The sequence below is a fragment of the Ostrea edulis genome, chromosome 4 (assembly GCF_947568905.1).
Source record: "Ostrea edulis chromosome 4, xbOstEdul1.1, whole genome shotgun sequence".
NCBI lineage: Eukaryota > Metazoa > Mollusca > Bivalvia > Ostreida > Ostreidae > Ostrea > Ostrea edulis.
The window spans coordinates 27651589-27723677 of record NC_079167.1 but is presented as its reverse complement, the minus strand read 5'-3'; the positions used below and the strand labels follow the sequence as shown (position 1 = coordinate 27723677).

General features: G+C 36.9%; 1 protein-coding gene across 1 annotated transcript; it reads left to right on the top strand.

The window, feature by feature from the left end:
• The first annotated feature begins 31485 nt into the window (after positions 1 to 31485).
• Positions 31486 to 55688, top strand: LOC125672435 (neuropeptide SIFamide receptor-like). The gene is made up of 3 exons (XM_048908692.2): positions 31486 to 32732; positions 42779 to 42878; positions 54877 to 55688. Exons 1-3 carry the CDS (start codon positions 32465 to 32467, stop codon positions 55622 to 55624), a joined length of 1116 nt encoding a protein of 371 aa, XP_048764649.1. The 5' UTR covers positions 31486 to 32464; the 3' UTR covers positions 55625 to 55688.
• Positions 55689 to 72089: the final 16401 nt, after the last annotated feature.

Below are 72089 nucleotides of genomic sequence, written 5' to 3'. Positions count from 1 at the left end.
AGTGTTATTCTACATCTACAATTAGACTCTTGCTATTCAATTGTGCTCATTCTTTTTAATCTTACAGAATCTTAAGACACCGCATTATCTTTTTTTCCCTATGGGGGTGGGGTGGAAATAACTGCTTTCACACACATACATGTGTTTTTGAACATGCGTGAAATTTTTGATTGCAATTTACTTCGGTTTTGAAGATGCATTTTAACACCTGTTCAATCGCATCTTAAGACACCTAATTCCCTCTTTTCTTTTTCTTGTGTTTTTTTTTTGGGGGGGGGGGTGATTTTTTTTTTGGGGGGGGGGGTGTTAAATCAATGCCACGTTATTTTCTCCTGTTTTTTGTTGAAGCTTTCATTTTCATCAGTTTATTATTTGATCACTCTGAAAGTCAGAGGAATTGTTAATTTCAAAAATCAATATACATATAGATATATATAGGATTCCGTTCCGTTCCGCTAAATACCAACAGCCGTGTGGATATTAGTACTTAACGGAACGGAACGAAACATCGAAAGTCAAGTGTTATTCTACACCTACAATTAGTCTCTTGCTATTCAATTATGCTCATTCTTTTTAATCGTACAGAATCTTAAGACATTATCTTTTTTGCCCTAGGGGGTGAGGGTGGGGTGGAAATAACTGCTTTCACACACATGCATGTGTTTTTGAACATGCCTGAAATTTTTGATTGCAATTTACTTCGGTTTTGAAGACGCATTTTCACACGTGTTCAATCGCATCTTCAGACACCGAATACTGTTTTCTTTTCGGAGGGCGTTTTTTTTTTTTTTAATTTTAAAAAAAAATTTTTTATTGCAAATTAATACCACGTTATTTTCTCCTGTTGTTGTCGAAGCTTTCATTTTCATCGGTTTATTATTTGATCACTCTGAAAATCAGAGGAATTGTTAATTTCAAAAATCAATATACTTATAGATATATATATGATTCCGTTCCGTTCCGCTAAATACCAATAGCCGTGTGGGTATTAGTACTTAACGGAACGGAACGAAACATCGAAATGGAAGTGTTATTCTACACCTACAATTAGTCTCTTGTTATTCAATTATGCTCATTCTTTTTAATCGTATGTTTGTTTTGATTTCACTTAAATATTCTCCATAGGGACTTAAACAATATTCAATTATAATTCAAGTGAAAATGTATATTCCAAATACGAATAATGGTGTAGATATTTGGATTGTGTGAAACAGAATAAGATGTAATCATGATTAATTAGGATTATGTGAAACAGAATAAGATGTAATCATGATTAATTTCCTTCCGCTGTTTTATGTCCCCGCAACTAAAGTTGTGGCAGCAGTGTATTTCTTTATCCTGTCTGCCTGTCCCAACTTTCGAATGATGCGTGATAGGACTCTCATAATTCATTGTGACAAGACCTTTCTGTTGGCACCGAAGTTGTGTATCTTAACTTTTCAGAAAACACAATATATCTTGACCAATGCGTAATATGAATCGAAAATTAATATTCCTTGTGATATGATCCTTTGTTGTCATCAGAGTGTGTTTACAAACACATCTTGTTAATTATGTGTCCCCTCTTCCAGGAGGAGACATTGTTTTTGCACTTTGTGTCCATTCGTCCGTCACAAAATTTTGTGAACGCTTTTCCTCCTACATGGTTTATCAGATAGACTTGAAACTTTGTACAATGCTTCATTGCAATTTGTAGATGTGCATGTTGTTGGGACTGGAGGATCCAATGATTTTCCTAAAAATTATAGTGGATCCAAGAGGGATGATAGATGTTAAATTAGGTTGTGAGTGTGTCTCCTCCTCTATGGCCAAGGTTTATCCAATATACTTGGAAACTGTTTACAATACTTTAAAAGATATTTGTATATTGTCGGGACAGGAGGATCCTTAAAGTTATAGTGGATCTGAGGGGTGGAAAGTGTAAAATAGGTTGTGAACACTTCTCCTATGTGGCTTATGGGAGTTCATAATGTCTATGTTTTTGCTCATGCTTTCTCCTCCAAAAGAAATGCAATGTAATGACAGCCTCTTTTTTTTCACAACACGATTTTACAAATCCTCCAGTCCCACAAGACACAAAAGTAATTTATATTCCGCAATTTTGAAATAGAAAAAGCCATATATGAACAAAAACCTCTGGCATTCCGTAGCTCAGTTTTTGTGATTGGATAATCATTGAAATGTGTAATGAAAAACACACATTTTAATTAAGTGAACATGTCATTTATTATCATGATCAAAGAAATGACGTAATAAACCAAGTTCAAACAAATTGACGTAAAAGACCAAAATATACAAAATTAATTGGCTGGGACAAACAACCGTTTGCTAATGACTAGGTTTGCAAATGAGCTAATAAACATGTAAATTACAAGAATTGATCCAAGCCAATATACATATAAAAAACACTAATAATATCATATAGGTGGCGCACAAAAAAGGCCACAAAGCAATGAAACATGTAGGTGGCGCACAAAAAAGGCAAGACCGCACCATAATGCAAAAGGATACATACAATACCACAATACTACAAGTATATATATGCTAATTAAACATTAAAATCATAAAACCATTAACAAAGGCAGTGGAGGGGTTGTGGAGGTCGCTGACAAAATTTTGCTCATTTTCAAACAAATGGCGAAAGCTTCAAGTGGCCTTATTACTGCTTTCTAATTGGTTAAGAATTGAAGGGCACTTATAGGAAAATTTGTATCACATTGAAATGGAGGTACTTGAAGGAAATGCTAACTAATGTACAAAATGTAGAATATACGACAATTTAATGTTCCATTAAATATTTATCTATATTCTGCAATTATGAAATAGAAAAACCCATATATGAGCAAAAAACTCTGGCATTCCGTAGCTCAGTTTTGTGTTTGCATAAATCATTGAAATGCGTAATGAAAAACACATTTTAAGTGAACATGTCATTTATTATCATGATCAAACAAATGACGTAATAAACCAAGTTCAAACAAAATGACGTAAAAGACCAAAATATACAAAATTAATTGGCTGAGACAAACAACCGTTTGCCAATGACTAGGTTTGCAAATGAGCTAATAAACATGTAAATTACAAGAATTGATCCAAGCCAATATACATATAAAAAACACTAACAATATCATATAGGTGGCGCACAAAAAAGGCCACAAAGCAATGAAACATGCGAACAAGTTGCATGTAAATTGCTGAGCCACCCAAGGATGTTAGTTAAATCATCCGAATCCAACATGACATTGTAAAGGAAATATTGAAGATATGATACAAGTTAAATAAATAATGAACAAGACAAAAACAGACTAGAATACACATATGAAGGACTGATTCGGGGGAAAATCAAATTTACTCATAAGGCATATGTAAGCAATGTAGCAGTAAAACTCTTCAGCAGCAAATAGATTCTGTCATGCTCAGAATAATAAAAACCACAATTTCTACAGTATCTGGAGACTTGAGCAGCAGTTAAATACTGGCCTGCTCAATATTAAATAAACTATACAAGTTTAGATTTAACAATAACTAAAAACACTTTTTGAGCAGCAGTCAACTACTGGCCTGCTCAAAAAGTAAGTAAGGCAGACAGTAAACACAGATCTAGTTTCTACAAATAACTGAAACAATTTTTAACTGCTCAGATGTATCAAGTATCTGATTTGTCTACAATAATATACAACTTGGCCAACTGATCACTATGACTTTAAAGAGAGAAAGAATTAATGCGAATACAGTATTATCGGGTCTCTCATTAACACTTATGTCTCGTTTCACAAATAACCCAAAATATGTGTGGATATTATTATTTTGCAAAACAGAACGGAACAATGTACACTGAATTATACGTGTTCATACTAAATTTTCGGGTCATGTTCATAAAATGAAGTAATGGAAATAGGATAGAAAATGGATTCTCTAATATTTCTTCCATAAATGTTATGATTGTGCTTTACTTTTAAAAAATATTCTTATCACAATTATCTAAGAGTTACAATCACAACAAATATTTCATGTCTACAAGTAAACAATACTAAGATATTTTGAGAGTGACAAACTTTTTCACTATTTACCACTTGTAGTCTTCCTTACAAGGGTCTATAATCTATTAAAATTTACAACAAAATGAGTAAATACTGTAGTGCCATCCTTGGTCTAACAAAATTGACATCATTGTGCTAAAGTTGACCAAACTGTCATGTCATTTGGGTAGTCTATCTAAATTTACAACACAAAGCGTAAATACTGTAGCTATTCGAATGAAGAAACACTCCATAAATATCTCTTAATAATTTGATCAGTGAAACTACATCTGTTGGTCTATGCAACGTAAAAATGAAAACAATCTCTCCATTTTCTTTGAAGAATATGGAACTTTTCACTACTCATAATCATTCAAAACTTTAAAAAAAAAAAAAAAAAAATAGTCGAGTTACAGGTATTTACCAATTAAGAGTAACATGGTGAAACCAACATGTTTTCTTTGCAAGGATGGAAAAATCATGGAAGTTTGTCACACAATAACCACACCCCCCCCCACCCCACCCCCAAAAACCTAGTCATTCAAAAAAGCATAAAAAGGGTAAAAATACACATCTTGAAAATACACAACTTATCCAACAGTATAATAAAAGAAACAAGAGTACCGCAAACAGTACAACATACGCCCGTTAGAAGTTCTGTGCAATATCTGTATTCATGATGAGAAAAAATCCAGAAAACTATTTGACCTATCTTTAGCCTTAAAGTAGGTCACAATGCAAGAATCAAGTTGAAATGTACAAGGATTATGTATTTCTCTGAGGGGGGGGGGGTGATAAAAATTTCTGAGCAATATCAGATTCATATCCAAAAAATTCTAGAAAACTGTTTGACCTACTTTTACCCCTTAAGTAAGTCATAGTGTACCGCCCATTCCAGCAAACTGAACTTACATTCCTCCAAGGAGAGCTTGTGACCAAAATTCAGACCAATACAACCTTAATCTTTGACCTTGAGAAACAATAGGCATCCTCTTCTTGGCATAAGGTGTATGTGTACCAAGTTTAACAGTCCTAGCCTCTATGATTCGGTCTGTATCCTGCCTACAAGGTTTTCCTACTAGCTAGTAAGTGATACTATGACCTTCACTTTAGACCTTGAAGAACAAAAGATGTTCTTCACTTGGCATTAGATGTATGTGTACCAAGTTTGACAGTCCTAGCCCCAAAGGTTGGTCTGTATCCCGTTTAAAAGTTTTTCCTAATAAATTATACAACGACCTTGACTTTTGACCTTGAAGAGCAATAGGTGTCCTCCACTTGGCATGTAGAGTATGTCTACCAAGTTTGACGATCCTCTCCGCAATCGTTTGGTCTGTATTGTGTCTACATGGTTGTCCTATTAACTGATACTATGACTTTGACCTTGAAAAACAATAGGCATCTTCTCATCAAGAAGATAAAATGTACCAAGTTGCAAGTTCCTGGAGCTTACTGTTTGGTCTGCACCCTGCCTACAAGATTTTCTTTTTAAGTAATACTATGACCTTGAGCTTTAAAAACAAAAGGCATCCTTCACTTGGCATGGGGAGTTTGCGTACCGATTTTGACGGTCCTAGCCCCAATATATATTCTGCTTACGGGCTTCTCCTATCAACTGATATTAAGACTTTGACCTTGAAAATTCTTAGGCATCTTCCTCTCATCATTGTGATGAAATGTTTAAAGTTGAGTCTACAGTTCATTTTGTATTTCGCCTACAATGTCCGAACAGACAGACGATGCCATACCATACAAGTTCTGTCTTTGTCGGGCATAGAAAAATCATCACGTATAGGAATGAATCACAAAATTGTCAAGGAAACTGGTTGTGACGACAGTTGTTCAAAGTAATTACATCAGAGAAGAAAATGTTATCCAAATTAACAAGATATATCTAAACATCCTAAAAGAAGGAAGTAATTTGAATAACAAGTTTGCTTAGTACTATCCATCTGTACAGTTGAAGTTTCAAATTCCAAATCCTAAAATATCTTGCAACATATCCTTGTGAGCATCTTGAAGTGATACTTCAATGATATCTATGAGACCTATCCAAAAGTAAGGATGACGTCTTTCTTTTTAATACAGTAATAATGTGGTCTCATTCTCTTCTTTCTTGTTTTCCAATTCGTTTTTCCATCCTCCGTTTGCTGTGGATATTTATATCTTTCTTGATGGGAAATCGTAATGTCAAATGGCGGTAAAGGATTCTGCTTGCTGATGACAGATGTGCATGTAACACAAAATATTGCTCGTTTTCCTTTAACAGATTCGACGCTGACAATTTTAAATGGCTCATCGTTATGCCATGGCTCACAGTACTGGAATGGTCGCTGAACAGCAAGATCATAAATAACATCACTTTCTTCTTCCTCAAAAATAATTGGCACTTTCTTAATATTCTGTTGGCCTTTTCTGGGTTTTTTTTTTTTACTCTTTTTTCACCAGAGGAAATGGGTTTGTTCTTATAGATGGATTGTATTTAAAGTTCTTCAGTATATCTTCCAGTCGACCCCTGTCATCAGCCACAACAATAACATGACCACAGAGACCAAGTCTTCAAAAATGGGAACACTGGCAAGAGAATCCCGTTTCCGTTTCTTTTAATATATAGGCCTTTTCATCATCGGCAACACAGAGGTTGCCATTATACATTTCATCTACCTTGTTGTAAGAGATGATTAATTCTGCTGCCTTCCAAAGGTTCCTTATGAGGGTATGTGGAAGGGTAGTGTGAAGAGATGGACAATCTTCCGGTTGTATTGAAAGTTTTCTAAGAATAGGGTTTTCCTCATTGATATTCATCTTACAATGAAAAACTCTATTTATATGGTGTTGCTTTTGCTGCACTGTCATACCTGCCCATTTTAGTGGATGAATTGCTAGATGTTTAAATGCAGGTGCAAGCCGATATTCACCATGTCCATATATAGCCTTCACTAATTCTCTCTCTTGTGGAACAACAACATTTTCATAAACAAGATCATGAACTGACGCCTGGTCCACAAAATGTGACCCAAGTGACTCTTTTAAAGTGCTGTTTATGGACTCTGCTCTCTGATTGTCATACTTATTTGGAGGATTTCCTAGACCTGCTGTTATTCTAATTTCTCTTCCCATGCATTTTCTAAATGTTTCTTTTAACGAACGTACTTTCAATTCTTTGGATTCTATGTACTTTTTAAAATTCGTTGGCCATTGAGCAGATAAGTGTCTATAATCTTCTTCAAAGTTGTTTGAATCAACCAACCCTGGGACTCTTTTTCCGTTGAATTCTTTTCCTAATAGCGACTTAATGACTGATTCTTTTTCAAGAGTTGGATATTTCTTAAGTTCAACATCTAAATCGTCTTTCACATGATTGAAGCATCTTAATTTTATACTTTGGTTTGATTGTTTTACCCCTTCTATAGGATATATTGCCTCCATTCCTAACTCTAATGCAAGTTCCCCATCAGTTCCATAGATCATCTTTTCAATTCCATTTGCTTTCAACTGCCCAGCTAGGTACATGTAATCTTCCTTTTGCCTACCTGTACTTGTTGACATGCCTGTAAACACAGTTGGATGCTTTTGTTGATCTCCCTTATGCACGAACATTGGGTGTGGAAAACTCGGACATGTAGTAAAGAAAGGTCCAACTTTGTATGTCATATCAATTCCTAGCTGTGACTTGTGCTGTGCATCAGGATTGCAAAATGTCTTAGTCCATGTCAATGTATTATGCGTTGCAGCAAATGTGTTGGGATGAATTCTTTTACATCTTTCTCTGCTGGCAAAGTCGATGTTTTTGACAAAACCATCATTATCCATTGATGCCACAAGTTTTGAGAAATCTGGCGCTGCAACTCTTCCTGTATTTCGAGCCTTGAATGCGACGTTTGATTTTTTTTTTCAAATTGTAGACCTGTTGTCTATCACGTGGTAAATCACTAGGAGATGTTCTGTTTTGAGGACTTTGTTTGTCAATTAAATTTATTACTTTTTTTGGTGGCATCTCACGAGACAAGTTTTTTTCCTTTCGCAATCACAGAAGGCTTTGTCCTCATATAGAGTGTTGCTCTCTTCCTTGAATTTCCATGTGGTCTTAAAATAGACTGTCTATCTCCTATATATTGTATCAATCCATATTTGCACAATTTTGATTTGTAGTAAACCTTGCTTATTATTCTGAGACATTTTCCACATTCATTGTTTTGGACACTGTATAATCTTCTAACAAGAAATGTGTCGTCTTGTTCAAGACGAGGGTCATCTTCGGAAATTTTCGATCGTGACATTACCTTCAAATTCTTTATTTTCTTCCCATCAGATGTCATTACTACTTGAAATAGAGATGATGGGGATGAATGTGAATCATACTTTCCTGAATCATCAAAAGTTAGATCTGTTTCCCCAACTGCTGTCATATCGACAACAAATACACTATTTGAATTCGGTGTTGGGACTGTTGTACAAATTTTGGACCTTTCAATGGATTGTTTTTCCGAACAGATTCCAATAATTTCATGTAAAGTGAGTCCCTTCTCTTTATTGGAGTAAGCTGGAGTAGCTGAAATGACAATTACCCACTCAACCTTATAAAATTTCTTTCCTTTCCATAATGGCATCTTATGTACATGTGTAAGTTAGATAGCATTAAAATATAGTCTAGGGCTGCAACGGGTACCCGAAATAACCGGAAACCGCGGGTCGTGTTGTTCGGGTCGTGTTCGGTTCCATTTTTTCCGTATTTCGGTTCAGGTTTGGTTTTTAAAATAGAATCATTAAATTGTATCAACTTACCCGTTCCGAGTTTCGTATGGACAGCAAAGCAGGGCATGCCTCTTTCTTTTGACACAGTGTGTGCTGCCATAGGTCGTGATTACCGCATTTAACGTATAAATATCCGCCAAGGCCCATCTGTACCTCACCCACCATACTTCCATTTTTATTAAATGTTTTATTCTAATATTACAAATATTCTTGAAATTTTTGAATGCAAAATATTTATTTGTTTTACGAATAATATTGTAGGCTTCAAAATATGTTTTGTTTCTTTCTTTTGATATAGATGAAGGCCATGACTATATTATATCCTTTCTTCTTGAAACGCAAAATCACATCTTACCTGTAATATAAAGCCACGGTGCTTGCCAATATTATTGAAGGTTTCAAATGTAGATTCAAGAATTGCATCTCTAATAATTGTTCAAAATTGCTGAGAACTGAATCCTTTCCTGACTGAAGATGTTATATAAGATGGAAGCACTACTCGCAAGTATTGAGTTGTGGATGGTAAGGTGATTTATACCTTATGTCTATTCCAACTTAACTCAATAAGCTGCTCCTACAACTACCCTACTCCTCCAAATGACTAGTAGTATTCAAGTTAAGAGAAATTGGCACATACGATCCTAACAATTTTAAAAAATGAAAACAGTTCAAGGCAGACCGGTTTATCACAGGAAAATATGTTCCTTAAGCCCCTTTCACACATTCACTGATCAGGAGCCGGTCAATGCCGGATGCAAAATTCTAGCCATCCGGGGTGATCCGGCAACTTTGGGTTCTGTGGCGTCGTAATGCCGGTGTCAACACGGTCTTATCACGATACAGTCACAGAAACGCCGGTTTCTCTACGGATAAGCATGGTAGCCACCCGTACGTCACCGGCAAAATCCCGGTCGGTGCCGACGTGATCACGGAGCGAAAGGAAGATCACGAATTTGAGCGGGATTCTCAAATTGGGCAGGTGTTTGCAACAACTGCAATGCATACATCTACTTTGTCGTTAGTTTAAGAAACTCGTATTATTGCCTTCCGTGCAGTAATAGATTTAATCAGACATTGGATCCTTTTTTTTTTATTATAAAAATTGGAAATGAATTTGTCCAATGCAGAAGCGTGAAAAATCAACACTCCGTTCGTCGATTAGTTAACACCCCAAATGTTCCGTTGTACGCGGTGTTTACTGTATATGATATCAATAAATATAACAGAACTATAGATTGAATGAATATTGTTTAACGTCCCTCTCGAGAATCTTTCGCTCATATGGAGACGACACCACTGTCGGAGAAGGACTGCAAAATTTAGGCCTACATGTATGCTCGGCGTTAACGGCCTTTGAGCAGGGAGGGATCCTTATCGTGTCACACTTGCTTTGACACGGGGCCTCGGTTTTTGCGGTCTCATCCGAAGAACCACCCTATTTAGTTGCCGCTTACAACAAGCAAGGGGTACTGAGGACCTATTCTAACCCGGATACACACGGGACATAACAGAACTAATGCACATAAAAATTCATAAATTGTTCTTAAATTCCTTTGAATTAAAGATATCGTTCATTCAATACATGTGCACAACAATTCAAACACGCATTTAAAAGGTCCTTCCTCAATGCAATATTATTTGTAACTTCCCGCGCTTGCGCGGGGTCTCATCTAGTACCCTTATATTTCTCATCTTACATTTACCCCCTGAGACTCATAGAAAACCAAGTCAGATAACACTTGTTTTCAAGGCGTTTCGATAAAAAAAATAATTCTCTGTTCATTTTTGTGTGAAACACAATATCAGGTACCATGAGTTGGATATGCCATCCAGATATTGGAGGAATTATTGGAAGTAGTAGTGAGCTGTGATAAATGGACATTTTGTGTTTTGTGGAGGAGTACATCCAATGAGATAATACCACCTGTGCGTGCGATCAATCCATACAAATCATTTTTATTAGGCTACGGATAGAACTTGTGAATTAATTGATGTATATTTTTCAAACTGTTACCCAAAGCGATGGTTTACAACTAAGAAATTTCATGAGTAAGCACTATTTTATTATGTAATTTATCTTTTACTTGATTTATACGAAGGCTGTTCCATATGTAATGTGTATTGTACGATATCTCAAAAACATTCGACTCAAATAGTGAAATGAACATTACATCCATTCAAAGTATTCTCCGCGGTTTGAAATACATAATTTCAATCTCTGAATCCATTTCTGAAATGTGGCACGGTACGCTGATTTAGGTAGACCTCTGAGGCACTGACTGATGGCTGAGCCAAGGGCTTGTCGGGACTTGAGCCAAGGGCTTGTCGGGACTTGTAACAACGACCAGATAAGAACTTTTTAAGTTTTGGAAAAAGGAAAAAGTCGCATGGGGCTAGATCTAGAGGGTATGGTGGGTGTGGCAAGACTGTAACCTTCTCCTACTTCAAAAATTGCTTCACAGGCTCAGATGTATGTGATGGAGCATTATCATAAAGTAGACGAACATGCCTAAATCCTGACACAGGGCGTCGTTTATGGTGATATTTCTTGAGCTTTTTTAGTGTAACATTTCGGTAATACCGACCTGTAACACTTTTGCCCTTCGGCACCGGAATTTGTATGGCTATACCATCACATGAGAAGAATATGCATTTAAGAACCTTCTTTGTGCTTATGGTTCTTTTGGCAACTACATGCCTTCTACCATGTTTACTTAGCCATATTTTGTTTCAAATTTTCCTTACTGGTTCTAAATAGTGAACCCATGTTTCGTCACCAGTAATAATGTTTGCAAATTGTCTTTGATTGAATTTGGGGAACATTTTGAGTAATTGCTTAGCGGTTTGGACTCGTACCCGGTTTTGGTCATCTTTCAATATATGCGGTATCCATCAGGCAGAAATCTTTCGTACTTTCAAAATAAACTTCAAACTGAAATGCACTCGCGATAGCGATATTCCAACATTATTGGCAATATCACGAATCGTGTATCTGCCATCTCTTTCAATTATTTCCCTGACTTTTGAGACATTTGCCTTGCCTGTTACAGTCATACGTCGGCCAGATTTTGCTGCATCTTTGACGGACTTTGTGCCAGTCAGAAATTTCTTTCTCCACCTACGGACTGTCTTATAAGATACCTGATCAGACCCATAAACTTCCCCCAATTCCGTAAAAATCTGCATTACCAATGACCGAGGTTTTTTTTTTTTTGCGAACTTTTATATAAGCTCAAATTTCTTCAATATTCTCAACCCGTTTCCCAACCATTTTACAACAGTGGTCAACGACTGGCTCTATTGAATTGACTATAAGTTTAAAACTATGTGGAGATGAAGGCTCGTGTTTATACCGTTGGAAAGGTATTGAATAGAGCTATTCACGAGTATAATTATTCACGAAATCGTGCAAAGTGTTATCGCGCTGTGGTACAATACACATTACATATCGAACAGCCCTCGTAAACAGAAATGTATATATGTATCAGGAGTCCATGCCTGTAGCTAATTAGTCCCCTACTGACGAAGTTGAAAGGAAGTTAAGGTTTATATCCCGTCCCCATCCATCTTTCTGTCCGTCAGTCCGGTTTTCTACACTTTTTCTGTTCTTGCAGATATTTATTTCATATTTGGTACAAGTTATAGATCAAGTTCGAATTTCGTCTCGGTCCGTTGATTTTTCAGTACGTTATGGCCCTTGGACTTAGAAAAATAGCATGAATTATCAGATTTCCGATATTGTTGTTGTTGTACTTGCCGATATTCATTTGATATATGGTACATTGTTTTGACGTAACACGTTACAGATCAAGTTCGAATATGGCATCAGTCCGTTGATTTTGCAGTACGTTATGACCCTTGGATGTAGAAACATAGCATGAATTAACAATTTTCCGGACTTTTTTGCTGTTGAGCTTGCAGATATGCATTCGATTTTTGGTATGTTGCTTTACAAGTTACAGATCAAGAATGAATTTCGTCTTGGTCCGTTGATTTTCACTAGGTTATTACCCTTGGACTTAAAATAAACTGAATTATCAGTTACTGGACTTTTTGGTGTTAACACACGACGACGGAGACAAACAGATCGTAGTTTAGCTCTTCTGAATTTACTCATGTATTTTACATGTTTTTGCATCTACAAATTGTAATGATAGTGTCAACGCACTTCATGAAGTATGACTACGTGAGGCGTCGCAATTCATACCCTCGTATATTTTCAAAATTGAAATTTAATCCTCAAAAAGTCTGGACAAATGCTATGTATGCTTCAATTTCACTGAAATTAATTCGGTATGCACAATTTCTCCCTTATTACATCAGAAATGACCTTCATTTGTCTGCCTTAACTTTAACATCACGATGACTGCTCATTTATTGTACTCGGGGAGGCAATTCTAATGTGTAATTGGGTATCGCATGGTATGGTATGGTTTTGGGGTGTCATCTTGCAGTGGCGGATTTAGGGGGGGGGGGGGGGGGAGAGGTCGGGAAAAAATCCAGCTCTCTTCTTTTTTTCCACACCACATCGGTGACTATAAATGAAAGGCAAGAAGGAACAAGAATTTCAGTCGAAAATGCACAATTTTAAATCAATCTTTTTAAAATTTTCCCAGGGGAGGCCCTCGGACCCTCCCATGCCCTCCTCCTTCGGGCCTCAACCCCCAGTATGGTCTATATCCGCCACTGTCTTATACATATATGTCTATTACAGATCAACATATATTGCATTTTCTTTTGTACTTCTTTTCACATTGACCTTACTAATGAGCACCAATATCAGATACATGTATTTCCGGAAAGCTCGACGTGCCTGTTCATATTCTATTACACTGTGTGCTACTGCTGGTATATCATTTCCGCTTCGTCGTCACACGATTTGTTTACATCCTTGCAATAATTACCGGAATCAAAATTCCTAAAATGAAAATACAATCGATCGATGGTAATGTACAATAATTTCATGCTAGTTGACAGATTCATTGCCTCGGTCACATCGAGGTGTTTTTAAAAAGTGTTGTAAATACAACGCCATGCTTTACGGTAAACAAATGAATACGTTAAGGTCGCTTTACATGTTAAATCCACTTGTGATGTCATCCTATTGTTTACGCGCTCCATTACGTATAAGGAATGGAAAGTTTCAGACAACTACTTAGCACTGTTCTGTTGAGTCATATTTTTCATACACAAATACCTAATAATTTTCCAATCAAAATCCAAAGGCCTAGAAGGGGTTCGAACCTATGAAAATATAAATCATAAGATATAAACCGGAAGTTAAACATATTTTATTGTAATATTTATTTTAGATTAGTGGATGTGCATAAATGATCTCGCTCTCCTTCAGCAGATATAGGCGAGCAAAGTTAAGAGCTGGTTGATATCTCAAACACTTCTAATAGTAAAACGGCTGTGTACATTTAATTTTCATTTACAACACTTAAATTTTGGCAATAATAAAGCACGATTATAGCTAAAATGATTGTTCAGACTGGTTCAATGTTATTGTGAATATTGCAAATGATCTCCGAGAGTGAATAATATTTACTTATTCATAAACCTTGACCCGGTTCTTAGTATCCGTATACCCGTATATGGAATCTAGACCTGTTTCACTGTGTAGACAGGTGAGGAACATATTACAAAAGTTGTATACGACAAGTTGTATGCGACGTGTATTATCATATAAACTAGCCTTTATTGACGATTCTTTTCTTCAGCAGCCGGTACACGGAATGAATGGCTCGGTGGCATAAGACTGTGCACGTGATTTACAAAGACATTGCAATGGCCGAAACTGAGATGATGTTCCTACACGGATTTGACATGTGGAGGTTTGATGAAGTCACCATTCCACTTTTAAAGTTATTGATCTCTTTAATCACTGTTATCCATCATGCATTGCAAGAGTTTGTTCATTTCGTATGTTGGATAAAACACAATAAATTCAAGGAATATTTGGCATATAAAAAATAGACCCAAACATATGTACAACTTGGAAAAAGTCAGAAAAGGGGGCGTTAAAAGGCACACATATCCGATGGAGACGGAGAATTTACCATGAAATAAACATATTAATTTTAAAAAACAACACGGCGTAAACTTCTGTACAAAAATAAAGGTGAAAGCAGTGGTTGCTACAGTTGATGAGCATGCTACACTGTACAGTTCTTGGTTTTACACACAGCATCTCACCGTCTTCTGTTTCTTTTTACTTGAAAAAGTAACACAATACCAGAGAATTATTGGTTCAACAACAATCCAAATTTTGTTTTTCTTTATTACACACCACAATCTAAATCTAAATGCAATCTTCTCAATATTTAAAAGATAGCAATTAAATGATCCTGATGAAAATTTGGCAAACATTATTCCATGCAAAAAATGTTGTTCAGTGAATTACATTAGCCTGTATAGATAATGATGCAGAAAATAATCAGATCATAGAGTGCTGTATATTAATTTAGATTTTAACATGAAGTTGTTAGTATATGCTTGCGGCGTATTGAATTAAAAGTTTTTTGGGGGTATGTGTATTTTTATAAAGTAGTGGAATGTATGCAAGTGTGAACGGATTAGTACGAGACATTTTGTCTCTGGTCGCATGTTGTTTTACCACAGGCACCTGAAATTTTATCAGTCAGTGACAAATAAAGCCTTAGATTAATCAAGGGCCTGAAGGGCCTCGGAGTCGTCTTGCCCGCGATTTACAACAAGGGGTGAGGGTATACAGCACCGTCTTATAAGCTTTAATTCTGAATATTTAAAGTATGGTAAAACATGCATATTATGCTTAACTAGATATATATGGAAATGCAACTTCACACACTAGGAACACGACATGTCGGCTAGAGGAATTTACCATAAAAGCTTCAAAAATTGTGTGAACATAAAAGTTCAAGATCAGAGGTCACTATCCATGGTACCCAGCACATCTACATGAGATATTCAGATATCAAAAGCCAACCACAAAATACAAAACAGCAACAGCCCGGACACAATTTGTAGCAGGTATCGCAACAATTTGTTCTCTTGAAGTCTTCAAATATCTTGATCGCCCCTTCCTTCGTTCTGTTTACGTGAAGTATTCCCGCAAAAATGTACCACTTGCGTATGTAAATAATGTTAACTCGTTCGCTGTTTGTTTATTTACTTAAACAAAGCAAACTAGAATTCGTTAATTCATGAATATATCAGATATATTTTAGTCAGAATAATGGATTTACAAGTGGAATAACGCTGGTAATGTGAGATTTAGGAACGATAACTCTGGGTAGAGATTGAAGAATGCACATAACGTATTCGCGTTCACGTTGTCTCCAAACCAAATGATAACGAAAATATTATTGCAATTAAGTAATTGTACGAACACAATAATCAATACTTTGTTTAAACCAACCACTTTGATATGCACAATATTTCCCATATTTTGCGAAAATTTCAATGTCCAGAGATTAAGAACTATTTGCATTACCTCGCGTATGTATCAACAAAGGTTTGTATTCAAAATCCGAAATGTAGAGTCGGTGATAACAAGGGTATTATGGCTATCGCGAGCCGACTCAAAAAACCCATCCCTCTAGGCCGCTACATACATGTATAAACACACTTAACTCTATTTCATACAAGGGGGATCTAGGATTTTCATTTTATTTGCAACTTATGGATAAAATTTTAGTTGCCTGTATGTACATGTGAACTCGATTCTCTACCTTTGAAATCCTCACAGACTGAGCCCAAGTAAACCTTTACCTGTTAGTATAAAACTTTATACATAATTGATATTGCGGGTACTAAACCTAGTGGTACCATATGAAGTAACTTTCTGTATAAACTATGGTACACTATCTAACAGCGTTCTTGAAATTTACCAGTTCAAAGGATTTTCCTCGGACCGCTAAAGTACATTTCATAATATAGAAATGTCTAACACCAAAGAATTATATTTCAAGAACTTAAAGCTGTATGACCCGATGTTCATGTATTATTTTTGTACATAATTACTTTAAAGCAGATTAATTACTTGATAAAGTTATTAACTTTCCCTTAATTACATGCTTGAAAACATCTGCATGTAAAAGAAAACAGTGAGAATATTATTTAGAAAGTAAATATAGTGTGGTACATATATAAATCATCCGGAAAACCTCGGATCTTTCACCCAAAACACAGTGTTTTCGGTGAAAGGCTCGAGGTGTTCCAGATAACGCATACATTATACAGTGGTAGACATCAATAAATAGACCCACACGTGTCAGGGGAATCCCAACATGATGTATTAACTTACATGCAAGTGTCTAGTTTTAAGGGTGAAAGAGCGTAAAACAACGAATTACTAAGAGGTATTTCATATTTTTATTTCTATTAAACTTATGGCACGGTACTGTTGTAACAAAATACACAACTTTACACAGATAAGACCACCGATGATCTGAAAGTTTGAACTGGTCACGTGACTGTTACTTGAAATGGCAGAGTGACGCAGTTATTTGTAAACATCGATTTAAAATCAAATAATTTGGGTTAAAACAGGTGAAATAATGTATGATATGCCACACAGCCTCACAACTACATATCAGCGATGATTTAATAGCGTTTTTACGAGATGGAAAATAATGTTGTAATTCGGACCATACAGTTTTAAAGTTGATAGTATTGTGATTATTCTCCCAACAGCCAGTTGATAGAACGCTCACTCAGTTTTTACTTTCCCACAAATGTATTAATGTTTCAATCTGCTTTTCTTTTAAATCGTAAACATTACCGTAACAAATTCGAGATGGTTTTCCAGCTCAACGTGGAACTATATGCGGATGCACTTCCGGCAAACAATTTAAGAAGAATTTCTTCTGTTTGCTTACGAGGTTATTTATCACTTGCGGAAATGGCCGAGTAGTTACGATTGCCTCGGCTACGCCTCGGTTGACAATGGTTTTCTCAGGGTGAAAATTTTCAATGTTGCCTTCAACTACATGCAATATTTATATAACGTTCATGTTTAAACAATATCTATTTATAAAATACTCAGTACATGAATGGGATCAGGCAGCAGAAACAGTCTATTTTAGCTCTCTCCCAAAGTTTAATATTGAATCCTAAACAATTAAAGTCCTGTATTATGTTCTTGCTAGCTTTAAATTTCTCTAAAATACCAAGCATGCACATAAACAATTATAATTATAAACATGTACATAAATGTGGTTGAAAAAATATATCCTATATTTATTATATTTCTGCTGCCTTCACTGTGACTTGCTTAACCTTTGACGACTTGTTCTGAACTGCATGTTCTCAACTGCCTCTACATTCCTTATTCCTACCCTTAATGTTCCCAAGTCAATTATTGTATGACAAAAATGTCCAAGTCTTGTCGCAAACCTTTCAAGTTTGTAAAAATGTGCGAACAGCACTGGCTGTGGGCATAAAACGCATTTTAATATAATGATAATTTTTTATCATATATTTCGATAAATTCAATGTTATTGCACATACACGTGCGGATCCAGAATTTTTCTCTTTTTACCCCCCTTCCCCTTTATGCGCACCTCTCTACTAGTAATTAAAAATAATGAATCCATACCATAATCCTACTGTAGCAATTTAATAAGAACAATATTTATTATATTATTCAAAATCCTAATTCTAACAGAACAGTGAAATATTGCAGCATTTGCATATGCCTATAATTATTGAATAAATTGCAACATATTTGAGCCCCCCCCCCCTTCCCCCTGTTGTAGTAAGGATAAATGAGATTTATTCACAAGCCTGAATTAATGTCATTAGTGAATTTTCATAATGGTTCGTTATCATGGGGAGGGGGGGGGGGGGGGGGGGGGATCCGTACATGCCAATGAATTGAGACTGGTAAATAGGTTTAAGCAGTTCTTATTTTTGGAGGGGGATAAAACCAAAGATTTTTTTAAAATGTTGTTGCATAAATTGAACTCCTAATTTAGCTCCGTCGCTGTCGCAGTGGTATTATCACGTACGTCAAAACGTAGGTCTACATGACGTCAAACACCGTCTTACCCTGCCTTTCATTAACATTGTACTAATTCGTTATACATTAGGCTTAATGGTACACTGAATTTTCGAGCTAGGAGAACACAAGATTGGTATGATAATCCACGCAAGTTTACAGTCTTAGTCCAAGGTGCGACTTTCCGAGATATCCGCCAATTTTTGAGGAGGGACTTCTGGGATTGGTGACAAGTAAATTTTCTTGTCAAAGGTTCAGATTTAGCTCGGATTATTTCGCGCTTAAGTCATTAGAGCTCGCAGTACGAGCCAGCGCTCCCTCCGCGCTGGCTCGCTATAAAGTGAACAATGTTTTTAAAAACTAAATTATGCAATTCATCGTTTGTCAAATTCTTACTGAAGCTGGTAATGTTGTCTCAAATAATGTGGCATGGAGATTACTGACAATAGAAAGAGCCAAGTTTCAAATGCTACGAAAATAATACAATCATTTGAATACTGTAATTAATTTTTTTTTAAAAGTCCACCAATTTCATGCGAAATAAATTACATCAAATTAATTAAATCAAATTCAACAAAGTTTGTCATACACACAAAACAGTGACGCTTTTAAAAAGAATGTCCAACCAAAAATACATTCAATTTCCATTGACACAAACACACAAAGCTACATTCAATTTCCATCATCATGAAATTGCAAAAACAAAATAACATTAGCTACAATCATCCTCAACTGGATTAGAAATACCTCACAGTTCTCAAAATAAATTTAGCTCAAAATGCTGACCCTGCCTCGCGATGAAGATTTCCCATGTGTTTTCTTTGTGGGTCATCGGAAATACCTTTATCCATCTAAAAGTTGAAAGTGAAGAGATACATGAAAACGCAATTAACATAACTTTTCGTTTTCTACCAAAATGGTTGCTTCGACGTATACGTTATTTAACATCATTCAAATACATATTTAAATGATTTCATTGTTTTGACGTCCCTTTGAGAATGTTCCCCTCGTATTGAGTCACCAGCTGTAGTAGAAGAAGCACCACAAATTCAGACCTATAGTATGCTTAGCGCTCAGGGTCGTAGCTGTGAGGGTTCTTTAACGTGCCAACGCCTGTCGCGACAGTTAACAATAGTTTTCGAGGGGGGTGAAATTTTCAACGTTACTCTCAACTACATGCACTATTTGTTTATCATATTGAATATCACACATTTAATTGATGTTTACGGGCTATGTCCACGAACCGTACGCGCACAATCAGTGCGCATGTAATATCTTTTTTATGATATCACCCGTTGTCAGGTATTTTTCCCCATTGCTAGTTATTGGCACCCCGGAGGGCATGGTTTCTGTTCTCTAAGGGTAACAATGTCTGTTTTTTATTCAAATGCTTCTCGAACAATCAGATTCGACTAATTACATGAAAACACATGTATAAAAATGTGTAATAGTGTTGACATTAGATTTCCTCAAAATGCGATTCCAGAGTAAGGTCATTGACCAAACAAACTTTCGCTGCACTCCGGCCAAGATATAACGATTCTTAAGGAATGAGCTACACAAACAGATGTTGAATGATTTAAAAGGACAAAGAATATTTTGCTGATTTTATTTTTTACATCTATGTTGCAGTTTCACTTCATTAAATTGCAAGGATGTGTTATATGTCCTTGGATCAGTTTGTATCGGAAAACATCAATTTATCTCAACTCGTAGGAATTGATTTTTACATGCGAAAGATAAAAGATAATATTTAAAGAAATATTTTCTCGTTATTTATCTTTCGTATGCAAAATAATAACCGGACATCGTACATCATAAGCTCGTCACAAGCTTATGTAGGGTGTTTTATGAACGTATTTGCTGCCTATTACATCGATTAAGAAACATGGTAAAAATGCCACGAGTTGTGGGAACTTACTTAAGGTAGTACCAGCCATACTTATACTTGTCTTCTGTAACGCATTGATAAATGAAATGGACAAACCATCACTTTGTTGTATTCCCTTCAACTTGACAAGGTCAACAACCTGTAATTCTCTCAAATATTGAGGAAAATAAAAATCCTTGCCATCATATTCCATACTAATAAAATCCCTCATTGAAATAAAGTCTTAGCTTGAAAACTGTAGAAGTTAGACGGACAAACCATATAGCCTCCATATAGCATTAACTTTCTAATAAGGGGGCAAAACTCCTACAAGAGAGGTCGAAATCGATCAAAATTGCAACATGATCTAGAGTGACCCACTCAGAAGCTACACAGCAAGTTTCAGCTTAGAAAATCCAGAGCGGACGTACGGGCATTGCTGTAATATAATAAAGTGTCAGTATGTGCGGGTAAAATAGATCAGCTAATAACGGAGCACATTTTTGCTCCTAGGAATGTCATCAGATTGTTGGAAGACATGATATTCAAACACTACATACATGTATGGTCAATTTGGAAGAACATCTTTTTAATATCGACTTCAGAGGACTTGTACGTAATTAAGGAATAAAAAGTAGAGAGTTGGACAAACACTGACCCCTGGATACACCAGAGGTGGGATCAGGTGCCTAGGAGACGTAAACATCCCCTGTCGACCGATCACACATGTCGTGAGCCCTATACCTTAATGAGGTAAACGGAGTAACCCGTAGTCAAAACTAGTGTGCCAAGAAAGGCCTAACAATCGTTATGAAACAACGTAGACAGCACTTGACCCAATGATAAGTTGTATCAGTAAACTAGGTTATTATAACGACCATATAATTTGCGAAATGCGCTGGCTTTAAACGCGACTGTTGAAACCCCTGTAACATTAACTTGTTTGTCAGTAGCCAGCCTCAAATCAAAGGTTTTTAACAAAGTAGTTTGTGGATGACTGGTCACAATATATGGATATATCTTGTTGAAGCAGCTGTCTATAGTCCCGTTTACACGCGCCAACTAATAGGTCTAAATTTCACATGTGTTCAAGTTTTACTCTTAGTGTGTAAAAGCACTACCAGAGTGAAACAGTATTATATGGCTATTTCCAAGCATTATGGACGTAGAAGGAGACGAGTAATTTCTTCCGGGTAATTTGGTCCTTTGTCTGTTGGTCTGCATCCGACGTCATCCGTTTTTAACTGCTTGAATTAATATCTTTCTATGCAATCCTTTTACAATTTGGTATGGAGTATATTTCAGACATGAATTCCTGCACCCCCGTGGCCTTCCGTGCGGGGTAAAAACTAGCAAAAATTACCAATTTTTACAAATCTTTCCTATAACTAGGTTTGTAAGAAAAAAACTGAATGCATAGTCGTGTAGAACAGGAAGACCTCTACCAAACATTTTTCATGACCTTCGGGGTAGAGGTTCTGACTCCAAGGCGGGGTCAAACTTGGCGTATCTATAGGGTTCATGTGCAACACATTTAAATAACATCCTTCTTTAATGCTACATTCAATCTAAATAGATATTCAGGAGGGACAGGTAACCCTTTACCAAAATTGTAAATTTCATGATTTCAAAGCTAGGGATTTTGGTACCAGGGTGGTGCCAAAATGGTCACCTAGTGATTCGAAAAAGAGTATTTTCACTAGGAGCCATTAGGTAAACTCTATAAGATGGCAGAAATATTGCCAAAACGGCGTAAAACCACAAAGAATCAATCAATTTTAAACTTCTTGGTGACTTTCAAATTTGGTATTTAGTATAAGCATCTTTGGAATAAAGTGGCATAACTTGTAAATTTCAGAACCTCTACAGTCCTGGGGTCATAAGGGCCAGGCAAAAACTGCAAAAGATTGACCAATTTTCAACAAGAGGCATACAGGCCTCTTCAAATGCTTCACTAACCCCAAGGGCCATGGAATCTAGAATAATTATCCTGTTCTGCATATCTAAGTTAAATTCTAATATTCAGCATAAATGTAAAACAAGATGTTTTCCTAAATACCAATTCTCCCGAAAGTGTCCATACTGATGAAAATATGATACATGTATATTAACAAGTGACTATTTGGGACCTGCCCTTGAGTTAATGCTCAGGTGACCTATAAGGTCTGCGTGCCTCTTGTTTTACCATAATACTCGGAATTCCTCGTCTATATTTTCCAGTTATAAAAATAGTTGGCAACGCTAGAAATACATGTATAGCAAGTATGACAAGTTCCACTCGTTTTAGCTGTAAATGAGAGGTCGTGAGTGTAAAACTATGAATTTGTGCCGTGTTATTTAATTATTTCTCGCCGACTATCGATGCATAATTTCTATAATAAATCATTCATTGATCTAAATTGACCGTTCTTTTCTGTAAGTAATTCATTTATTCATGTTTTTTTTCCGCTGGGATTTCTCAGCGAGGTGTAATTTTTTAGGCAGTAGACGAAGGTGCCATCCTTGTTCATTATGATCAGACGGTTATAAAAACGGTTCCTATGTTTAAGACGGTTACTATATTTCATTAAAAATAGAAACACCCCTACGTTGGATATTTTGTAAAAAAAAAAAAAAAAAAAAAAAAAAAAAAAAAAAAAAAAAAAAAAAAAAATATACGCTAAATACCCAAGGCATTGTACATATACATTGAAATATATATATGGGGGTGGGGGGGGGTTTCCTGTCCACATGCACCTGTGCTTATATCATGTCAAAAGACCCAGTCTTAAGTTAATCGTGAGGAATGGTGATGCAAAGCGTTAAAAAAAAAAAAACATGCGTTTTGACATTGTTGGAATTTGAAATATGTTAACCTTTTTAACCTAGCTGCAGAACTGTATCTCTCTGGAAAAATATTGGGACAGATCAGAGACTTACAATGCCACCCGTTATAAAAAAAAAAAAAAAAAAAAAAACACCTTTGATTTACGGCGCACAAAATGATGTGCACGGTTGAGGCCTGATATCGCTGTATTCTTGTATTATAATTGCCGTCTCATAGATTTAATATCAAAAGATTCCTAACATATTTTCCTACTATACTTGTGTCCTAACATTCTTTAGAGCTCCATACGACCCGAGAACATTCTGCATCATAAACTGACTAGGCTACAGTTAAACGCCTGTATAAGAGTTTACAAAGCGTTTGATAAGAATCTTGAAATTTCGACATTGAAAGATATGTTAGCTAGCAGTGCCATCTATGGGTAGGGAATAGAAAAACACACAAATTTACATGTAGATACCCTCCCCTTTCTCGTTGCAAAACGTCTTTAATCAACGCACATGTATTTACATGTACACATGGTACAGTATATTAATGTACTTACATACGGGGATTGTGGTAAATTGTATGTATAAAACATGTTGATGTTTTCGGGGGGTGGGGTTAAATTGTTTGATTGTTTAAAGATTTCCGCCACACAACAATTTTTCAGTTATCTGGTGGCGCCCACTTTTTGTTGGTGGAAGAGAGAACCCAGATACAATGTACCTGGGAAGAGACCACCGACCTTCCGAAAATAAACTGGGAAACTTTCTAACTTGCAGGCGCGAGCAGGATTCGAACCCGCGCCACAGAGATGAGAAGCCGTGTGATTTTGAGCGTGATGTTCTAATCACTCGGCCACGGAGCCCCCCCCCCCCCCCCCCTATTAATTATCAATATCTTCGTGATCTTTGGAGATTAGGACGTCCAACAATTTGTTGGAATTCCCATTGGACACTGATTGTGCTCCTTTGTTAGCTGACCTGTTTTTATTTACTTATGAAGCAGAGCTTCTACATGAGAAGAAAAACTATCTTGCTGTGGCCTTTATCTTGACATTTAAATATATCGACTACGTTTTATTTATTGACAATAATCATTTCCATTTATACGTCGATTCGATGTATTCATGTGAAGTCAAAATAAAAGACAACCACAGAGTCATTCACATCTGTTTCATACTTAGATATTTATTGAAAAATAAATAATAACGGCAAACCAACAACTAAACTTATGATAAATGGGATGATTTCAGCTTCTCCATCTTCAACTTCCCATATTTGTGTCGCAATATTCCATCATCACCTGCATATGGTGTTTATATCTCTCAACTTATTTGGTACGCAAGAACTTGTTCAGCGTATGACCAGTTCTTAAATCGAGGCAGACTACTGACAAACAAGTTGATGTTACATGGATTTCAACAGTCTCGTTTAAAGTCAGCATTTCGCAAATTCTATGGTCGTAATAATGATCTAGTTTGCCAATACAACCCTTCATTGGGTCAAATGCTGTCTGACGTGTTTCATGTTGAGTGTTAAGCCGTTCTTGGTACACTGATTTTTGACTACGGAATACACTGTTTATCAGATCGAGATATAGGGCTCACGCTGATGTGACCGGTCGACAGGGGATGCTTACTCATGTTAGGCACCTGATCCTACCTCTGGTACATGTATATCCAGGGGTCCGTGTTTGCCCAATTCTTTATTCCTTATAGGAGTCATGAGATTGATCCCTGCGTTATCTTGACCTTTCATAGGCTCATAAGATCGGCAAGAATTGAAATTTACAGCAGTCGTGATGTTCATCTGTTACAGTGAAAACATTTGACGTCACAATGCAATGCGCTGATGCTAACTCGGCGTGGAATGAAAAGATCTTATCTTATCGTCGAGCTCGGGTGGGACCATTTTCAGCACGGACTCCCTTCAAAATATTGGATTGAATTCCAATTTCTAAGTTTGATTTTCAGTCCATTTAGTTTTACTCTTCTTGTATTCATAAATTACATGTGTAATGTTCAGAAGTTAGTAAAACGTTTTTAAAACGAAAGCTTAGTATGAGGTCTATGAGAGATTAAAACCATGGGGAACATAATTAATTATTCAATTTTGAGCAATAAATGGGTAATAGGCCTGCCAAAAATGCAGTTCCTGATTTCAATCAACATATAGCTTCCATTTCAGGCGCAACATATTTATGTAAGATCAACTTTTTAAAATTCAATTCAACCACGCATGTGACCCGTATACTTATTAAAGCATATTTATACAGTTACATTGATTGATTGGTGTTTTCCGCCACACTCAACAATTATTCAGTTATCTGGTGACGCTCAGTTTTTATTGGTGGAAGAGAGAACCCAGATACAATATACCTGGGAAGAGACCACCGACCTTCCGAAAGTAAACTGGGAAACTTTCTCACCGGCGCGAGCGGGCTTCGAACCCGCACCAACAGAGGTGAGAGGCCGTGTGATTTTGAGCGCAATGTTCTAACCACTCGGTCACGGAGGCACATTTCAAGAAAACAGTGTATGTGTATATGAAACTGGATTTACGAAGAAAGCTGTTCTCATGCATATTTACGCATCCTTTATTGCTATCACAAACAAGAAATGTTTGTAAAACATGTATGCCTCCCCCATGGTGCAAATACACATGCATCATCTAAATAATAGTAGTGCTAAACCATTTCCAAATATTGAGCAGACAATATCTTCCTATGTCCTGAGTGGATTGCCCATGTCACCTAAAATCAATACTTCGTATGCTGTACCAGTGTTCCAAGTTTGGCGTCAATCAAACGAATGGTTCTTAAAATATAGATAATATATTACTATGTCCAGTTTAACCCTTGACCTTTGATCAGGTGACTTCAAAATCAATGGGGTCATCTTCTCCTGTAGATGTACCAGTGTATTAAGTTTGATGTCTGTCAAGCAATGGGCTCTCAAGATATTGAGCGGACAGTATATTCCTTTGTCCAGTTTGACCCGATCAGGTGGCCTCAAAATCAATAGGGGTCATCTCCTGAAGATATACCAGTGTACCAAATTTGATGTCTGTCGAGCAAAGGTTTCTCAAGATATTGAACGGACAGTAATAAATTATTCCTATATCCAGTTTGACCTTTGACCATGTGACCTCAAAATCAATAGGGGGTCATCTTCTCTTGAAGATGTGCCATTGTACCAAGTTTGATGTCTGTCAACCAAGGGTTCTCGAGATATTGAGTGGACGGTGTCTTCCTATGTGCAAAGTAGATTGGCCCTTGATCTTTGGACTTGAAAATCAACAGGGGTTCTCATCTACTCCTAACCAATATATAGGAAAAAGTCTGTAAATCTTCTTCTCAAGAATCACTATTCCAGACAAGTTCAAATTTACATGGCAGCTTTCTGACATAGTGCAAATTCATGTTTGTAAAAATCATGGCTCACGGGGGTAGGTTGAGGTGACAATAGCAAACATATAGGGGGATTTTTTTTAAATATGGGCCAAGGTGACTCATGGGTCCCTTATTATCATATTGCATTACAAAGATCACATCGGGCGGGGCATTCATGTCCTATGGACATCTTTCTAGTGTTACCAAGACTTTTGACCTTGGACTTTGACCTACTTTTCAAAAACTTTAACTGTGAGGATATGTTTTGAACCATGGAGAATAAGGCTTTGATATTTCATTTATAGATGCCTCATGAAGAAACCTTGTTTCGGTATAAAGACTTTTGACCAAGTGATCTTTACTATGACTTTAAACCTTTTTGCTCCGACTGTTGATTGTGGTCGATGAAGTTCGGGGCCATCTTAACTTCGAGCGAAATTCGAAAGCCCTATTTGCATGGCCATCTGGTCTTAATTTCATGGCAGTGAGACGCCAGCATTATAAATGACACGATACTTCCAGTCTCACAATATTTTGCTCTTTCACATCTGTCGATCTTTTGTAAGCTGTTTTTTGGTAAGGAGAACGGTATGAAATAAAAAGTAAAATTGATTTACCTGTTAATAATGATGTGACTACTGAACTTGAGAAATTTCTAGACTGGTTTTATAAATTGTATATGCCAATCAGTATCGGATTCCTGGAACTGTTAATTATCAATCCTAATGAATTCAAGGGAATGCGAAGAGGAGAACAATTTGCAATGGATAGAAAAAAGAATTTTAGGCCACATATAAAAGTGCATCTTCACACCAATGTGATGATTGACTGAAAAATCGAGTGTATATTTTAGGATGTTAACAAGGATTTTTCTTGCATGCATGTTCAAGGTATTCACATCTCAAATTAAAAAAGTATATGAATAATGTAAAAAGTTTTCATTCGAAGTCAAATTAATCTATAATACTTAATGAACTAGTGCACGCAAAAACAAACAAACATACCCTGGCATCGTTTCTATTTAAGCAGCTCACTAACTGAATGGCATTGTGCCTTTTTGAAGAAGTTGATGAACTACATTACTAATTAATCAGCAATGAATTAAATTTCGATTTTCGATATAATGTGTATTTTCTGAACTACATTACTAATTAAACAGCAATTAATTAAATTTCGATTTTCGATACATGTGTATTTTCAAGATCTTCCATGAAAAAAAAAGTTGTAAAGGCAGATATTAACAAGAGTGTATACATGTAACTATCTTTAACACATATCATACATTATACAATATAAAACCAGATGAATGCATCTGTTTTTAACGGCAACCCCTCAATGATCTACCTTACTCCAATTAATTTTTTCAAAGACGTCATGTTTTTTTCTTGGACGTGTCATTTTTTTAAAATTCTAAACTTTCTTTTATTCCACATATAGCAATGCTCAAAAAAAAGTGTACAATAGCTTTTGGTATAATTAAACTAGTTGCAAACACAAAATGGGGAGCAGATAAGAGTACAATTCACTTTTCTATATCTGCATCGCTCTCTAATCCGGTCCCAACTAGACTTCGGCTGTATAGTATATGGAGTGGCAAGAACGTCTTACATTAAATCTGTCGATATATAATCTTCGATTGATTGCATATTGTTTAACGTCCCTATCGAGAATATTTCACTCATATAAGAGACGTCACCACTGCCGGTGAAAGACTGCAAAATTTAGACCTATGCTCAGCGCTTATGGCCATTGAGCAGGGAGGGATCTTTATCGTGCCACACCTGCTGTGACGTGGGATCTCAGTTTTGGCGGTCTCATTCGAAAGACCGTCCCATTTAGCCCTTACGACAAGCAAGGGGTAATGGGGATCTAATCTAACCAAGACCCCCACGGGATTATAATCTTCGACTGTACATGGGAGCTTGTCAACCTTTCCTGTATATAGTGTACATGTTGAGGCAAATGAACCACCTCTCGACCCACGTAGAATAACACTTATACGACAATACATAGTTAAATTAAAAACCAATACTGACAATCCGGAATTTCACTACGTTTTCCATCCGCAGTTTGAAGATTTATATCACAAAAACAATTGATCTACGAGTTAAACAAATACTTGGTTTTGGACTTACATTTGGACCTTAAAAAATCATCAACTCATTCTGAAATACCACCATAGACATTGGTAAAACCGGAACAAACTCCACTGTTTTCAAAAAAGAAAAAAACCTGTTCGAATTAAAGCAATCTACATAATTGAAATTTATAACGATGGTTCAAAATACCAAAATTGTTTTAGTAAAGCTAAAGTATCAAATATAGGCTCAATGTACAAATTGAAGCAGGGAGGGGTCTTTTATGTCCTTCGCCTATAACCAGAGGTACCAAAAGACAATACCTCGATTTGTATAGCTTCGATTCGTATAGGGATTTGTCAAAACAATCTGGAGCGAAGTGAGAACACTGACAAGCGCGCAACATGTGGATTGAAATGTAAAAATTTCAAATTAAGCACGCATCTCGGCAACTAATTGTATATATAATGATCTCAAAAATGCACAGACAACTGACATGAACAAAAAAACGTGTACCATCCAGTGCTGTTTGTGTAGACAGGATGGAAACATAATTATAATCGCTCCTGTGTCACAACATACCTCGTAATGTTTGCTTCACTGAATCTTTAAATTTGTTTTACGATAGCTTCGTAGTAAAATAACACATTGCAATGTAACCCATTCAGCTGTCTTACACTGAATTAGAGACGAGAGTTTTTGCCAGACTCTACACGTGTCAAGCACTGACCACAAAGACCCATGTTTTGCATGCTTTCTGCTATCATGTCAGAAATAAGCAGGTCGAGTAATTTCAATTTAGTAAACATCTACGTAAAGCCAAATTATATAAATGCACGCAGTGCCATTATGAGTCAACGTTTATTTTTTCACTGTATGTTGTATTGCCGTTCTTGTCAATTCATAGAATATTGTAAAACTATAATATGTGTAATAACTCGTTTTTCTGGTCCTATGTCATTAGCACCCCCTTCCCCCTCTCTCTCATTCTGGACATTACACAGAATTATATAGCAGAAATGGAGTGCTGACATATATAATTCAGTTTTATTTGTTATGATTCAGCAAGTATTATTGTATATAAATCATTCTTACTTGCATTTTTGTCTATATATACAGTTTGCACTGAAGTGCTTTAATTCTCAATATAATAAATGATTGGTTTCATAATAATTGCGAACAAAATATGTTCTTTCAATGAAATGTTTTTAAAAGAAATAATTTTCAGGTTTGAACATTTATGAGAGTATGAACTGTGACACTTGAAGCCGCCGGTATACTTCACGCGCTATATGATTGATTGGTTGATGTTTTCCGCCACACTCAACAATTTTTCAGTTATCTGGTGGCGCCCAGTGTTTTATTGGTGGAAGAGAGAACCCAGAGACAATGTACCTGGGAAGAGACCACCGACCTTCCGATAGTAAACTGGGAAACTTTCTCACTTACCGGCGCGAGCGGGATTCTAACACCCCCCCCCCCCCCCCCCCCCCCCCGAGGTGAGAGGCCGTGTGATTTGAGCGCGATGCTCTAACCACTCGGCCACGGAGGCCCCACACGCTATATGAAAGGTATGATATGAAGTGTTGCAGTCCATACCTTCATGTATTTTCAAAAAGAAATTTATTTTTAAATCTACATTCTACTTTCATCTCTGTCGGAATTCCCAGCCGTTTAAATAGACATACATGTACAATGTACTATATTAAGATGCATACGTGCGCTGTTCACAACTCTACTGCATTCATGAGGAAATGACTATCATTAAATTTGTAAAGTTCCAGAGGTAAAAACATTGAAAATGCAGATATTATATAGTATGGAATAAAACTGTATACAAAACATGGGTCAACATTTACGTATGGTGTGCAATATTTACACTAAAAATGTTTAGTATGTGACAATTAAGGGAATAGAAAAAAAAACAATAGGAAAACTGAAACTATATGTAAATAAGGAATCATTCTAACAGTGAAACGGTTCAGATCTATCGTAAACTATAGTATCTTTATATCAGTGCTGTAGCAAATCAAACTATCAATCTTAATTGTGTTGATCTATTTACACTGCTATGCCAGATAATAAAAACATCACTTTGTCCAAGACATAATCTGTTTTTCTTCTCACAAATACTAGTAAGTCAAACTATATAAGTTGTTAATTTCCCGATAGATAATCATATATTTTACTATTACAGTAAACAATATTTACTTTTGTTAGGGTTGAAAGGAGTGAAGAAAAGTCTTCAGAAAATTAAGCTTTCTTTAATCAAATTAAAATACCGTTCATGTCGATATCAGATAGCGAGCGGCAAACAAATGTTGGTTCCCGTTTATTAAATAAAACTCTGTTATGTACTATAAAGGGTGAATAACTCTTCATGGTGCACTAAAATTTGGCTGATTGTAGACAGTACATTCGCGGCGAGGAAAAAATTCAACAATGCCTGTATATATCTTAGAAAAATATATTGTAGCCGTAAAGCCATGTGCCAGCAGTATTGCAGGCTCAGCAGTAGGTCCGCTATCGCTTCACACTATTTGCCATCGGTACTTACAGGATACATGGAGGAGACATTGTAAGTGGTCGGATAGTCTTATATGTGTCTCTTTTATTAGATGTATGGTCTAATACCCAACGGAGTAGTACTTCGTCCTCCAGATGGCATTGGAAAATTCTTCACGCAGTATGGGATTTACATATATATATATATATACAAGCCACATAAGACACTAGCTGTGATTGATTAACTTACGTTACACGAAATTGAAGATTTTGTTCCGATTTGTTCTTATAGATGAGTATGCCTACGAAAACATTTTCCAAGATACAGATTTCGTTGCTGTCGTTGTGGATTTACTCGTCCAGAAAGCGCCGGACTTAATTAGAGTTTGTCACTCCGGATGTACGCATCTTTATCAAGTTCACTCACTAGGAATTAAGTAGGGATAACTGTTATAGAAAATAATACCTTTAAGGTCGTCATTGTATGCTGGGTTAATCAAGGAGAATGAGAGAAATTGGATGCAGACAATTAGATAAATATTTTCATTAGAAAAGGAGCTCGGGACGAAATGCATGCTTGAGTTTTTGCCATGTTGTACGTAGATTTTTTATCAGCAAATAAAAGTTGTATAAAACACTATTTTAATGCGCACATAAAGCCCACTCCTGGCCACGTCGGAAGAAGGCTTTCCAATTCCTGAAGCATATAATTGAGTTAATTGATAAAAAATCTTTGAAAAAATATTAAGTGCCAAGTAACTGGTAAAGTTTCCCAAGTAGTGAGCAGGGATCTTGAAATGTGTACCTTCAATCAATAGGGATCGAATATCGTCAAACTAGAATGACAGATCGTTAGTCGAACAGCGAAAACATTACCAAGCGATATTTAACGATAGGACTGGAATCGACTGTGGAGAAGTTAATGGTCACACGTATTCCAGAGAGCGAAGTCCACTAACAGCACACATTAAGGAGTATATAGATCATAATATTAAGACATCCATTCATACCGTTGAAACTCTTTTACGGGAAGCATACTACAGCATTGTAATGGAGAACAATTCTAGTGGAGAGAGAGTAAATGTGAGTTTTGCCCCGGAACTGAAGCACGACTTGGACGTTATTGCCATTTATGCAGTGGCATATTCTTTGATATTTCTTTTCGCTTTCTTTGGGAATCTTACCGTGATTATTGTGGTGGTCAGACATCGATGGATGCACACAAGGACCAATTTTTTCATCGTAAATCTAGCTGTGGCCGATCTTTTGGTCGCTCTTGTGGTTATGCCAATCAACACAATGATAAATATATTTTTTGGTGAGTATTTGACTTATCATAAATCAAATCTTTGATTTTATAGAAACACCATACCGGTATTTTAATCAGTGTTTTAGCAACAATATAGCTTGGACTTAGGGTGTGTATATATATATATATGTAAAACGTATACGGTACCAATTTTGATATATATATTCATATATATATTCAGGAGTTTCCTAATTAGTTTCCTTTTCTATTTAATTTAATTTTCTATGTAAATATTCTATCGTCCTGAGGAAGGGACAGGTTGTCCCGAAAAGACAATTCATTGTTGTTCGTGTCGTTGGTCATTTTTTGTGCTATATATATGTAGGGAGAAAGATTATTTCCAATATAGTAATTAATTTGGGTTAGCATACTAGTACTTTTGTTGTAAATAATTTTTGTCCTTTATGAAATCGTTGTGCAATTTATATAGTATCTGATTGTGATTGCCAGACGTCTTTCATGTTTCATTGATGACAGAATCTGGAATATTTACATTTACCGATGTTTTGTCAGTAATAAAAGCGCTTATTTAACTTCTCAATCAAAGCACTGCAAGGACCACGTGATCTTTCCACTCGACAGAAAAGCCGATACCTACTTTCAAAAACATAAAATATAAATATAGGATGATATAAATGTATATTGTGTTTGCATTAGGGGGGGGGGGGGGTAACAAAACAAAGGAAGCATGGAATAGTTTCTGCATAGCCAGCAAATGAACCCATGCTTCTTGATTTCTTTACTATATGTTTGATAAAGATTTAAGGAAGAACTCTTCTTTTAATTGAACCAGTAATCTGGCTCAATTCTTCATAATTATAAAATAGAAGAGAATAGCTCAACCTTGCTCCAGTTGGGTCGAACATATTTCAGATTTTGAAATGAAGTTGAGCATGGTTTTACGATAACGAAGGTTATAATTTACACGAAAATAATCAGAGGGTCATATAATCATAAAAACAAAACGAAAAAAAAATATTTACGTTGAAGAATTCATATAACGTTTCAGAATTGCCAGACATCTGCATTTTTATTGCGTTGCGTTAGATCTGCGTATTGTAAGTTTAGGTTTCAGTATTCAATATTTATGGACCCGAGACTTGAATAGGACAACTATAATGAAGTTTCAAATCTTTGCAATAAGCCCAAAATATAATGGAGACATAAATTGGGTGTCTCATTAGTTACCAATATTGGCACATATTGTACAATTATATATCTCTTGGCAATATTTTTGCTAGAGTTTGGTAATAAGGTGTTATAAAGCTTCTCGTGAAGACTTCAACCCCCCAAACACACTGTATCGAATGCTGAAGAACAAATTTTCGGATAAATATAGAATTATTTACAGTATGTAATGTTATATATGTGGCTGAAGTGAGTAGTGATTCTCGCCTTTTAAACAGAAAAATCCATACATCGTGTCATGTTTCAATTACTCAGCAGGCCATAACCTCAAACATCATCATATACTAGACCATGAACTCGAATGCGTACATTAAACTGCTACATTTGTCTAAATTCCTGCGAAAGAAAAGTACTGTAAATTAAGAGTTCAAAACTGCAATTCATACATATACATGCCAAGTTATAATTTAATATATCCGAACTCTGTAGATACAATCTACTCTAAATGTTGATGTTATTATCATAAGAATATTATTCAAGTAAGATTTCATGCACTAAAATCCTTGATATGAAATATTAATATTTTTTATTGCAAAAAAAATTGAACTTCTGTGATATGGTATCAATACTACTAATCAAGTGGGAACTTAACTCGTAAAACAAGACCAGTTACGATCAGTCGTCTAACCGCTTAGTTGTCGGCAATATGTCAACTGTCCTGGAAGCAACCTGAATGAACGGATGCGAGGGCGCGGCCGTGCCGCTAATGGAATAACATACATGATCAATCTCTAATATTCATTTAACTTGACTTAGTTTTAGACTGGGATTCTAATGTGCGTAAACCATCAATTGCTTTTAGGTCTTGGCGCTCAAGTGCGCTGTTATGGTCATTTTACATTAATGATGCAACTTTATGACGATCCTGCAGCTTGGAAATTTAATCAGTGTCTTGCCTTCAGGAAAAATAGGTTGCCCTATTTCCTGTTAATAACTAATGAATATTTTTAGAAGATTTAAATTTGCCTTTCAGATGACATTTGAAAAAGAAATGATAAAGCAAACATTTTGCTGTGTGTATATTTTGGAGATGATGATTTGGTATTGATGTACATTTAACCCCGATTAGACAACCGATTTAACATTTGGTGACAAAGAGCGTAATTCTCTTGAATCGACGAGGATGTTAAATGTATTCATCAAAGTGTCGTAAATTGGTGGACGGGAGAATGTACATGTATTAAAGTTTATTTTGTCCAACTCTTGATGCCAGAGTATGCAGTTCAGGTCATTTGAACCAGCTCTATTTTTATTTTGTATTTTTATCACACAGATAAGTGCCTTTTAGATTGAAAAATCACCCGCAGGTGTTATATGATAAAATATCAAACACTTTGGAATGTTACAAATTTTGTATGGTGGAAAAAAATACCCAATTATAAGTTTTGCTTTTGATATAATAGAGTATGAATTGAATAACGTGACAGTTTGTACTTCAAAACACGTGGTTTAAACATCTAAATAGCAGTCATCCATTATTCCAACACATGCCGAGCTTATTCCTCAACATTCTAAATGAAAGACATTCTGGTGAGTAATGGTAAACTAGCATTCGTGATGCGTGTCTGCGTTGCTTTATTGCCTATTATCCTTAACAGTTCATCTTCTTCTTAGACCCAAACAAAGTGATGACTTTATAACGACTTGAGTTAATTAATTTATTGTCATTACTCTTTCTGTGAAAAGGCCTATCACTTTGTTCAAGAAAGTGCTATTATGTTTGTTGTTTTTCTTTAAACAAGAATTGGCTTGTGTGAACGATCGTTTAAAAGGAAGTTTGTCCTATAAAAATGCTTTCTATTGAAATATGATGTATTTTCGTATCGCAGCTTCTGATTTCTGAATTTATGCATCATGTTTACAGTACGTGTTAGAGTATATATATTTAGAATGCAACAAATGAAATCATTATTACGTTATAAATCAAAGGTGGACGTACCGTAAAATTGCCACTGCCAAAATGAGTGTAAATACATGAAAAAACATCATTATATTGTAAATTATCGGGATCAAATTTTGTTTTCTCAGTGTTTTTTTCCTAGCCATTTAGAACTATATGTATCAAATCCGTTAATTGGTTTCTTCTTATATTTTGGCCCTGTTACCTTAACACACGGAAATTTCGAAACATGAAGGCTCGAACGGCAAGTGGGGTTCTAAATTCTCTTAATGCATTACAATATTCCAATGAAAATTTAGTTTCTACTATTCACTTGTGCAGAACAGCAACATCTACTTTTAGAATTTAATTAGGCCGCAGAGGTAATTTGAAATGTCATATGCATACTTTACTTTCCTCAGAGAGCTTACCAAATGAAATGAGCCGTACTTCCTCAGGTACTTCACATTATATGTTTAAGCCATCATATCGTTGAAATATAATAGAACGTTATACAGGCATCTGAACCAGACATTCAACCTTGGCGGTGCATCAGACAACCTTGGAAGCGCAACGACGAGAAATTAATAGTTTACAATTTTTTCTCAATGAATCGGCTAATCGGATTTTGCCAGAATTCGTCCTGTTGAGAATTTCATTAATTTATGACTTGGTTGATTGCAACTCAGGAAATTAATTAGACCGATACTGTATTAAACACATACTCTGAAAACATCAGTGTAAAACTTTTCCTTACTGAAAGACGAAAATTAATTTTGCGAACATTTTAAATTTCAAAACTGCAAGCCTGATCACTTCTGCATGAAAAGATGGAAATAACGAAGAGTGATTAATCTCAATACTCCTATAAAGAATACAAAATGGAAAGTTCAAGGTCACTACGAAGGTATAAAAGCTCCCGTCTCCTAGACTTTTCATCAGAGATTAATCATAATTGATCACAAATATTTCTTGGACACATGGACGTTTGCCCAAGGTTATTTTGAAATGGTCAACATCACTCAGAACATTTACATGCACCTTATATGAGGAAAATGTCCTTATTTCAACGGTTTTTTTTTTTTTTAACAGGTATTGATCATATTTCACACAAATAAGTAACCAGCAAATGACGTTCAGGCAAAGGTCACTTAAGGTGATTTAAGAGAGGGACAGATATTGATCATACGTCAGACAAAATAAGAAGGCAAATGGATCTAAAGAATAGGTCACTCAAGGTCATTTTCGTGACGGTCAAGGTCACTCAGAACCTATACCTTAATTGAGAATAAAAACCCTTTATTCCAACGTTATTTCAACAGCAATCAATGCCAATGTTAACATCTTAGGTTTGAGGTTACCATGACATGAGCGGGGCTCGAACTCACGACCTCCCTGTTACGAAGCGAACGCTCTACCACGAACATTGGTTTATCAGACACACAAGTAATACACTAATGGCATTCAGACAAAGGTCACTCAGGGTCATTTTGTAAAGGTCAACTTCACTGAATATACACCTTATACATGAAAAAGCCTTCATTTCAACAATATTTCAGCAGTTATTGATCATTGTTCGAGTCATTCGTCAGATGAAGTAGTTCATTGGTTAGATGCAGTTCGGGGAACATCCATCAGTTTTACTGATATTCTTTAAAATTATTGGAATATTAGTTACTACAACACACGGGTCTTTACAACCTTTCAATGTCTTTTACTAATTACTAGTAATAGTAGCATTTATCTTCAATGTTTTAAATGAAATAATGGAATACACTGCACACAGTATTCCTATTATTTTTTTTTAAGGAATATACAACACAGCATTTGATTTATATGAATGAATCCCATGAACTCGAATCAACAGGTTTGAACTCGTTCATTTCCAACAAGTTTCTGTTAAAAGGGGTTGTTTTTATTGTATGTAGTATCACTTCCCAACGAGAGCGAATTTATTCTTCCGGATCGAGATGTTTACAAGGTACAGTTTCTTAAAAGTCTTAAACGACAGACCTGGGACTTTGTAGACTTATTATCCGGGACCGTCTTTAAACTCCGGCTCGGCTATGATTTATACAGACAAAATGATGGCCTTCAACTTGACATTTAGATATATCGATAACGTTTTATCCATTAACGATACTCATTTTTATTTATGTCAATTTGATATATCCCAGTGAACTTGAAATAAATGATACCCCAGTGTTTTCTATATCTGGTTCATATTTGGATATTTTATTGAACATGGATGTTAATAGCAAACTAACATCTTCACTTTATGAGAAACGGAATGATTTCATCTTCTCCATTGTCAGTTTTCTATATTTATGTATCAACATTCCATTATCTGTTTATGTCTCAACTGATTCTATATGCAACAGTGTGTTTTGTATATATAATACATTTTTAAACCGAGGTAAGCTACTGACAAAATAATTTTTTTTAAATGTATCTAAGCTCCCAAAATTGAAATAACTCAAAATTACACCTTTTCCCCTTATGTATTGCATGGGATGGAGGAGAAAGCAAGAGCAGAAACAGGACACTTTTTGCATTGTGGAAGGAGATGGAGAAAAGATTCAACATCAATGTCATTGTTGTATATGGTACAAAAATAATGACTATTACATGTAGTATTATGCTGAAGTACCAGTAGGAAAGTGAATGTACCCTCGTACATGAAAAAAGTTGTAAAACACTCCTCTTTGATCCACTGTAAATTGTAGGAAAATATTAGATTCCTGGTCCAGAACAATGCGAATATCATTAAATGATAATGAAGCATTGTACAAACTTTCAAGACTATCTGATAAGCCATATTGGAGCAGAAGTGTTCACAAACTATTTTACACCCCCCACCCCCTCTTAGATCCATTATAACTTTAACAGTCTTGTTTAAAGTCAGCATTTCGCAAATTCTGTGGTCATTATAACGATCTAGTTCGCCAATACAACCTATCATTGGGTCAAATGCTGTCTGACGTGTTTCATACCGATTGTTAGGCCGTTCTTGGCACACCTATTTTGACTATGGATAACTCCATTTACTTGATCAAGATAAAGGGTTCACGGCGGATGTGACTGGTCGTCAGGGGATGCTTACTCCTCTTTGGCACCTGATCCCACCTTTGGTGTATCAGGGGGTCCGTGTTTGCCCAGCTCTCTATTTTTTGTACTGCTTAAAGGAGTTATAAGATTGATCACTGTTCGTTATCTTCACCTTTCATGTGTAATAAGTTTTCGGAACTTTCGTATTTACCATGAGGGGCATGACTAACAAAAACCTGGTGCTCAGTGCATGTGTAACAAGTATATATTTGCTTTAAGGGTTGGAATCTAAACCATTTTAAAGAAATTTGAACAATCAAAAAATGAAGGGGTTAGGATGACCCCAGGACACTTGCCCAACAGAGTACGCAATGCATTTTGACATGTGGAGCAAGAATACTAGTATATACATGTGTATGATATAGGGCATGTTAAGGAGGTATGCTACACCAGAGAAATTTGATGTAGATGAAAAGTGGAGGATACACTGTATGTACAACAATATTTTGAAGTTGAAATTTTTAAAATTTACTTTATGTCGAAAAATACAGTTTTAGTAGAAGATAATCTGAAATTTTTTTAAAACCCCTGCTGGACTCGAACCTGCGACCTACAGTTCAGCAGTCGGTATGCTAACTTACTGAACTACTCGGCTAGGTATTTCAATTGAAAAGGTAAAGTCAAATATTGCTGATAATGATTTTTTTTCCTCCATGTTTTTAAAGGAAGTCAGCCATTATGACGATTGAGAGTACCCCTTTAAATTAAACTATTATGGGTTCGTTGCTAGTTACTAAAATACGGCGAAGAGTATATTTAAAGGCAAACACTTGCGTGTGGTTATTACTGTCTTATGAGAGCATGTAGTTGTGTTTGTAAAAAAAAAGTTTGTAAAAAACGTACGACTAACATGGTTTCTTGAAACTAGCAATATTCTAACAAATATAACTACCACCGACCACTTGGTTCGACTTGCATATTTTATACGAGATGTCTAATCACCAGACTCTATGTGTCATCAGTTAAATCTGAGTACTATCTGAAAGTATTTTCAGTAAACATGTCATATAATAAATCGTTTACCACTTACATGCATATATTGATGGGATAGAATAGACAAAAATCAGAAAATGTACATGTATACCATTCATTATTCACATCCACTTCAGGTAAAATGAAAGTACTCGCCATGAAAACGCATAAAATGCGATCGACGAATTACATGAGGCAAATCGTGATACTGTAAAGGACCGAGGTGTACTTGTACACTTGTCAAAAATAGTATCCCCTCTTATTCTTATAATCCATGAGCTCCATTTGCATTCCAAGAGTAAACACGTTGTCACTTCATCTTACAAACTACGATATACTTAGCCTGTGCCTGTCAGCTGACTTCAATCAGGGGGAGTATTTACCCTGTATTGTGCATGAATGCTAATCCTGTATGATTAACTGGCCAGATTTTTTTCCGGTTTTGGGAAATAGGGAAACCGTTTGGGCACAAACAAATATAATTTGCCAGCGCATGGTGGGATTCATGAGAGAGCGAGATAGAGATTTAACCATTAATCAATAAGGCTGATATTACATTATTTATTTCTCAGATACTCTTTAATAAAGAATTTTTGCTTTGACTTTTATTTAGAGGTGTTGGTTCCCAACTGAACATATATTCTGCAATGTATACGTAGATTATGGTATAGAATCTAAAATAATGGGCCATCATCATAAATCAACTACATAGTTCATGTTTCCCTCGTATCTCAGATTATAATTTAAACTTCCTATCTAAAAATACATCATGCCTAACGCGCAAACAATATGTTACAGTCCTGAATGTTCACGTACACAAGCTGGTATTGCGATTAGAAAAATATATTCGAAGAAATTTGTACATCATGGTTATCCATTCCTTAACATGCACATGGAGGAGCTGCAAACTAGCAAATATATGTTAAAATTTGCTCAAGGCAACATTGCAGCTCTGTTTGTTTCCATGTAAATCATAACAGAAAAACATGTTAGGTGTAAAAGATTGTCATTTATTTAAAATGACGAAAATTGTGAGTCCTAAAAATACAGAGCGACATTGGCTAGGAGACATACCCGCATCTTGACTAGAAATGCAATATATATAAGTAATACACAACAGCGTTCTCCCAGCCACAATATTGTTACAAAAACAAATGCGATAAAATACAATATCATAAAATCTTTACTGGAAACAAAAGTGGTGCATAAAAAAGGCCAAGCAAATGTGTGTTCGACCTTTTAAGGTTTTATTTATTAATGCAATTGTTGGTTACATCAACAACAAATTAAATTTGTACATTTATCATTAGCAAAGTACACCACGTAACAAAGTGTACTTGTATCTTTTCACAGCAATGTCCATTCTCCTGTTATAAATGTTTTAAGTCAGTAGCTCTATTGAAATCAAAATATTGTGAGAAAGCAGAACTGTTTTATATGTACAAGTACATTCATCAATATCTCGATGTATTTAGAGGAAATTCTGGCTAAGTATATTATATTTCAAAAGTATAGATTACATTAAATATTTGTATTGAAAGTACATACCCCCTGGCACCCTTAGTCAGTTTTTGTGAAAACATTGCCTTGAGAGTACGTACATGATTTGTCTGTCCTACTACTCCCGCTGTTTTTTAATTTTACAGATTGTATGGGTATTGAAGATGTGCGTGTGGCAAGATGTATTATTTTCGATAAACTATAGAATATTAATCTAAGCCAGTTTTGTGTAAATATTACATAGAGAGTACATGGTTTGTCTGTTTAACCCTTTTATACTTTTCAAGTTAAGGCCTTTGTAAACAGCTTGGAAGATGTACGCATTGCAAGGAATTTGATTCTTAACATTTTGGAGTTTGAAAAAGAAATGCATCTTGTTGAACTTAGTCAATTTTGAGGAAACATTTTACACACAGAGATTTTGGTTTGTCTATCTACCCCCTGTCAAAAGAAAGTATGTCGATCTATTTACTTCTCTTTTTTTTTCAATGCGGCATTGAACTTGTGTAAATTTTACAATATCGAGAATAAATTGTAGAGAGAGAGAGAGAGAGAGAGAGAGAGCAGTCTCCTGGTACTACGTGCATATAGCTCCTACTAAGGTTCTGAATGAAAGCAAGGGTCTAAATATGCACAACTTCGCCTAAAGCTCACGAAGTCAAGTTCAACTTGAACTCAAATGGTACATGTATGTGCTCAAACCATAGGACTTTAAGTGACACTACATGGAATTCTATTTGTGTCGGAGTGAGAGAACGATGTTAATATATTTTGACACGAGGGAAGATGGAAAACAGTTCAATTATATGATTTTTATTTCAATTCTATTTAACTTTTCTATTATATATCTCTGTACAACTATTTGAAATCAAACCTATATTATCTTCAACTAATCTTGTAGACCTGTGTGTTCATAGGATCACATTTTTGGAAGTACATGTAGCAATTAAGATGATGCATATTTATCATGTTCTACTGTACGATAGAAGTATATTTATCTTTGTCAAAATCACTCAATCAAAATGCCTGACCAAATATTTTAATTTCCATCTATTCCTTTACTCCTCCTCTTTAGTTTTGGGAGTGTTGGAAAGCGTTTAAACATCGGGTTTGACAAAACCCAGACACATCTGTAATTGGAAATGCAAGTAATTGTGCGGTAGCAGATAATTTTGGTTTGAAACCACGAACAGAGAGTACATTCCACTCATATCTACGATGTCCGAATACTGTATCTCATTGTTTATATTTTTTACTTTAGAAGCAGCGAAATGATAAATGACATGCCTCTGTCACAATTAGAAAACTTATCCGATGCAATAATATAGTTGTCTGGCTTTTAAAATTCTCCTTTTCCTAGATAACGCACGTATTGAACACGCTGAATGTGATTTTTGTTTTCTTGCAGATTGGAGATACGGTGCTGCATTGTGCAAGTTGACACCGTTCCTTCAAGGGATATCTGTCTGTGCCTCTGTGAATACGCTTGCAGCGATTGCGATTGATAGGTATGCAAGCAATCACTATTGACACCAATATGATTTGTTTCCAGTAATTTCCTGATTAGCTAGATTTTTTTTTCAATTCTCTCACTATAATAAAGATAGTGTTTGTAGAATGAAGTTAGATTGTAGAAGATTGTTCTGACCTGCACTCCTGAAAAGTCCCTGTCGCACGTTAGCAGTGTTTCCACACATCTAAATTACCATCAGACATCAGTTGATTGAAATGGAACATAGATGCAAATCGGATTCACTTGTTGGTGTTTAGACCTTTGATAATTAATTACTATGACAAAACGAGTAGGTGGTACCAAGTTTAATTGTTGAGTAATTCCGTAGGTTTAAGAAAATTGTTTACAAATTAAAATACTTTTGTGATTTCTAATCGAGATATATGGGACACCAACAATTTGTATCAGGCATTCGAATCGTGAAGTCAATCGTTTATTAAGCGAACAGTTCATTCAGTATTGGCTTTTTCTTCAAATTGTCAAAACCGAAACACTGGTTGGTGAATGTAAAATGAGGGACTACGTGTAGCATGACAGGGTATTAAAACGGAGAACGATTTGAAAACAAATTTACATTTATATCATTGTCACAAAAATGCATCATACTCAATCAGTCACAAACAAATGCGGAATGCGCAGTTATATTTGATGACGTTTAATATAAATGATTTGCAGCTCTTTGACAGTGGTGTAGTGGTTGACTGTGTTCTTCAACAGAACTGCCATGCCTTAACTCATAGCCGTTATATTCCGCCTGTCTTAAAATATAGGGTGCATACTTTATTATGCCCCCCCCCCCCTTCAAAGAAGAGGGGCGTATTGGTTTGCACCTGTCGGTAGACCACATGTTGTCCGCTCAATATCTTAAGGACCAACCACTTGATCGTAATGATATTTCATATGTGGGTTGGTTATAAGCAGAAGAGGACCCATATTGTTTTTGAGGTCCAAGGGTAAATCTACTCTGGACATAGGAAGACCTTGTCTGCTTAACATCTTGAGAACTCTTTGCTTGACAGACATCAAACTTGGTACACTGGTACATATTCAGGAGATGACCCCTGTTGGTTTTGAGGTCACATGGTCAAGGGTCAAATTGGACATAGGAATATACTGTCCACTCAATATCTTGAGAACCCTTTGCTTGACTGACATCAAACTTGGTACACTGGTACTGTTGATTTTGAGGTCACTTGGTCAATCCACTCCTGACATTGAAAGATATTGTCTGCTCAATATTTCGAATTGGTGATATTACTATCAATCAAATCATGCATGTGTATAACCCTTTTCAATTTTCCACCATGGGGGGCACATATGTTTTACAAACATCTCTTGTTGTATCTGTAACTGCAATTGTATACATTCAACTGAAGATGTTCATCTTTTTTAGATCACCTGAGTTATTGCTATTGGTCTGCGTTCGGTGCCGTGCGTTAACAATTGAAAATTTTATCTTTTTGATAACTAGCCTTCCAATTTTTTTTTAAAATTTGGCATGAAACATCTTTGGGACAAGAGGACATAAATTTAAATTTCAGCAATCCAGCATCCTTGGAACCTTAATGGCTAGGTAAAAATTGACCAATTTTCAAATATATTCTTCTCTACAACCGTACATCGTAAGAAACACTAAATGAATAGCCATGTAGAGCAATGAAACTTTTACCTAAATTAAAAATTTCATGATCCCTGGGTAAGAAGTTTTGACTTCAGGGCGGGGCCAGAAACTTGGATAATGCTTATGTGTCAGACATTTTTAAAACATTTCCTTTAATGCTAGTAATCACTGATTCCCCAACACCGGATATTGCTACCAGTCGAAGCGAGAAAAGTTGCAGTAACAAGAGGTACACAAGCCTTATCGGTCACTTAGAGTATTAGTTATGAGTATCACTAGTCCCAAGTCCTATAGAATCTAGATAAAATTTCCTGTTCTGAACAAAAGTACATGCATGCATTTTAAAGCTGTATGGTCCGAATTACAATATATTTTTTTCTATCTCGTAAAAACGCTATTAAATCACCGCACATATGTAGTTATGAGGCTGTACGACATATCATAAATTATTTCACCTGTTTTAACCCAAATTATTTGATTTTAAATCGATGTTTACAATTAACCGCGTCACTCTGCCATTTCAAGTGACAATCACGTGACCAGTTCAAACTTTCAGATCATCATTGTTAAAAGCTGTATTTTGTTATAACAGCACCGTACCATAAGTTTAATAGAAATGAAAATATCAAATACCTTTTAGTAATTCGTTGTTTTACGCTCTTTCAGCCTTAAAACTAGACAGTTGCGTATGAGTTAATACATCATGTTGGGATTCCCCTGACGCGCGTGGGTCTATTTATAGACGTCTATAATGGGATGATTTATATATATGTACCCACTATATTTACTTTCTAAATAATATTCGCACTGTTATCTTTTACATGCAGATGTTTTCAAGCATGTAATTAAGGGAAAGTTAATAACTTTATAAAGTAATTAATCTGCTTTAAAGTAATTGTCTACAAAAATAATACATGAACATCGGGTCATACAGCTTTAAGGACACATCCTTTTATATGCCCTCGAAAGTGCCTATAGTGATGAAAGGCTTTACATAATATATGTAATATTAACACGATACGACTAATTTGGACCCGTCCTGGAGTCAAAACCATGGAGTTGCAAAATTCACAATTTTGGTATATCCTTTTTCTGCTTTTCCTAAATAGGCATTTAGTTTTTATACCATATCAGCAAATTTCAAGAATTATTTCAAATGATAAAGAAAATATAATCACTATAATAATTTGGCTCCTCCCTGCAACCAAACCCCTACCGCCAACGATCATAAAATTTACAATTTTGGTAAAGGACTACCTACTCTTTCTAAATTTAGTTTCAATTTAAAATCACGAGCACTAAAAAGGAAATATATAAATATTTTACACATGCACTGTATATATACCACGTTTGGCCCATCCCTGAAGTCAGAACCTCTACCCCGGGGATCATGAAATTTAAAATTTTGGTAGAAGTATCCCTGATCTACATCACTATGCATTTAATTTTTCTTACAAATGTGATGTTGCATCGTCGGATACCCACGCCTGATCTCGTCTTCTACTCATTGTGGTAGTAAAGAAAAAGATTTTTGAACATTTATCAAGGGTGCAAGAGTCCTGAATTAACAATTTATGTCCCCTTGTCCCAATGATGCTGCGATTTCAGGGTAAAACATCACTGGAAGTGCTCGTCCACACGCGTTGTTATAGAGTTTAGTATACCTTTCAAATTTTGATCAATGTGTTGACTGGTTTTTATTTTATTTGTCAAGGCACTTTCTCACACATATTTCAATGTTTCTCGTACGAACAGGAAGCTGTGTACCGGAAGTAGTGTAACAGAAGACCTACTCATAATTAGTAATGAATTTCTAGTTCTTATAATCGCTGAAAACGTGATTTTTACTATACTATAATACACTCATGATTGATTGATTAAATATTGTTTAACGTCCCTCTCAAGAATATTTCACTCATATGGAGACGTCACCACTGCCGGTGAAAGGCTGCAAAATTTAGGCCCATGTCGGCGCCTACGGCCCCCGAGCAGGGAGGGATCCCTATCGTGCCACAACCGCTGTGACACGGGGCCTCGGTTTTTGCGGCCTCATCCGAAGGACCGCCCCATTCAGTCGCCTCTTACGACAAGCAAGGGGTACTGAGGACCTATTCTAACCCGGATCCCCACGGGATTAATACACTCATGAAAAATTATCTTTTTGGATGATATTTACACGGGATTAATACACTCATGAAAAATTATCTTCTTGGATGATATTTACAACTTAAGTTTACAAAAAGTGTGTCGATCCCATCTCATTAAAAAAATATGGTTGGGTGTGTGTGTTACATGATGTTTGTGTGTGACATCTGGTGAAATATCGAGCCCGATAGTACGATTAAAAATAAGCGATAAATTGTCTTCAGACAAATTGTTGACGCGCGGGCGCGCAGAATACAACTTGCCCCTGAATCAATTCCACTCAACCTAGATCAAGGTCAATGAGAATCATAGTCTGATCCGTTAATCTGTAATGCAGCGGTTGTAAAAATGTATCGGGATGTGTCATTCAAATAAGCTATATTTTGAGTATGTTCCACTTTGGAAGAACCAAGGACAAAGGGGAGATGGATTCAATTTTCGACCCAGGCGCCGCGTAAAATCCAAGACATTTAACATTAGTCACAAGCGTACTAAACTTCATTAGACGTGTTGAGTTGTGATGTTTTGTGTGCAACAAGTGTAGGCTGTATACATTCTTTTGACAAAAGAAAATGACTATCTCAATTTTTTTTGTAAGAAAGGATTAGGGCATTTATATTGACCCCAGACAGGGTGGCAAGTATTCTCTTTGGAGAAGTCGAAAGGCATAGCCTTCTTTAGAGAAGTCGAGAGGCATAGCCTTCATCGACTTCTCTTCGCAAGCATTCATATTTTAATTCTGGAAAACGTGTAAATGCCGGAGTCGGTGACGGTTTATGCTTCGACTCAGATGTGCCTGGATTTACGCAATAGACAACTTGTTTTCAAACGTTTAGTAGTAATGCACAAAACCGTCACAAGGAAATCAACACTTACTTGCTTTTAATCCATTTTCAACATGTCCCCTGTCCAGGCAATCGGAACTCCTCGAATGTCTCGCGCACTCGACATAGATTGAGTGCGCGAGACATTCGAGGAGTTCCGATTGCCTGGACAGGGTTTACGTTAACTGGTCTTGGGAGTTGTCAAAATAGGGGACCAGTTAAGAGAAAGTAAACAGAGTTGTGATTTAAACCCGGGACAGGGGACATGTTGAAAATGGATTAAAAGCAAGTTAAGTGTTGATTTCCTTGTGACGGTTTTGTGCATTACTGCTAAATATTTGAAAACAAGTTGTCTATTGCGTAAATCCAGGCACATCTGAGTCGAAGCATAAACCGTCACCGACTCCGGCATTTACACGTTTTCCAGAATCAAAATATGAATGCTTGCGAAGAGAAGTCGATGAAGGCTATGCCTCTCGAATTCTCTAAAGAGAATGGGTGGCAAGTACAAGATATCTGTCAGACATGATTTATTCGCATAATATTGAAAACATTCAAACTTTCCTGTATTGATTTTGATCTACTGGAGAATCTCTCAAAGTTGATGCAATCACAATCTAGCCCCCGGCCTGTAATTCAAGTTGCCCAGCCCCATTTTCGTTGCAGAGTACAAATGTAAGTACGAAGGAGTAATGAGGGTCTATGACCCACATTTTTAATACATTTAACATGCGATAATTATGACGAATAACGCCTAATGACAAGAAATATTTTTAAAAAGTGTGTCGATCCCATCCCATTAAAACATAAGGGTGGGTGTGTGTGTTACATGATGTTTGTGTGTTAACTACCCCAACCACGTGTGACATCTAACGACGAGGACCCATCCTTTACACATGTACAGTAGTAAGTATTCCTTCAATAAACGTCTGACATTAACGGAGAAAATCGAGGAGTATTTCGTATATGATCTTAAAACGGAAGACCCGTGTCACAGAAGGCGTTGGCAGGTTAAAGAACCTTACCTGCTTTAGCCCTGAGTGCCGTGGATTTGTCAAAATTTGTGAGGGAAATGGTACATACCACCGTCACAAGTTTATGTAGGGTGTTTTTCTTCCAGAGTTTGTTTTCTACGACATTAACTATCAAACATGACAAAAATGCCGAGAGTTGTAGAACATCATGCTGTGACATACTTTCTTTTGCATTGAATGAATAAAAAGTTTTAGCTTACACCTGTGTTAGACAGTAGACAGACAAACCACGAGCTCTATGTGTGTGAAATATTTTCCCAAAATTGACTTAGTTTAATGACCTGTAAGTTTTATTTTTCAAACATCAGAGAAAATTAGAATATTATTGGAAATGAAAATCCTTGCAATATGCACCTCTTCAAGTTGTTTACAAAAGCCTAATGGACAAACCATGTAATCACTTTGTACATTGAAATATTCACTCAAAACGGACTAAATTTAACAACCAGTAATTTTCTGAAAAATCGAAGAAAATAAAAATCCCTGCCACATACACAATTTCAATACCCATACATTCTGTAAAATAAGACGGCCTCGCCTGAAAACTGAGTGGAGAAGTTAAATAAACGCATTTCCTCAAAACTGACCCAAGTTAAACAACCTAGAATTTTCTTTAAAAAAATAGAAATCAAAATCCCTTGCTACATGTACATCTTCAGCACCCATGCACTCAGTAAAATAAATCCTTACTATGGGAGGAGTGAGACGGACAAATCATACACCTTTCATAAAACATTAAATTTGAAATAAAGTACAAAACTCCTGCAAGGATGTTCAACAAAAGCTAGAGTGACCCACAATTCGTAAAGGATGCTACACAGCATGTTTCAGCTTGATACATGTATTGCGAGATCACTTGATCTCTAAAAATGTAAAAACACAATGTATCCATTGTCATTCTTTTTCAAAGATAAGATTACGTGATATTTTGAGGAAAATTTACAGTAAATACATATAATTTAATTCTTATTGTATCCTTGTCTCTGATTGCTTAATTCCAATTGAGGAACGCAAGTTATTTTTGTATAACTTGGTTTGGTATGGGGACACACCCCCTTGACAACCAGATGCCGGAACAATTTTTTTTCTTTCTCTAAATTTACATCGCAGCACCGTTTTCAGCCTTCTATGGAATAGAAAGTCAACGTGTACAATAAGATACTTCGGTTTGATACACATGTTGTTTTCTCGTTGTCAATATTAGCATCTACTTGTGCGCAAATCACTGTTGTAAAACATCTTTCTCTGTGTGTATGGCCGAATAATAGATTAAAACAAGGATATTATATTCGAATTAATGATTTGCCAAGTAAGAATTACCCTGTTCATTTTGAAATATATTTATCACTGGGGGGGAGGGGGTTCATTGCTTGATCCGTCTTTCAACAAAGCAAACAAAAATTCATACGTCACATTTTATCACATGACATCAGACATATTAACATGTGGATCGCGATTTGTCACATGCTTACATATTTTCTTGTGTCGGATTTAGGCCTAGTATTAGCAACAACGTTGCATACAAGGGTAAGTTTTCACGTAGTAGAAGTTTTCACAGAGTTAAAAGCTGCAAATTATTGCATTTTCTGATATTTGAAGATTTATTTTGGGTAAGCCTAAGCAGCGCAATTTCCCGTATTTTCTCAATCAGTCGGAGATGAGCGACTTCAAAGTCAATCTCTATCTCTAAAGGGCAGCGAAAAACGCATTGCATGCATAGTCTACACATATTTCTATCATGAAAAACTTCACTTTCAATACAATATTTTGATAAATGGCTAGGCTCCGTAGAACTACATGTAAGCCCCCCCCCCCCCCCCCCCCCCAAATGTGTGTTTCCTATTACATGAAATTTTGAAATGGGGTCTGTAGGTTTGATTGGGTTTTTTTTTTTTTTGGTTATTTTTTTTTAAAAATAGATCTGCCAGATTCGAATTATGTGTACTTAAGGTTGTGTATTTCAGCAATATTTGCTCAAAAGAATGGATATGGACATACTGTTCTACTTTTGTAGAAATAGTGTGGTCTCCCCGACTCTTATCCCATATCTTTTCATTGTATATGAAGCTCAATGAGAAAGAAATCCATGGTTCAGTGGCTATATTGACTAGAATGAAACCAGGCCCGTGGGCAGGATTTTTCAAGGGGGGGGGGGGGGTTACATAGACTCGCAACGCGAGTCTATCACCTCGCACCGCGAGGTGCCACTACGGCAGGGGGTTTGGGGGCCGCTCAAGGCTCCCAGAAGCTCTGGAGTATTTGGTGCAAAATCCTGCAATCTAGCAATTTCCTGGCACTTATTTTGAATTTTGGAATCATGCCTTTTTTACTATGAATTTTCATGATTTTCATAAAAAATGCCGACTTTAATAGTCACAATTCAAACAAAATGCCGACTTTAATAGTGCTTAGTAGTTTTCAAGGGGGGGTTCGTACGAACCCAACCCAACCCCCCCCCCCTGGCTACGGGTGTGGAAACAATTCATGTTGGTTGGTTGCTGCCTTTGCTGCAGTAGACACCATTTCATTCAATGTTGTTGTTTGTTTTGAACAAGTGAACTCCAAACGTTTTATGTTGAAAGTAGCGGTCAGATCTCCAATCAGCATATTTGGTTGGACATCGAATGATGTGCTATTCTGTGTATCGGTCAGAGCGGTGTTGCAGGATACCATCAGTTCAAAGCCCTTCGGCAGTTCTCCATGATTTTCAGTAAAAACATCTAACAGTGACCTCCTGTTCTCAATGCACAATATTGCGTTTTTATCTGTTTTAAGGTGCTGGCATTTATTAACTCTCACGGCCAGCAAACTCGTTGCTGCCAACAAGTGCGCCGCCATTACGATTCGTAATAAAAGAGACGTTTCCGGAAAGAGCACGACAAAATTTCCGGAATTTTTAATTTTTCACCCATATCGTGAAAAAAAAAAATTAGGGTCGGGAATTCGGCATTAGGGTCGGTCGGGTAACCGGAAACACATATATTTTGGGGGGTTTTGGCCTAAGACTAAAGATGGCGACCTTCACAGCTAGCCGCTTCGTGTCGTAGTTGCTAAGTGAATCATTGCGCGGCTCAGTTGACTTGTATTTTTGCGAGTTTATGTACATTTTGATAAACGAAGGTTAGCATCTTTGTCTCTTGCATTAAATTATAAGGAATGACTTTAATTCTGGGGCAAATTATACGAGTATAACCTGGTTTGGGTCAGTTTACGATATTTTATAATCCGCGCATAACTTGCCCCAGAATTAAAGTAATCCCTTAAGTAACTAGTGGCTCTATCTACTGATTCAAATTATGCCTATTAATAAAATCAAACTAAGGTATCCAATCCATAAAAACATTTCTTTTCACAAAAAGTCAATATTTGTAGCACTAATACTTTTGTGAAAACAAAATGCCTAATTTTTGCGATATAAAGATGACACACACACACACACAGAGATAGAGAGAGAGAGAGAGAGATTAGAAGATGATGATATCCAGATCTATCTATAGTGAATTATATTTTTGTCAGTTATCTCCCCTTGTAGAAAAAATTAAATATTTTCATAATTTGTTTGGCGACCTTAACTTTTCTTTGCATACACATTGTATTTTGAAAAACCCATACGAATATTTTTTTCATGAGCTTTCTTTGGATTTATATTCTAATTAACTTTATATGTCAGAAATGTATTTTTCCTCATAGGGATTAATGTTAATATCTAATATAGAAATTTTTATGTCTTGTCAATTTTGAAAATTCTCTTGGTGAATCACTGTGTTGATTATCGTTCTTTTGATACCAAATTTTGTATTTTATAACAATTAATTGTTGAAAAAAAGATTGAGGGTTTTATGGATGGGGATACTTTAAACAAGAGCTGCACAAGGCGGGGTATATCGCAATAAGTGTATACAAGCTTCCGCAGTGACCTTGACATCAAAATGAAAAGTATGCTTCCTCTCTTGAGGGATCCGGGTTAGAATAGGTCCTCAGTACCCTATGCTTGTCGTAAGAGGCGACTAAATGGGGCGGTTCTTCGGATGAGAACGCAAAAACCGAGGCCCCGTGTCACAGCAGGTGTGGCACGATAAAGATCCCTCCCTGCTCAAAGGCTATAAGCGCCAGGCATAGGCCTGAATTTTGCAGCCCTTCACCGGCAGTGGTGACGTCTCCATATGAGTGAAAGATTCTCGAGAGGGACGTTAAACAATATTCAATCAATCAATCCTCTCTTGATAACAAAGCTACATGTGAAGTATCAAATCAATAAGCTCAGTGTTACACACAAACGGTCTTGTTACAATATCCCCTCTTGCCACGCAATAAAGCAATACAACGCGATAGTCTGACATGAATACTGAAGGTCATAGACGGTGATTTTCAAAATGAGGCACAACATTTGCAGCAAGAATGTCCTTGCATTAAGGGGCAATGATATTTTCTACAATTAGGTTGCCCCTAACTGTGATAATATTCAGCTTACAGTCGTAAGAAGAACAGCATCATACAATCATTATGACTGATCCACTACCAAACGGAATCGTCTTCAATATTCAGTTCAGCATACAACCTGTCATTGGGTCAAATGCTGTCGGACGTGTTTCATACCAATTGTTAGGCCGTTCTTGGCACACTGATTCTGACTACGGATTACTACTTTTACCTCAGCCCGTGGGGATCCGGTTTAGAATAAGTCCTCAGTACCCCTTCTTGTTGTAAGAGACGAGCGATCAAATGGGGAGGTTCTTCAGATGAGACCGCAAAAACCGAGGTCCCATGTCACCGCATGTGCGGCATGATACAGGTCCCTCCCTGCTCACAGGCCGTAAGCGCCGAGCATAGGCCTAAATTTTGCAGCCCTTCACTGCCACTGGTGGCGTCTCCATATGCATGAGTGAAAAATTCTCGAGCGGGACGTAAAACAGTATACAACCAACGAACCTTTTACCTAGTCAAGATATTGGGCTCACGGCTGGTGTGACCGGTCAACAAGGGATGTTCATTCCTCCTTGGCACCTGATCCCACCTCTGGTACATGTACATCTCCTAAGGACAGCTTTAGTTCAATATTCACGCAACTCGGCTTTTGCACCTTAGTGCAATATCTTCTATTGTCATTTTAGCTTTTATGGAATAATTGATTGTACAAGAGGGAATTGAGTTCCGTTCCTGTAGTACTCCCGATGCATTGAATTAAAAATTTATCTTCACATTGAAGTATCGGTTAATTAATTTAATTGTAATAACAGCAGTTTCTTGTATTCGTAAGACTTCGTAATCAAAACCAGTATCTAAACCTTTTATGGCATCTGAAGAACAAAAATATTCGAAAGAAACGTTCGTGTGAAATAATCAATTTCGTTAATTTAAGAAAAGCGAAATACGGAAGTTCCGTCCGGGAATCAGAAAAGAATTACTATTTCTTTCGGTATCTCAGAGTCGTGTTTATTCGATTTGATCAAGAACCATTCTGAAATTCGCACGCGCTCCTGTAATTCGATAATTTCTTTTTACCTTGATTATTATTTGACAAAATAAACTAAATAGGAGCCGTGCGTGAACAAAAACGATCAAAATGATAATATCACCAGTGTGAGAGTGTTTCAAGACAAGAGTATACTATTCTATACATATAACTTTCCTTACATTTCCATACATTTAATGAAACTATAACATCACGGCCAGTGGATGCAGTACCATTCAACTTACAGTGTTTTCTCTGCATTCTTATATTTTTTTTTCATGCAACAATCAAGCCACTTCTTTTTACTGGTTATTGGTTTCGTTTATTTTGATTATCATAAAGAAGTAAAAATTTTGTAAACAATAACCCTGAATACGGGCATGTGTTGTACACAAACCCCACATTTGTTTGACGGGCATGTGTTGTACCCCAAACCCCACATTTGTTCGAGGCTACCTTATTTGTCGTTATGTTTTCAATTTGAGAGAAAATTTAAAATAGCAAATGCCTTACCGACTTAAAAACTCAACAAAATTAATATTTGTAAGATTTAAGGAGAAAATGTTCAATGGCAATAACTCTGCTAATGGGTAGGGATGGGATTTTGGACAAAGTATGAAATTCAATTAAAGTCTACTTGCATGTAAATTTGTGTGATGAATCAAGTCAATCGGGATGTTGTTTGGGAAGAACATTTCAGCTTAACAAACATACAGGCATCAGAAATACATGTAGAAAAGATTAAGGCAGATACGTATTGAAAGAAAAAGAAAATGTGATTTTGTGATATGACTTTTTATTCAAATACAAAAAATAAATGTATGATAATGGAGTAGGTTTTAAAGTGTATTGTCCTGCAAATGTTTCATCGTAAATGTGAAAAGTTGTAGCATTAATGTTGCTTTATTACATTTCAGGTGTCTGGCAATCTGTTATCCGCTGAACTATAAGATCACATGGAGGAATTGTAAAATCATAATGTATGGCATCTGGATGTTCAGCATTGTACTAATGATTCCCAACTTAATAGTGTATGATATAGACGAGTTCCACCTTTACTCACCGCCGATGGATGTTTGCTCACCGAAATGGCCATCGGCAACTCTTGAAACGATCTATTTTCTTGCTGGATCATTACTGTTTTGTTACTCCATTCCTTTGGCAGTGATTATCACGTGTTATTGTTTAATTGGCTACAAAGTATGGAACAGGAAGGCTCCAGGTGTGTACGGATTAAACGGAATAATTCACAGATCAAAAATAAAAGTCGTAAAAATGCTAGTCGTCGTAGTGGTACTGTTTGCAGCCTCGTGGTTTCCACTGTGGGTGGTATATATAAAACTCAGACTTGATCCTCATCCAGATGACAGTTTCTTGTTGTTTAATTACGTTATTCCAATCTGCCAGTGGCTTGGATCCGCCAACAGTGGGATTAATCCCATTATATACAGCCTGTTTAGTAGAAAAATTCGTATGAGAATAAAAACAATGATAATGTGCAGAAGTACAGAATACGAAGTCCCTCGACATCTTAGTTCATACGCTAGTACACGTTATGTTTCAGTTGATTATACCAATGGTCACGTGACTCTTCGGACAAACGGGTTACAAAAAGAACGGAAATCCTCGCGAACAGATAGACTATTTAATAATGTTTACGACTGATTTATTTTCATTGCAGCTCTGTTCTCCATATAACTGTTACCGCATTAAACGATTAATTATCCCAGCCTTTGTTGTGCTTTCTTTTGTAATCGGATTTTTTGGATGCTGAAAACGTTTAATACACCCATTAAGTTGAGTATATGCGACAAACGGTAGTGGCATATTTTTCAACTCACAGAAAATAGCACAAGGTTCACTTAAAGGTACATTCTATTGTTGTATGAAGAAAATATCAAGGTCATGGTGTTCTATAAATATAATGAAACAAACAATTCTATAAACGTTCCTACAAAACGACTACGACCATAGAGATATAAATTGAAATCGTTTTAAAATACAGTCTGTCTTTTTATACACATCTTCATTCCAAACCGAGCCGAGTGCTGACTACATGACTGTCTTATTAGCATATCACGTTATTTTTCACCAATTGGATCTGTGCATACCTAACTACTGTTTGGCGCTTTGCACGTCTATCATAAACGAGGGTGTGTCGGAACATTTCCAAACGTTGAAAAGAGTCGTACTAACTTCATCAATATTCATACGCACATTGTTCATATTCATGAGAAAATGGCTATCACTTCAATTCCTAACAAGAGATGTTTGTAAAATACATGCTCCCCATGGTGCAAAATTGAAAAGGGTCATACAAATGCATTATTTAATTGATAGTAGTATCATCAATTCAATATATTGAGCAGACAATATCTTCCTATGTGAAGAGTGGATTGACCATGTGACCTAAAAATCAATAGGGTCATCTACTGCTTATGTTGTACCAGTGTACCAATTTTGGAGTCAATCAAGCAAATAATTCTTAAAATATAGAAGACAATATATTACTATGTCCAGTTTGACCCTTGGCCTTTGACCATGTGACCTCAAAATCAAGAGGGGTCCTCTTCTCATGAAGATGTACCAGTGTACCAAATTTGATGTCTGTCAAGCAAAGAGTCCTCAAGATCTTGAGCGGACAGTATATTCCTGAAAAACAATGGGGGCCCTCTTCTACTCATAACCAACCCACATATGAAATATCTTTACGATCAAGTGAATGTTTCTCAATATATTGAGCGGACAACATGTGGTCTACCGACCGATCGACAGGTGCAAAGCAAAATGCCCCTCTTTTAGGGGGGGGGGGCATAAAAATGTCTTGGGTAAAAAGATAGGAGATTCTATTTAGCTAGCTAGAGAAATTCACGATAAATGGATACCCAATTCCGCTCCAGAAATGAGGAGTTGGCATAACTCTAGCAGCATGCGACACTCAACCTTCGATGACGATAGAAGTCACACATTACACGATCATTGGAAATAGAAGCAAGGTACTGTAACGGGCGTAGGTCGCAGTTGCACTTTTGTATTATAATGTAAAACTTATACGGTACCAATTTTGATGCACCAGATGCGCATTTCGACAAATAATGTCTCTTCAGTGATGCTCAACCAAGGATCCAATGGTAGCGCTGTTAAAAATGTATCTCACAGTATTTCGTATAATTTACACGAGAATTACCCGTGTTGGACTCTATAGCTTGAAAAGACAAGACTTGTTCAAGTTGACCGATTTATTAACTTGGATAACAAATAACAGTTTTCTATCAATTTACACAACTACAAATAGCTTATATTTAATTAGTATAAACAACTACATGAGACGGGAATCACCTAATTTCTGTGGAAACGAGGGGGTTATTTATATTCTGTCTTTCTTATCCCCCTCGTTTCTGTCCAAGCCTTCATAAAGTATGTGGGAAAGTATTCCATTTTCAACATGTCCCCTGTCCCGGGTTTAAATCACAACTCTGTTTACTTTCTCTTAACTGGTCCCCTATTTTGACAACAATACCAGTTAACGTAAACCCGGGACAGGGGACATGTTGAAAATGGATTAAAAGCAAGTAAGTGTTGATTTCCTTGTGACGGTTTTGTGTATTACTGCTACATGTTTGAAAACAAGTTGTCTATTGCGTAAATCCAGGCACATCTGAGTCGAAACGTCGGTCGAAGCATAAACCGTCACCGACTCCGGCATTTACACGTTTTCCAGAATCAAAATATGAATGCTTGCGAAGAGAAGTCGATGAAGGCTATGCCTCTCGACTTCTCTAAAGAGAATAGTGGGAAATCAGTCGCGCTTCGGTTTGAATTTATTTCAGCTTACAGTTGATGTGAATCGTTCGAAAACTTACATAAATCAATTCATGAATGATTTTGCCGCAAGGGAATACAATTGAAATCATTCAATTCCACACTAGAGCAACGATATTCGTCGTCATTTCAAACACTACATCCTTTCGCTATCAAATTCGCCTCCATGATAAACAATGACTTCAGCGCATGCGTCACCTCATTTTGTAAAATAGCCAGAGGCCCAAGACATGTAAAGTTCTTCTGTCACAGGTTTGTTGTTGTCATAGATTTGTTGTTTTTCAATTCATGATATGAAACAAACAGCACAGCAAATACAATATGCGCATTTATTTCAGAATTCCCTATAAGAAGAGACCCCCCCCCCCAATAAAAGAGGAAGGTATAATGAATAAATATAATAATAACATATGAAAATAAAATTGAATGAATATAAAAGGGGGAAAATAGACACACGAGATGCGGTTCCTTTGATATGATATTTAATCTCATTTCAGGAATGCAGTACACACTGCGCACTTTGAATGCTCTTTAATATTTTTATACCCCCCGCAACAAGTTGTTGGGGGGGGGGGGGGGGGTTATACTGGAATCGAGTTGTCCGTCCGTCCGTCTGTAGACGCAATGGTTTCCGGGCTCTAAAACATTATCCTTTCCACCTACCGTCACCATATCATATATATGGACTACCCATGGGATGAAGATGTTCCCTATCGATTTTGGGGTCAAAAGGTCAAGCGCACTGGACATCGGAAGTAGCAATATGGTTTCCGGGCTCTAAAGCGTTATCCTTTCCACCTACCGTCACCTTATCATATATATATACTACCCATGGGATGAAGATGTTCCCTATCGATTTTGAGGTCAAAGGTCAAGCGCACTGGACATTGAAGTAGCAATATGGTTTCCGGGCTCTAAAGCGTTATCCTTTCCACCTACAGTCACCATATCATACATATGGACTACCCATGAGATGAAGATGTTCCCTATCGATTTTGGGGTCAAAAGGTCAAAGGTCACGCGCACTGGACATCGAAGTAGCAATATGGTTCGGTTTGTCATGCCATTTGTTTTTTACACTCAGAAAAGAGGTAGTTTATACCTATTACCAACACCCTTTGGGAGATTGGGGTAAGCGGGGGGTATTCTTATGAGCATTGCTCACAGTACCTCTTGTTAGCTGTGATTTTTATCAAAACATCTTTCTCATGTAGCTGTAGACCACGGTCTCAACCTAAGCTCTATTGTTAAAAGTTTGATTGACCTGCGGCTTATCATTGATCACGACACAAGTAAAATTTGGGGGTGTTAACTTAAAGTTGAGTCTTTACAGACCCAAATAAAATACCATATGGTTTCTTCACATATCATTGGATGTGGGCGGAGCTCATCTATGATCATTGCTATTTTACCTGGCAAAGAGATCAGGGTGCTGTGTATACTTTTGATGTACACAGGAAGGGTCTCGGGTTCTGTCTTATAATGGTTCTATCGAATATCCCTATGGCTAGATGACACACAGTCTCCACCACCCCCTCTTTCTCTCTTACTCTCAGTCGTTGGCTCAATGAATAATTATACCCCCCGAACGAAGTTCTGGGGGGTATGTAGGAATCACTCCGTCCGTCCGTCCATCTGTCTGTCTATGCAGATTCGTGTCCAGGCCATAACCTTTTTGTTCTTTGACTTGGGCATACCATATTTGGCAAACAGGTGGATCACCATGAGATGATGTGTCGAGTACTTTCATGACCTCCATATGACCTTGACCTCAAGGTCAAAATTAAAGGTTTTTACAATGGATCCGTGTCAGAGCAGTGGTGATAAACTCATGTGTCAAATATTGTATGCCTATGTCAAAGAACAAAGAAGTTATGGCCCGGACACGAATCCATTGTTAAAAAAACATTTAAGTCATGGCCCTGACACGAATCCATTGTAAAAACCTTTAATTTTTACCTTGAGGTCAAGGTCATATGGAGGTCATGAAGGTACCCGACACATCGTCTCATGGTGATACACTCTTGTGTCAAATATGGTATGCCTATGTCAAAGAAGTTATGGCCCCGACGCGAATCCATTGTTAAAAAACCCTTTAATTTTGACCTCAAGGTCATGAAGGTATTTGACACATCGTCTCATGGTAATCCACCTGTGTGCCAAATATGGTATGACTATATCAAAGAACAAAGAAGTTATGGCCTAACACGAATCTGCAGATAGACAGAGTGATTCCTATATACGTCCCTAACTTCGTATAAAAATAAAATAATGGAATTATTTAGGAATTGTCAATTAAGGTAGACTAACAGATCCCCCCAATCATTTACTGCTCAGCTACTATAAATTACCACGAAGTTTCCATCAAATATCATAAAATATTGAATAAGCCTTATATATAGTACTGAGAGACCAAAAGACTAATCCTCAGTGAAAGGTCAAATGCTGTCCGACATGTTTCATACTGATTGTTAGGCCGTTCTTGGCACACTGATTTTGACTACGGATAAATCCGTTTATCTGATCAGGATATATAGGGCTCACGGCGGGTGTGACCGGTCGACAGTCAATTGTAATTTCCGAACATAAATTTAAGTAAGATAAAGAATTACCCGGATTTTTTTTAGGCCTACCGTACTAACAATTATTTTCAATTATACAGTAGTATTTATTAGTGATGTACCGATTGTAGCCGACTTTCGATTGTCGGTCGCTATAACTGAAACGATGTGAATAATCGATTGTCATTTTGAAAATTGAAAATCGCCGACGTCGGTAATATTTTCAATAATACGAATATTCCTGCCGCGACTTATCTAAAATCAAAAATGGCTGACGAAGCTGAATCATCCAATAAGATTGAATGATAATAATAATTGAATATTGTTTAACGTCCCTCATGAGAATATTTCACTCATATGGAGACGTCACCATTGCCGGTAAAGGCCTGCAAAATTTAGGCCTATGCTCCGCGCTTAAAGTCTTTGAAGAGGGAGGGATCTTTATCGTGCCACACCTGCTGTAACACGGGCCTCAAATTTTGCCTCTTACAACGTGCAAGGGATATTGAGGCTCTAATCTAACCCGGATCCCATAAGAACAACAAAAGTCGAGAGATATATCCCTATCCCGGGAAAATAAAATCGAAAGTATGGGATTATTTACTTCAAATTTCTAATTATAATTTTAGACGTCTCCATATCATATGAGTGAAAAATTTTCGAGAGAGACGTTACGCATGATTTACGCAAGATTTAATCAATCTAATGATTTTATTCTAATTAACTTAATATCTAGGGAAATAAATAAAGTAAATTTAATGTACATGTATATATGCCTTAAATTTGAAATCATTAAAATTCGATTATTTTTCGATTAATCAATCGAAAAGGTGCATCCGATCATCGGTTGTTTTTTTTCGATTGTCCATCACTAGTATTTATAGAGCTTGGGAATTAATCAAATTCTATAACGGCAAACTGACAACTCAACTGTATGACAAACGGGATGATTTCAGCTTCTCTATCGTCAACTTACCATATTTATGTAGCAATATTGCATTATCACCCGCATATGGTGTTTATATCCCTGAACTGATTCGATACACAAGAGCTTGTTCTGCGTATAGTTAGTTTTTAAATCGATGCAAGCTACTGACAAACAAGTTGTTTGCCCAACTATGAAAGGTGAAGATAACGAACAGTGATCAATCTCACAACTCCAACAAGCAATACAAAATAGATAGTTGGACAAACACGGACCCCTGGACATACCAGAGGTGTGGGATCATGTGCCTAAGAGGAGTAAGCATCCCCTGTCGACCGGTCACACCCGCCGTGAGTCCTATATCCTGATCAGATAAACGAAGTTATCCGCAGTCAAAATCAGTGTGCCAAGAACGGCTTAACAATTGGTATGAAACACGTCAGACAGCATTTGACCCAATGATAGGTTGTATTGACGAACTAGATCGTTATAACGACCATAGAATTTGCGGAATGCTGACTTCAATCGAGACTGTTGAAACCCCTGTACCATCAGATTGTTTGTCAGTAGCCTACCTCTATTTAAAAACTGACTATATGGAGAACAAGCTCTTGCATATCGAATCAGTTGAGATATATAAACACCATATGCAGGTGATAATGGCATATTGCTACATAAATATGGGAAGTTGACGATGAAGAAGCTGAAATAATCCCGTTTGTCAAACAGTTGAGTTGTCAGTTTGCCGGTAAAGAATTTGAATAATTCCCAAACTCTCTATTTTGAATGCTTATATGAGGTATGAGATTGATCAATGTTCGTTATCTTCACCTTTCATGTATCAAAAATCTAATAAAGAAAATCCCAATGAAATAAATCAATATCCCTAATACAATTATGCGTCCTGTGTGCAAAAGAAAAATAGCGAGAGTCCCCGGCAGAGCCGCTGCGTTCCCTTATATCCCTTCTGACCGTCCCCCATACAACCCTCGTGCCTTGTGCGGAACCAACGGCAGGACTGCCGGTGCCGCCGCTGGACATCGGCCCTGTCGTTAGACACCTGCCCCGCCGTTGGATACCAGCTCCCACGGCAAAGGCCAGTAACAAAAATAACTTTAAAATCCTACAAGATATCTCTTGCACTACGATGAAAAAGAATAACAAAAATGAAATTGACTTTGAATAAATTGTAGATTTACGTATCATAATGAAATAATCGAGATTATTTGAGTTTATATCAAATAGTCCGTATTAATTTTGATACACCCTGTAGGTCGGGTCTACGTGACTTTAGCGGCTAGATGGTACAAGTTAATTTGTATGCACTACGTCACACTCGGTACTCCCTGTGATCGAACCCATTCATTACACTTTTTCCAACCGAAGCATGTGGTTCTTGTATTAGAGGCGGAAACCAAGCACGTGGCCGAAGTTTCTCTCTCCCCTTTTTGGATTTATTCCCTACACATAGCTTTTTGACAATTTTTCCTGCATTAGGAATGCCACCTATAAAACGAGCAGCGACCCAGAGATCCCCGGCCAGGAGGGTCGGGATGAAACGTAATCGTCGGACAACAGCTCAACTCCGGGAACGAAGTCCAAATCACACGGCCACACCTTGGACGGATCGACTAGCCCCTGCAGAGGGGCAGCCACAGCCCCCTGAGGAGGTCCCTCGATTCCCAATCGATAATACATGTACACCGGATAACGCGGGTGAGTCTTGCAATTTTTTGTTGAACCAAGCGGCATATTTACCCTTGGCTTTACCTTGTCAAATTACATCTGCATGCGATGATATCGACAGTCATGTCTCGCTTAAACTCAAGCAAAAAATATGGGAGGGGGGATTTATTGATCTGTCTGTCCTACTCAAATCTGCTACGGAATTGGAGCAGTTTGAGTCCCACGGGGATTTACAACTTGTCAATGGCAAGCTATGCGTAGTCAAGCGCCAACTTAACTCCTTTTTGAGCATTGAAAAGTGGACATCAGCCTTCATGATTTACATGAGCATTGTACTTCAACATAGTCAAACGGCCCAAGAAATGCTTAAGTACATGCGAGATATAAGGCTTGCAGCTAATCGTTCACAAAATTGGCAAAAGTATGACGACCAATTCCGACTCCGTAAGGCCTCCAACCCTGCTATGTCTTGGGGCAAAATTCACAGCGAATTCTGGTTGATGTACATAAACAACCAATCAAATTTCTCTCATCCCTAGAAGGTGCCAAGCTGTTTATAGGTGTCTCAATATATCAAGACTTCCTATATCTTATTATTTTCAGCAGCCTTTTCATTGGCATTTTTACGGTTTGCGCAGTCAGTAAGTTTTGTCATCGTCGATTCCACAAGTTTCTCAAAACCAGCTAGGTCAAGCGTTGGTATTTTCACATAGGTCCAAGACCAACCAAACCGGCAAACCCCTAGTTTGTCAAATTATCTGCCCAACACTACTAATTAAGGCATATTTATAGCCCCCCCCCCCCCTCCCATTACTTATATATTGCTCTTTTCATGCGGATGGCACTCCTACGACACGTTTTCAGTACCTAGAACATATTGGTATGATGCCCATAGTTGCATGATAAAAATTCATGGCTAACCAGGTTAGAGGTTTGTACATTGGACACAACCATGTCATCAAGGCTACTGAGATTGAGTTGTTCCGAACAGATGGCACTCGTCTGTATGTCGGTCCTGGGAAATCAATTATTTCTCAACAATATCAAGCGGCCTTGGAATTTTTTCTCTTTTTTTTCTTTTTTTTCTTTTCTTCAAATGTCAAGGTTTTTCTTACCCACCGCACAAGTAATTTATCATTTCGTGCTTGTTGCTGTTTGCCAATTGTGCGTTTACTGTAATTTTTGTGCAACTCCAGTTTCAAGTACTGTGGTTTGGTCAAATGACTTATTCTTATCCATGTAATTCTTTATTCTGCCCCCCTTTGAAAAAGAGGGGGCATATTGTTTTGCACCTGTCAGTCGGTCGGTCTGTAGACCACGTGTTGTCCGCTCAATATCTTGAGAATCATTCACTTGATGATAATGATATTTCATATGTGGGTTAGTTATGAGTAGAAGAGGATCCGTATTGTTTTTCAGGTCAAAAGGTCAAGGGTCAATCTACTCTGGACATAGGAATATAATGTCCGCTCAATATCTTGAGAACCCTTTGCTTGAAAGACATCAAACTTGGCACACTGGTACATCCTAAGGAGTAGAGGACCCCTATTGATTTGAGGTCACATGGTCAAGGGTCAAACTGGGCATAGGAATATACTGACCATTCAATGTCTAGAGAACCCTTTGCTTGACAGACATCAAACTTGGTACGCCAGTACATCTTCAGAAGAAGATGACCCCCATTGATTTTGAGGTCACATGGTCAAAGGTCAAGGGTCAAACTAGATATACGAATATACTGTCCGCTCAATATCTTGAGAACCCTTTGCTTGACAGACATCAAACTAAGTACAGTGGTGTATTTTCAGGAGGAGATGACTCCTATTGATTTTGAGGTCACATGGTCAAAGGTCAAACTGAACATAGTAATATACTGTCCACTCATATCTTGATAACCTTTTTGCTTGACGGACATCAAACTTAGTACACTGGTACATTTTCAGGAGAAGACGACCCATATTGATTTTGAGGTCAAAAGTCAATTGTTGAACTGGACATAGTAATATCTTGTTTCCTATATTTTAAGAATTGTTTGCTTGATTGACACCAAACTTGGTACACTGGTACAGCATAAGGAGTAGATGACCCATATTGTTATTTAGGTCACATGGTCAATTCACTCTTGACATAGGAAGATATTGTCTGCTCAATATTTTGAATTGATGATACTACTATCAATTAAATGATGTGTGTGTGTATAACCCTTTTCAATTTTGCACCATGGGGGGAGCATATGTGTTTTACAAACATCTCTTGTTGTATTTTGAGTTTCACTCAGTTTTTAATCCTACAAGTTTTTTGTGGGGGACATTGTTCCAATGTCTGTGGCCGAACTGGGGAGTCGGTAATGGTATGTGGTGACTGTTTCTGCTCCAAAACCTGGTTGTTTCCCCCACCTGCTTCTAAAGCAGGGGGCAATTTACAGTACTAAAAGTCGTACAAGTTAAAACAAGTAAACTAATAGTGGGGCCACCACCGGGGACGGTTGGGCCCACATCCACCTCACTTCAGTGAGGGGATGCTACAGTCTGATGCATGTTTGGGGCTTATGTCCAACATGATAATGTACATACCAGGTAGCACTGCAGGAGACAGGGTGAGAAGGGCGGGTCTCGCTTACCTCCTTAGAACGCTGGCGTCCGTTCAGGTCTGGGCACTGAATGTTTTACTCGGGGCCCCCCAGCGTACCCCTTACAAGTTAAGTTAAACTGGCTCACTGGGCGACTCCCCAGTTACCCCACAAAAGTTTCACATGCGGCCGATATTGTCCATTTCAGTATATCCCGGATGTGTCATTGCTGTTATATGAATAAATTGGTAAACGTTGCTTGTGTCTGTTATTCACTGCAATGAGTCATGGACTGTTATTACAGCCAGTTTTTTGGTTTTATCTATCAGGCGGATTCTTTAATTAATCGAGATTATTTGAGTTTATATCAAATAGTCCGTATTAATTTTGATACACCCTGTAGGTCGGGTCTACGTGACTTTAGCGGCTAGATGGTACAAGTTAATTTGTATGCACTACGTCACACTCGGTACTCCCTGTGATCGAACCCATTCATTACACTTTTTCCAACCGAAGCACCCACCCACCCTCCCCCAATTTTAATTTGTATATACATGTTCTTTCCTTTTGGTTCTGCTGTTTCCTTCTCTTTCATAGGTTTCGCAACAGACGAAGACTTCCAACAGGTTACCTGGATAAAGTAAATGGTAAAGCCTGGACCACACCAAGTGTGACTGCATTGCCATTCGGGATGGAGTGCCTTAATAACAACTTTTTAAATGTTAAGGGGGAATTTTTAATATTAAGGCAAATTGTTGATACAGTGTATTTGAGTCTAATTAATTAGACTGTCGCATGTTTAAGGGGGGGTTGGGGACTGGGGAGTCGGTAATGGTATGTGATGACTGTTTCTGCTCCAAAACCTGGTTGTTCCCCCCACCTGCTTCTAAAGCAGGGGGCAATTTACAGTACTAAAAGTCGTACAAGTTAAAACAAGTAAACTAATAGTGGGGCCACCACCGGGGACGGTTGGGCCCACATCCACCTCACTTCAGTGAGGGGATGCTACAGTCTGATGCATGTTTGGGGCTTATGTCCAACATGATAATGTACATACCAGGTAGCACTGCAGGAGACAGGGTGAGAAGGGCGGGTCTCGCTTACCTCCTTAGAACGCTGGCGTCCGTTCAGGTCTGGGCACTGAATGTTTTACTCGGGCCCCCCAGCGTACCCCTTACAAGTTAAGTTAAACTGGCTCACTTGGCGACTCCCCAGTTACCCCACAAAAGTTTCACATGCGGCCGATATTGTCCATTTCAGTATATCCCGGATGTGTCATTGCTGTTATATGAATAAATTGGTAAACGTTGCTTGTGTCTGTTATTCACTGCAATGAGTCATGGACTGTTATTACAGCCAGTTTTTTGGTTTTATCTATCAGGCGGATTCTTTAATTAATATGGTCACATGAAAATCGGGCTCGAAATACAACAGTAATGTAGATCAATACAGCGATGGCGCCGACAACAACACTACGCACTGACAAAGGTAACAAGGTAGTTATTTCAATTATAAAACAACATTCGGATAAAATAAACGCTTGGTAAATGCAACGCTGACTTAAGAACATTATTGTTCATTAGTCAAAATTAATCTCGTACGAGAAAACAACATACAAACTCCAAGTGTCAAGAGCATACACAATTGTCACTCGCTCACATACAGATACGTTCCTCTCAGTTGGTTGTTTAAAACTCACAATAGGTATCCACAGTACGATAAACATCATGTTTACCGCGACATATAACCTTGCATTATATTGACATCACTTATTTCTTTACACATGTTTAGAAAAAAATGTAACAGTAAATATTTAACATTCAAAAGGAAAAAGTGTTACAGTAAATATTTAACATTCAAAGGTAGTTAACATTGGATACAACTCTGATAATTTGCCACATTTCCCCCCTCTCAAAACGATTGGTGTCCTCACCAATTCTTGACATAAAAAATCTATACAATTCACGTACATGCCACAATATTATCAATTTGTTACACATGTACAGATGAAATCTGCTTAAATTATCACTTGTGATGTACAAAAGTAAAGCCTAGCTCTTGAAATCTGATTTTCGCACATATGCCTTCGGAAATAATTTACCATGAAATTTAACTCCAATATACCTACCCTATTACAATACTCATAATACCCTGTTAATACCTACAGAATTATATTTTTTTACTTTGAAGTTGATTGCCATACTTTTTGTTGTCCACCCTCTTCTGGTTTGTTCATCCATGTTCTGAAGTATTAAGTTGTTCTTCCGCAATCCTGTTTTTAACATTGTCAGCAACCGGTTGTTCTGTTTGGACACTTCCAGTAACTCCTTCAAGGTAGATAGTGTTTCCTTCGTGATAGTCACCTTCTTTTCTGTAGCCTCGACGGCAAATGGATCGTTTTCATTTCCCAGCAACTCATCGAGAATATTCATTTCCATACCACTGTCTCAGGGAGGGCAGGCTTTGGTAAGGAAGTTTCCTCCTCTCTGAGAATTCATCTTCCTTCTGACCCTCATCCTTATCCATGTACTTTCCTTCTGTCTGCCTTTCTATCCACACTTTCTTACTCTCCTCACCAATTAGTTTCCTCATGACTTTCTCCAAGCTTCAACGGATTTGGATTCTTATGAATATAAGTTGTAATAGACTCTATATCCTTTCCCTGGGCCTTCAGTTTCTCTTCTGCCAGTTTGTGCGGGCGATACCCCTTTGCATACTTAACCACATTTCGTTCCATCTTCCCCATGAAATGGCACAGACTGCAGTAAAAGGGGACAGCATCAAATATGGTACTTCTAATAATGGGCCTATACAATTCTTTTTCTCCTTTGTAGTTGGGGTACCCCCAGACACCCGTATGCAAAGCCCCGTTTCTCCAGCTTATCTCTTTGATGTTCCATATCTTGTCAATCTGATGAACCGATCTGCAATAGATCAGAGTACACATTAATTGTATGTGTTATGTGTAGTAACATACTGTCAGTTTCGACGATACAACGTAATGTGGGAATATAAGGGGGGTTTCAAAGGTTGAGCTTCACATTTGTACAACATATTTCGTTCTAATCATGTTCTTGTACAATCTAATTAAAATCAGATCCTAGAATACGCTCACAATCGCTACAATGGGATCTGACATAATCCCATAGGGGACCATATCCGCATGACCTTTCGCTTGGAATATTCATGAGAACTATCAGCCAGTCAGATTGCGCCATACAGACAATGATGGTTATTTAGGCGGTTCCTGGCAATTCGTAAACAAATTGCTGTAATCTCTCTCCCATGAAGTTTATTCCACATTGTAAAATTGTATATTCTCGCATAACGAATTTTAAACTCTCGCAATAATGCCTAATCTATTCCGTTCATACAAACAACAAAACGTACGATATGAAATACACCCAAATTAAATTGTGAATTCCGATTTATGTATGAATAGGGATGGGTACGATTTGAATAGTTTTCAAGATGGTTTACTTAAATAACGCGAGGAATATAACACCAGTCGACGTAAACGGTGCTTTGTGACGTCGCATCTAGCTGCGATGTTTTCTTTCAATCCAAACAATCGCAGCTATTTTCCTTGAATTTTGAACACCGACGATTTCAAAACCGACGCGCTGATTGGCTGACATAAAGTTCATCTGAACATGACCCCTAGTCAGGCTGTCAGATCTACTTACGCAGAGTATACGGCGCGGATCTAAGTAGTCTGATTTTAATTAGATTGGTTCTTGTATGGTATGGTTTAAGCTTGTCATGATGAACTACTTTGTACTTTCTTTTCCCATCTTCTGAATTTGATTTTATCTGAAAGGTTAGATCTAATAGTTTCTTTGACACGACTCCAGGTCTATGTAGATCGGCAAGTTTTCCATTGTTGCGCTCATGCAAGTAGGTCAATTTTCCCGTCCCTTACACCCACGTGTGGATTTATTCATGAGTAACTGTTTTCGTTGAAGAATTTTCTATTTTCGTCACTAAGAGTTTTAATAGGAAGATATTATCTTCAATACTTGCAGAGTCGGTGCAGGTTAGATATGTTTTACTGCAGAATCGAACGTGTATGACCAGTAAGTCAAATGCAATGCACGTTGTTGTACTATTTGTAGTAGTGTTTGTTCCCGAAGAACTACACTGAACAAAAGAGAAAGGTAAAGGTCTATATGTCTAATATTTTCCACTTGAATTTGATTGATTGATTGTATATTGTTTAACGTCCCACTCGAGAATTTTTCACTCATGTGGAGACGTCACCATTGACGGTGGAGGGCTGCAAAATTTAGGCCTGTGCTCGGCGCTTTTGGTCTTCGAGCAGAGAGGGATCTTTATCGTGCCACACCTGCTGTGACACGGGGCCTCGGATTTTGCGATTGCGATCTCATCCGAAGGACCGCCCCACTTAACGCCTCTTACAACAAGCAAGGGGTACTGTGGACTTATTCCAACCCGATTCCTCGCGGGACTAAAACATACAAATCTACATGCAAGTAAAAAGTCATTGCAGCCAACAAATAGTCAAGGATAGCATTAGATGTAATTCTAACACAGTAATTGCGTTTGTCTTCAAAATATTTCTGCTATTTAATAATCATCAAATTCTTTTGTGAAGTTTAATAATCATGTATGTGCATGCTAAACTAAAAGTTATGCAACGAAAGAGCACATCACCCTTTTTGCGTCCGTACATACCAAGAAATTCGACGTAAACGGTTGCTATTTACAGATGCGGGAAAACCAGAGATTTGTATTTTCTGTTGCACGAAACATCTACTTCATCATTATCATATTCCGTGCATTGGGAGATTATTTACTGTATTAAAAAGAATTTGAAGATGTTACAATCTCCTGAGATAACACTTGTTTCCCGTGCGATTGGTTGAAAATACACATAGTGTGACTATTATCATTAATTGCATTGGCTAGCAATTAATTCTGAAAAGGAAAGTAATGGTATTTTGAGGAAATATAAACGTAAATGAGTTTGCAAACCTTGTCTATTACCATTCTTTTTAAACAATCACAAAAAACATGTCTTACAGTCTATTTCGGCATGATTTATAGCAAGCGAAGCGACAGGCTCGCTACAATGACTACACATTTGAGTCACGTGATTTGCTTTTCATCAACTGAAAAATGATGACAGAGTACTACCCGTAATGCTTCTGGGAAAATGTCGCCATCACTGAGGTATACTTCATGGACAACCCCGTAGATAAAACAAATAATTTGGAAAATACCACACAGGTTTTTAAATTCCAGGCCTAAACTTGGACTTAAGTCAGATTTTACTCAAACTTTGACTGCTCAAATAAAAGAAAACTTGAAACTTAAGTTTGAATTTTTTTTTTTTAGAAATCCAAGCCAGACAAGCAATTTCACACCTCCGTACGTTTTGTTGGGGTTGAAGGTAATTCCACCCTTCTAGAATTATAGGTTCAACCTTCTATTTGATTGTTTATTTTTGAAATAACAAATAAAAATGATAAAATAAGTATTTGCGGTATTGATAAAAAATTTTTTTTATCAATTACCAAACATATACTTCTTATCAACGTTAGAAAATTGCAATTTCCCTTAAACAGCATTATCAAAATTTCACAAAACTGTTTAAAACGATGGTGCAGAATTGAAAAGGGTTATACACATGCATCATTTAAAGGGACTGGTTCACGTTTTTCGAAAAAACTATTTTTCATTTTTGATCTTAAAAATTAAAAATATATCTAATTTAATGTTCACAACCAAAATTTCGACCGCCTGAATGCAAGGATAAGAGCAATATTTTAGCTTTGATTCTGTGTTATGTAAACAAATACTCGAGTCTTTTTATGTAAACAAACCATTGAATTGTCAATTTTGCAATTTAAAGCATTTTCATTTTGCACAATCACAAATTTTAACTGTAAAATGACACATTTTACTTAAAGTATACTTGAGAGGTGATATATATAATAAACTTAGTTCAATATTCATTTATTTTGAAATTTCGTAAACAATAACACACCGCAGTCTTTGTTTTCAAAACAAATAATCAACTTTCTTTAATAAGCCCCTGTCATGATAAATAACCTTAATATTATTGTGAAACCTTCAAAACATATTAGACTGTATATTTTGATCAATTAAAGTGAAAAACAAAATTGGGGGGGGGGGGGGGGATCGTGAATCAGTCCCTTTAATTGATAGCAGTATCACCAATTCAAAATATTGAGCAGACAAAATCAACTTATGTCAAGAGTGGATTGACCATATGACCTAAAAATCAATAGGGGTCATCTACTCCTTTTATATGCTGTACCCGTGTACCAAGTTTGGTGTCAATCAAGCAATCAACTCTTAAAATATAGAACACAATATATTACTATATCGACCTTGGCCTTTGACCATGTGACCTCAAAATGAATAGGGGTCATCTTCTCCTGAAGATGTACCAGTGTACCAATTTTGATGTCCTTCAAGCAATGGGTTCTCAATATATTGAATAGACAGTATATTCCTATCTCCAGTTTGACCCGTGACCTTTGGCCATGTTACCTTAAAATCAAGAGGAGTCATCCTCTC

Coding starts and splice junctions, on each gene's coding strand:
- LOC125672435 (XM_048908692.2), top strand. CDS start 32,465: ATGGAGAACAATTCTAGTGGAGAGAGAGTAAATGTGAGTTTTGCCCCG. Junction 32,733..42,778: donor AATGATAAATATATTTTTTG/GTGAGTATTTGA, acceptor GTTTTCTTGCAG/ATTGGAGATACGGTGCTGCA. Junction 42,879..54,876: donor GCAGCGATTGCGATTGATAG/GTATGCAAGCAA, acceptor ATTACATTTCAG/GTGTCTGGCAATCTGTTATC.